At 36.1% G+C, this 72,089-nt stretch overlaps 2 protein-coding genes across 4 annotated transcripts; one reads left to right on the top strand and one right to left on the bottom strand.

Annotated features, from left to right (window-relative positions):
- Positions 1-22,789: 22,789 nt before the first annotated feature.
- LOC107877951 (putative glucose-6-phosphate 1-epimerase) lies at positions 22,790-58,337 on the bottom strand. Of its 3 annotated transcripts, XR_007042778.1 has the most exons (10): positions 58,125-58,328; positions 56,936-57,010; positions 53,089-53,145; positions 52,849-53,009; positions 52,619-52,759; positions 33,906-33,999; positions 33,712-33,811; positions 33,063-33,308; positions 23,699-23,798; positions 22,790-23,117 (listed from the first exon to the last, which is right to left on the bottom strand). XR_007042778.1 is itself a non-coding variant. In XM_016724779.2 (9 exons), exons 1-8 carry the CDS (start codon positions 58,224-58,226, stop codon positions 33,094-33,096), a joined length of 945 nt encoding a protein of 314 aa, XP_016580265.1. In that variant the 5' UTR covers positions 58,227-58,337; the 3' UTR covers positions 23,433-23,798; positions 33,063-33,093. The 3 variants fall into 3 exon arrangements, 2 of the variants coding, with proteins under 2 accessions (XP_016580265.1, XP_047249535.1); XM_016724779.2 differs by lacking the exon at positions 22,790-23,117 and having other exon boundaries at positions 23,433-23,798; positions 58,125-58,337; XM_047393579.1 differs by lacking the exons at positions 22,790-23,117; positions 52,619-52,759 and having other exon boundaries at positions 23,433-23,798; positions 58,125-58,327.
- Positions 24,986-25,876, top strand: LOC124885734 (the record flags this gene model as incomplete). Its single annotated transcript, XM_047393988.1, has 2 exons — positions 24,986-25,060; positions 25,259-25,876. Coding segments are annotated over exons 1-2 (693 nt in total), but the record flags the coding sequence as incomplete, so codon positions are not given.
- Positions 58,338-72,089: the final 13,752 nt, after the last annotated feature.

The following is a 72,089-nucleotide window of genomic DNA, read 5'->3' as shown; positions in this document are numbered from 1 at the left end:
AAGAAACTCAAGATTAAATTTATTCATGAAGGGAAAAAATTAGGTGTCAATAACTGCCCCTCCCTTTGGGTAGGGTGGATGCAAGTAACCCTGGCAAAGGGAGGTTGACGTTCCTAATTTTTGTTCGACCATAAACTCGAATTTGAAAGAGGTTGGCTTTTACATGAGTTTAATGAAGTTCTGTCCGGACCTTGGTATCAGGTTTCCTACATATCTCAAGTTATATGAGAATTTAGGCCACTTGTAGTTCATAAAGCTTGATTTAAAGCATGATTTTCAAAAAATTCACTAGCTATCTCAGTTTTAGAGTTTTTGATAGTATTGAAATACTAGGGAATAAAGGGATTTGGGGGAAGGTTGGAATGCAATCAAGTTTTCTACATAGAGCCCAGCCTACATATCTCCAAGACTCGGGTAATCAGACTGCTTATAGTTTGACTCAATTGGTAGAAAAGATAGTCTTTTATTTCAGATGATCTTTGACTCAGAATGAGTGACAAGTTGCTCGAGTTGCGGAAAAGAGGCTTGCAACCTCGTAACCATGAAAGTGGGACCCTTTACATCCATAGGCAAGAACTTACCTGGACATAATTTCCAAAACTCTAGGTTCACTATCACTCGAATTTGAAAGAAAGCGAAGTTTACCCTCAATATAAGTTTATGAATATCCTCATGGTAAAGCTGAAACCAGAATATCTCAAATACCCACATGCGTTCTAACATAGCTCGTGTCTAAAGAGTTTGATGTCCCTCACTAGACTATGTACCATTTTGCTTCTAAGAAAGAGTTTTAAGTTATGTTGCGTCCTTTTTGGAGTCATCCACACCTATGGTTTTGATTTGAGATTTTCATCCTCTCGGATGCTCTCAATAATTTTTCAAACAAATAATTTTAGTGCTAAACATAATTAACGAAAGAGGTATATAGTCTTTACCATATCTCCACGTGAGTTATCACCTAAAAAGCGAAGCCATCCTTTCATGTACCTATTTGGAAATAACTTGCAACAACAGACACAACAACCCTCTTGATTATTGCATAATTATTTTATTTGTTGGTTGAATATGTCTTCAAAAAAAGGTGGCCCTTTTAAACACCGATGATACTTTATGCAGAATGGTCCCTACAACTGTGTAATCTTATGATGATGCAATAACCCTTTGTGTCACCTATAATGTTTGTGAAATGATAACCTCTTCGATTATTGCCAATGATTCTTTTTATATGACATCGGGTAAGTCTTGCGCATCTTTTGTATCGATACGATATATATATTTCCCTTGAATTGTCAATCTTTGGATAATCTCGCGCATTATTTGATATTGGATATGAGGTGACTTATAGATATCCTTTGAATTGCTAGATTTTAGGTAATCCTGCATATTATCCAACCTTGTATAAGATATGACTTACAGATATCCCTCCAATCGCTAGCTCTCAGGTATTCCTGCACATCATTCGACCTTGGATACAATATGACTTATAGATATGTCTCAAATTTCTAGACTTTGGGTAATACTGCACATAATAAATCTTGGATATGATGCGGCCAATAGAGAATCCTTGGACTTATCAATTTGATAATCTCGCATATTCTTCGATAAGGATATAGTTGTGACTTATGGATAACTTTCAGACTACTAATTTTTGGGTAACCTTGCACACAATTTGGTTAGGATGTCGTTGTGGCTTACAAATGACCTATGGCTATCAACTCATAGGTAATCTTGCACACTATCCTATTTCAAATAATATGACCTATATATGACTCTCAAATTGTCAATTTCTAGGAAATCTCATATCACTCGTCTTCATATAGTGATTTAAAGGCATCCCTTCAAATCGCGTGCTCTTGATGCATTCAGATGCTGATTCATAAAATGATAAGATATCCTCGATGCTCATGTTTGTGTCTTGTATGTCAATAGATTTTTGAATTCTGATGATATCCTCGACGGCAGGATTTGTGTCTCGCGTGTCAACAGATATTGAATACTGATGATATCCTTGACGCCAGTGTTTGTGTCTTGCGTATCAATAGATATTGAATACTGATGATATCCTCGATGCCAGAATTTGTGTCTCCCATGTCAACAGATATTATATGCTGATGATATCCTCGATGCCAATATTTGTGTCTCACGTGTCAATAAATATTAGATGTTGATGATATCCTCGATGCTAGATTTTGTGTCTTGCATGTCAACAGATATTGAATACTAATAATATCCTTGATGCCAGCATTTATGTCTCACATGTCAACAGATATTGAATGCTGATGATATGCTCGACCCTAGTGTTTGTGTCTCGCATGTCAACAGATATTAAATATTGATGATCCTTTGTGTAATGGCCCTCTTGGCAATAAAAATGATTTCACCTGAGTGTGTTTGTCTGTTTTTTTGCTTTCTACTACCAGATATAAATGAATAGGTAAAATCCCTTGTTAGGGTCACTCAAATACTGCTCTTTTCGCTTTAATGAATTTTGAGGAAGAATTTTCGCTCTTTCTCCTATTTAGTGATCCTTTTAATTATTGTATTTACTGTACCGACTTCTTTGAATACATCTATGCTCAAAGTAAATATTTAATAGATACAAAGTCGCTTATTCTAGTGACTGTTTTTATATACAGAATTCTAAATACGATAATCATAAAGAAGATAAGGTGCCTTTATTTGTCCTTCATGGTCTTAAGAAATTAGATAGACAACCCAAAAGGTCCTTCGTAAATGAGTATTGAACCCATTTTGGGCGCTTTGGGGGTTTCTCAAAAATACTATTCTTTAGCATTATATTCTTTGGTGTGGCTCGCAACTCGCTTAGGGATTTTTTTTGAAAAAGAATCTCTTTTTGTGTACTGATCCCTGCATCCACATAAAAATGGTTAGTTTTTTGAGTGAAACTACTCTGTGTTGACCTTATTCGATCCTTGGTTTTCTCTTCACCATCTTTTGGGTACTTTGTCATGTTGGGACTTTCACCCTGACTCCCTGTCCCAATAGATGCTTAGGCAATCACTAAGTAAGAAGATTTGCATAGATTTTCGAAAGTAGTCTTAATTTTTAAAAACTAGTTTCAAAACTTTTGTAAAAGATTTACAAAATCTCTTCCAGTCATGTCATGTACTAGCTCAACGAACATCTTTCTCTTGGTTCTGACTGTATCCTACGTTTGATAGAGGAATTCTAGGGATTCATCATCATCGTTGAGGGTTTCTATCAAAAGTTCTGTCATAGCCGGAGATTTAGTCTACCAAGACTCTATCATAGCCAGTGATTCTAAAGCTTGACTTTGACCTCCAGTGATGGGGGATTTGAAATATATTTCCATATATTAGTGAAAATTTTGAGGACCTCCTTAAAAATTCTGCCCCAGTTTAAAGTTGTTTGAGACGATCTCTGCTCGAGAGGATCTGAAGTTTTTGTTAATCTTTATTCTTTTGATTTTTGGAAGATGATCTTCCTCTTTTGAATTTTTGAGATTCCTTCTCAAAAATTATGCCCCACTTTCCATTTCCTAGGGTTCTATGATCGAGCCGTTGGGACGCCTATGTATCCCATTGAGGCAAGAATCTGGTCAAACATAGTTCAGGACTATGCTAGGGATATATATAAAATTCTAATGGGTTGATCGAAGACAACATAGGCCAACTATGTATCTCATTCTTGAGAATTAAGGTTATCACGTAGTTCAGACATAAAAAGAAGGGGTAAATTATCCTAAGGGATTGACCAAAGCCGACTTAGGCTGCCTACATGTTCCTTTCTTGGGAATTTAGGTCAAACGTAGTTCATACATAAAATGAAAGGGATTATAGGTAATTATACATCATAAAACAAATACTATCATAAAGGCGATTATAAATAAACCAAGGAAACAAAACTAAAACACCATTCAAACATAGTATCTCTTTACCGCATCAGAATTATAAGTGCTTCTGCTATGTGATCACTAACACTTGTCTCTTTGATTTCATCATGATTGCCCAAGCTGACTACTCCAATTTCTTCCAAGTTGGTCTTCTCTCAATTTTTTTAAATTCCTCTATATCTTCTCCTCAACTGTTCCTCATCGCCTTCTTTTTGTTTATCATCATTCTTTTTGCTTTGTTCGTCTAACCCTTAAAATGACATGACATCGGCAGGTTTTAAAATTATTGCTACAGAAATAAACCATGTTAGATGATAACAAGATAATAAAAGACAAAAATATTTCAAAACAATGTCTTAAATAAAAGGAGGCTTTTTCACTGAAATTTGAGAATTAACACAAACTATGGCACATAACTCGCGTAAATGCGGGCCCGTGGATTTTTGAAATTTATAAAACACAAAAATAAATTTGATACATAAAAGGGTGGATCACAGGTCCTCCTCCAAATCATCACCGATATTTAAAACTACTAGTAATTGCCCTTTCATCTACCACGATGAGCAAAGAGTTATGAGCGGAGTGGAGATCCAGTTTTATAAAGCCTCTCCTGGTGCAACCTTCTTTACCTCATCAGACTTTGGGAAATCCTCTGATATATAATTGCATCTCTAGAACCTATTTCTTATTCCATCCCCAATACCATCATCTTTTGGCATCTCATGCACAGGAAAATATTGGTACATAAGTGACAATGGTTTAAAAAGACTCGTCTTTGACTTATCTCCAATCTCATCTTTTTTTCTTGGATGGTATCCTAACCCATGTTTAGATGTTTTTTCTGTGATCACAATGGGCTCAATAATTCCTTTGAAATCCCTACTTAGGACAATTAAGAAAGCCATGATTTTCTCTATCTTCTCCACTCCTTTTGTCTTTTTGGGATTTTCTAAATCTACCTTAGTGATGGTCTTTCTAGACATCCATTAGCCCTCTATTTTTATCATGTTAAGTGTGGCTCCCCCATGATTAGGCAATGGATTACTATTGATTTTTGGTGTCGGTGACTGAAGGGTGATAACTTTCTGATCAATCAAGCCTTGAATCCCATACTTCATATTAACACAATCCTCGGTATTGTTCCCTGCCGCTCCCAAATGATAGCCATAATTTTGATCGACATGATAAAATTGAGAATTTGGATTGATAAGTTTCGGTTGAATAGGCTGTAAATGACCGACGTCCTTAAATCTTTTAAAGAGTTGGGTGCAACTTTCAGCCAATGTCATAAAGTTTGGGGAGGTCTTTTTTTGAGGTTTGGACGTGGGGGGTATAATGATTTTTATTAGTAGGAGGAGGTACTTGATGATAATTTGGAGGCATTTGGACATTTATTCAATTTTTTGCCAGTGCAGCTGGAACATGAGACTGATAATTTGACTGTGGAACTTGGTATTGAGGTAAATCAATTGGCTGTGAAGCTTGGTATTGGGATTGGATATTTGGCAGTGGAGTTTGTTACTGGGATTGGACATTTGGAAGTGGAGCTTAGTACTGGGATTGGATATTTGGAAGTAGAGCTTGGTACTGGGATTGGATATTTGGAAGTGGAGTTTATTACTGGGGTTGGGTGTAGAATACATGCTAAAAATTTAGTGACGGTGGAGAGGAGAGAATATTCCTAGGCTTAAATTTCTTTTTCAACTTAGCAACAGAATTAGTAGAGACCTTACCTACATCTTCTTTTTTCTTCTTTGGGAACATATAAGCCCCAGATGATGCTAAGGTTGTGACAATCTTTCCTATTTGTATGCCTTCTTCTAGCGATTCCCCAATTTTTACCAAATCTGGGAAAGTCGCCCTGACCGTGGATACCATACTCGTATAAAATTATCCTTCTTGACCGCGAGAGAACATAGACACCATCTCTGCCTCAGGTATAGGAGGTTGCACTTTAGTAGCCTCTTTCCTCCAACAGAAGGCATAGTCTTAAAAACTCTTATCGTTCTTCTGCTTGATCCAATCTAGTGAGTATCGATCAGGGACTATTTCAATGTTAAATGCAAACCTATCGAGAAAATGTTTAGCCAATGCTTTCCATCTGGACCTTCTTCTTAGATCCTGAGATGTGAACCAATCTAGAGCTTCTCCACATAAGCTTAGACTAAATAGGCTCATTATTAACACCTCATTTCTTCCTATCCCTACCATCTAGTCGCAATACCTTCTTAAGTGAGCCATACGGTTTTCGGTACCATCGAATATTTTGAATTTAGGGACATTGTATCCTTCTTGTAGATCTACTCCAAGGTGAACACATATATCATCGTATCCTAAGCCATCATTATCCCCTGCTCCATGAGATTCCTTGATCCTTATATCTCTTCATTTATAACTAGCAATTTTATTTCATGCTTAGTCCTTCACTCATTTTTCTTTTCCTTGTAGTGGTCTATCTCAGGATTAGGAAAGGAATTACCAATCTCAGGAGATATGATGACATGACAGGTATTTGGAAGGGCAGCTTGATTTTGAGGATGGGATGAGATTAGGTGGTAGGTGAGGAGGACATTTTGAAAATTGAGAAAATTTTATGGAATTTGAAAGTAGTTTGGTGCAATTTAAGAGGGATTTTGCAGATTTGGAAAGGAATTTTGTGGATTCGGAGGTGGATTTTGTGGATTTGGAGATAGATTTTGTGGATTTGGGAGCGAGTTTTATCGATTTGAAAGCAGGTTTTGTGAATTTGGGAGCGGGTTTTGTGGATTTGGGAGCGGGTTTTGTGGGGTTAGGGGTGGACTTTGTGGATGGTAATCATCTGGGTTATTTTCTCGATTGGTGTTTTGGACAAGCTGAGGAGCGAAAATGGATGACGTGTTATTTGGATGGTCCCCAAGAATAGGCGTACTAAGGAGAGGGATATGGAGTAGAGGCCCGTGTCTGCCTAGGATAAGACCATTGACAGTGATGGCTAGTTTAGCCAAGTCTCTAGTACGATTCATTTCTTTTTAAAGCATTTCCAACTTTCTTGCGATTTCAGCAATCATCTCATTTTGTTTCGCTATTACATTGTCCCTGATGGCCAATGCGTTTCCTTCATCACTTCCAGTCATATTTGAATGATGGTTAGAGGATGGGATCTTATGCGCTTTTACTAGGTGAAGTAAGAATGTTCTACCAGCTTATTTCAACACGGAGTAGTTTTCTATTATTTGTAAAGTAAAATAACTCAAAGATAGATGTGTTAGTTTCCCATATGTGATAAGTAATGCAAGAAATTTGACAAGAAGTAACCACATAGAGTTATTTGTTTCATAGCCAAACTAATCCACGAGAGCATAGTGGATAAATTTGTCTTTGATTCAAACAAACGCACATAAACACATAAGGCAGTTATATTATATAATAATGTGTATCCTAATTAGGGTGACCCTTTTGAGCCAAGGGTTAGGGCCTAACAAATTTTGAAGAAAATGTATGCCTTTTTAAATCCAATCCATTATCCCCCAACTTCCATGGATATGTAAAGGGAAATTAATGCCTACAAAAATAGCATAAGAGGGATACAATCTTTAGGGAAAGGAGAATAACATGAGAAAAAGAAGATCATCCCACGCAGGGGATAGTAGCTCTTAGATTGGCCTTTGCCCTCTTAGATTTGTCCATTTCTTGTCATAGGCTAGATTTGTTGATGATAAAGCAATTTCCATATAATAACGGTCTATACTCATAGATCATTAGTCTGGGAAATCATGCAATCGTCCAAATTATCGACCTCTCGCCTGGATCGCTTTAATTTTTTACTCAATTGGTAGATGATTGAGGCGTCCTCACACAAAAGCAAGCAAATAAGACTTCTCCCTACCCCAAAAGAATAATAGATTGGATTAAATAACATACATTTCTTTAACACATAAATATGGTTCATCTGTGATTGATTCGGGGTCAATAGACGCAGGGCAAGTTTCTAATGGGCCCAATACCCCCTTGAGTATTAGGTCGTCCTAGGTTCATACCTAAAAGGGTTTTGGTTTAGCTCTATCCTGGGTGTCTAGAGTGGGTTTGGTCACAGGTTCCCAAGCGGACGACCAGGGTTTGGAAATACGAACAGCCATCAGATGCCTCACGTGCTAATAAATCATCGTATTTCCAACACTTTACTTGGAGTTGAACAATAGGGGTCGGGACATTACCGAAACCCCAAAATGGTTTAATAATCATCATGCGGGATTATGACATGAAATGCAATAATTAAATTTCGTAGAATTGAAACATATAAGCACGTAAACAATTTAAATAGTTAGTCAAAAGATAAATTCAAACATTTGGTTAGAACCTAGTTCAAATTCCCCAGCAGAGTCGCTATTTCTGTTTTGCGAAAATATTGACTTATTTTGAGTCGCTACTTAATTTATTTAGGAAAATTAAGAAAACCTCTATAAATTACTCAAATAATTTCAAAACAGAAAAAATCATTTAAGTTCAAAAATTCTAGGTAGGCGGTTCTCATTAACATTTTAGGAAGGTTTTTAGACAACTAAAATATCTGCTAACTTATAGTTATCCGAACTGTTTGAAAATTATTTTTTTGGCTAACTTCTAAAAGGATTGATTGTTGAAAATAAATTGATTTTTTTATGTTTACGTAAAATCAATTTTTTGACGACTTTGTAGGAAATATAACTAGTCTAAGCAAATAAGATAGCAAAATAGGAGACTTAGGCTCGTAAGCCCAAGTCTATCATCCCTGTCCTAATCTAATTGGGCTTTTAACCCATCTTCACCTGTCCTACTCTAGATATCGGGCTTTGGCCCATAACCTGTCCTGAGCTATCTTTTAGACCGTCTGGTCCATGGTCGATTTCACCTATATTACTTTACAACATTGGCTTTGAGGCCCAAATGAATAAATTATGAAATGAAGAAATAAATAAATAATAATAAAAAAGACAACAATAAATAAATAAATAAATAAATAAATAACATAAAAAATGAGACTTCCAAGTCTTTTGCCACTTCTAAGACGAGACTTTAACCCATTTTTTTTCTTTCAACTCCTCACATTCGTGCACTATGCACATCATTCTTTTGGACCTTCTCCTCGAAACTTGACTCAAAAAATGGGCCTAATTGGCCTATTACGAAATGCAAAAGGGGAAAGGTCTATTTGGACTCGAACGTATCCACCTGCAAAAGAAATGTAAAGCAAATAATATATGTTCAAATGTTGATACCTAACAAACAAACAATAACATAAAGTATTAACATAAAAGAAAAATCAATATTAACACGATTTATCAAAAAGAACAACACCCCAAATTATTGATTCATTTTTACCCATAGACATATCACATTAAACCTTTGTCAACTAGGGGACATAAACTTAAGAAAGAAAGAAAAAAATGTATTATACAGCCTGAATTAAATCTGTCCATGGTTTATTTGGACATCAAGGATTAGAAAGTTATCAACTATCACGAGATTCATGAAATCAAAACATATTGAACTAGATAACTAAGCCGAGTAGTAGATAAGCAAAAGCAAAGACACAGGTAAAGAAATCAAGAACTATCAATGACACGCACTAGCAAAATAAAAAGGTAATAGGCTTCAAATCAATAGGAACACAGATTAATATAATATAAAAAATAATCAAACTGATCGATTTTACCACTTCATTAAACAAGAAAGAACATCATTTCTTGCCTAAATAGTCTTGCAAAACCTAAAGAGTTTAGGTTCATGAGACAGAATCCAATCAAGATAAAATATTAACGAACAGTCATTCTAATCGACACAAAATATATGAATTTGAAAGTCTTTTATTTGCACAAAGTTGCAAATATACCATACAAGGATCTAACATCAAACTTAGTCAACATTTAACATGAATCCATCATATTGTCAATAGAACCAAAGTGCACATCTAAAGGACAAAAATCAATATGGTCAATAAGACAAATGAAGAAATAAGCAAGCAATTAACAAGAGAGGAAGAAATCAAGCAAGCAATTAACAAGAGAGGAAGAAATCACACTTCCAGGCATAACATGAATATGTACAGTAATCAAACTGGGAAGGAAAATAAAGAAAAAGAAGTTAAGACACTTTCAACAATAAAATATGGTTACACAGGTGCTGAGCGTATAAATATTCTTATTTATAATGAAACATTATTCATAGTCGACACACAAAGAGAAGTATGTCTTAACACCTTAAGAGGAGTTATGTTAAAACTTACCCTCGTCTTCTCTTCGACCAACTTGAAATGAATTTTCAAAGGTGAAAGAAAAGACCTTTAAGGGTCCATAAGACTGATGACCATACCACAGAAATACACCCACTATCTCCATTGGCTCTAAAGGCCGAGACAGTTTGAAGATAGCCTAATGCGGTCGATTAAACTGCAACCAATAACCTTAAAACAAACCAAGACAGTGTTCTACTCAAAACAATATATTAACACTAGATGGGGAGATTCAACTAAAATATGGCGAATCAACTGCAATATTCAATGTCACATGCTGGGAATTTACAAAATTTGATACTATAGTGGTTTTGAGATAAATTATGATATTTAGACATTGAACTCAGATCCAGAACGATGAGTAATAAGTCAAAGAAACCACCTTTAAAGCTCATCAAACAAAACTAAGAGCTAAACCCTCACCGCAGAAGCCATTAAATAATGATAATGAACTAGACAAGAAATGGCAGAAATTCGAAGACATGTACATATGCTTGATTCATGCTGTAAAATTATGGCTAATCAATGCCAATAATCATAAGACGATAGACCCATCCATTATTCAATATCACTAACACACAAAATAGTGAACTCATTCAAGTAGTCTAATTAAAAACTACAACACAATAATCGCTTCAACATAATATAATAACAACTTCTACGGCCCTCATAGCCATCTACAGTAAGCAAATCTATCATTATCACGATTACAACTAAACAGTTAACTAATTCTATGGAGAAAGGGGATAATAAGAAAATGATGGAATTAAAAGGGACGAGAGTATATTTACCTCTTTTGGGGAAGAAAAATAAAACCTCGAGCTAACATTGGACTCTACCACCATCGAAAATCAATCCTTCGAGAATTCTGACTAAATCGACGGCTTCTAAAGTTTTACTAGAATGAAAAATTTTACTGATTTTAGCTCAAAATGGCCCTTTTCCCTCTTACTTTTTCCCACCCCCCATTTTAACTCAATGAAAGGCTTATATCCAAGATAAATTTGGAGGTCAATTGCTTCCTCAGAAGCCCCAAATCCTACAGCCCTAAATTAATCTCAACAAACAGATGGTGAGATAGAATCCCGTTCTTAATCGTACCATCGACGAATAGGAAGTGGTTAAATGAAAATTCTTTGGAATATTCCATAGATTATATGGATTTTGGGAGGGGAATTCATTTAGATTTTGAATTTCAAAAAAAAATTGGAGAATTCCAGTGATTGAAACCACGTAAGGTACTAATTCGAATGAGAAAAGACAAAGCATTAGGTACCATTTCCATGAGCTGGAATTGACCATTGCTAATAATCGTTGCTGAGGTTTTGTCTCTTACGGGTTTATTTTGTACTCATTGAAATCGGGTTTGGGGTCGGATTCGCAATTGGTTTTATATTTTAGGGTTGTTGTCGATGGGTTGTAGTTGGATCGCGATTGAGTTGTTGACTGGTCGGGTCGTTAGAGGACTGTTGTCGGTTGAAAAATCATTGGTGTTGTTATTAGTTGCTGTTGGGTTTGTGTGTATTGTTGTTATTGTGTATGCATTGTTGATTAATTAAAAGGCAAATCTCAGGTGGACCGGGTTGGTTTGATTATTATTAGGCTACTCATGTGGTTTTTAAGAGTTTTGGGCTGGTGGATTAATTTTGGAGGAATTTGGCTAATGGGTAAAGGAATTGGGCCGAAATTAATTTAGTTTTAGGTATTGGGTAGATTATCTGTATTTGGGGTATTTAATAAATAACCCAACTTATTTAAGAGTTGGTCAATTTTATTTAATTTTCGATAAAATTGAGAATCAGTTAGTCAATTGCATTGCAATTGTGGCCAATTTAATTTCAATTATGACCAAATTAAATAGTTGACTAAATTCAATTAAAATTTGATATGAATTAATATCTCATTCAATCCCGAGCTTCTTGATTTAATAAGATCAAACACATATTTATCCAAATAAATTATTTTGATAATAAATTATATTTAAATCAAGATTTTAATTATTATATTTATTTTCAAATAATCTTTAATTAAAATCTGATATTATATAGAATAAATATTTAAGTAATCAAATTATATAATCTCATATAATTGAACACGATAATATATAATCTCTACTTAAAATAAAAAAATTACGTACAAATATATTTTAAAAAAGAATTCTCGAATGAAATAAATATTTTGATTTTATTAAAAATCAATGAAACTCAAGATTAAATTTAATCGAGGAGGGCAAATTCAAAGAGTTCATGGATAGACAGGGTAAACTCTTTGAAAAAATAGATGCTCTTTCTATTGTTGTCGAGGAATTGAATCCAAGAGGGTTGTCATATCATCCAAGAAGGTGAGTGAGCCATACACTCCTACAGTGGATGTTAGGAAGAAGAAAAAAACAATTAGAAATATACTCTGGATTAGGAAACCAAAATAAATTATAACTCCTCCTCCTCCAAAAGTTGATGTAGTTCAATGACCATTGAAGAAGGTGGACATGTACGCGAAACTTGACGCCAAACAGAAGTTTGTTCTGAGAAGGACCATAAATTTCAAGCCACGCACAAAAACCCTCACCATGAATTCCTTTTTCCCCCAAGACTTTAAGAAGATGACAGATATGGATGTGCGGTTTGTGGACACGGTAAGTTTACTTTTCCTAACCTAGCCTTCTATTCTACTCCATGAAGAAGGAGCTATGCAACAGATATGTCATCTGTGGCAACAGCTGGGTATTCTGGTGCAACTGGTGATTCATATGTTGCAATATATTATCTATTTTTTGCATAAGTTATATTAGATGGGTAATCTGTTAATATATTCAGAGAACCCTGTGCAATAGATGGACCATTTGTTGCATCTTTTCACTTTGTTTTTCTTTTTTAAAATTACTAACTATTTAAAAATTATCTTCTTATATCACAATATGTTGATGAAATTCTCTGCCTCATGAGGGAAAGAAAATTAGCGTACTCGGATGCTTATGATGCTGGCGATAGGATAATGGACCTCAACTTCTACAATAATTTCAAGAATAGGTACGATAAGCTAATTCAGCTAGGGTCAACTCCCGGTGGCCCAGGATTTTATTCGTTAGTTTCTAGGTTCGAATGGGGTGAAGATATGACTGAATATATTAGACGGAAGAGGCCATATTCATACGGCAAGGCCTGGACCAAGGAAAAGAGAATTCTTGTAGTCATGAACGTGGACGTAAAATATTTTCTGGCTCTTGACATACTACTCGAGAAGGAAATGATGAAGGTTTATGACTACAACTTACCTGTCTTCGATGAGGCCAGTATTTTTACCAAGATGAAGCCACTATTGGACTTATTCCCCAACTTGCTAAGGCAGAGTAAACTGATGAATCATTTTTCAGAGGAAGTGTTGAATAAAATATAGAATTTTGAAGGTCAAAACAAAGACAAGGACCTTCCAAAAAAATCAAACGATGTTGTGTGCGGATCGTATGCGCTTTCACACATCATATGTTTGCTAACCAACATAGAAATAACCAACCCAACGACCTTTATGTGCGACAACACTGTGGCAAGGATGTAAGAGGTCTGGGCTTATGAGGTGATAATTAAAAGGTTGGAGCCTGTATGTAAAAGAAGAAGATGTTAAAATACAAAACCATGACAATTTTTATTTCAAGTAACTTTACATGTAGTGACCAACCTATTGCAACAGATAGTATATCTGTTGAAACAGATAGTCTTTTTTTCTTGACAGATAATTTATCTGTTGCAATAGGTTGGTCATCTGTTGCATTATTCAAATATTTATATCTAAGTCTATATGTTGCAACAGATAGTATACATGTTACAACAGATAGATCAACTTTTGAAACAACTCAAAATGGTAAGAAGACTTATTTGATAATTTTCAACCGATGACCTATATGTTGCAACATATGTCTAATTATGTTTGATAATTTCCACTAAATATGTCGTCTGTTGCCATAGATTCATTATTTATTGCAATATTTGAATCTAGTATTCCATTTCAATTAATAAGTTTAAATTTAAGGATAAAATAAAATTCATAGACAAAATTAAATAAATCAAAGCCTTTGGAAATTACATGAAATAAATCAACAAATAAATGAAATGTAAAAAATTGTTATGGGTACAAATGATCTACTCAACAAATAACTCAACAATTTAAGTTTTTGTGGAAACAATTCCTAAGGAGAGATTATTACTTTCACAGACTCAAGCTATAAAGATCTACTCAATATGGACAAGTTTTTCCTCGTCTGATGCTATGGAATTCATCTTTGGTCGTCGTGATTCTTTAATGTCGCTTGCATATGATTTTCGAGCTTTCGCTTCTCCGTATTTTCATAAAATAGTAGCATATCTTTTATGTAGTAATCTGATATCAATTCCATCGTTTGGTACTTCTAATCGATTTCTAAAATACTCAGCGTAAGCGACAACAAAAAGATTGCAATCCCTGCATTTGTAAAAATTGGATAATCTATATCTTGCAATTAATGTAAGTGTTGTGAAATTTAGGAAATGAAACTAAATTATGATGCTTACAGGCTACCGCTGGGTTGTTGAGAAATTCCTTCAACATATTCTACATCAAATGAATTACCCATTTTATCCCGATATGCTTCAATCGTCGACCAATCAGTACGAACCTTTTGGTCCGAAAATTCACTTATATCAAGGTAAGTAGTCAATATTTTGGCCAGTTTTTGTATCTCAGACGACGGTCTAGAATATCTCCTTCCCAACATCCAGGCGTAAACTCGGATGCGCCTCTCCTTTAGAATGACGACAGCTAACACCCAATGAAATTCATCACTACAATTGATTGGGATTCACACTTCGTCGATCAAATGTCAAGATAAGTCAGCTGGAATGCGAAAACCATTTATGATGTTGATTAAGCATTCCTCATTTTGGAAAACTTCTAGCTGTTGTTGACAATACCTATCATAGGCATTATTGACATAAACTTTGTACAAATAATTTTCTGACATGTATCTATATTGTTCTAGTATTCGCAACTTAGCCTTTTTTAGAGGTAGTAAAAAATGATATCGATGTGCTACACATATTATCAAACATTTTATATTACTTGATAGTAAAATTAATACACAGATACAATTAAATAAAGTATTAGTAGTAAGATGTATGGCAATTATACTTTATCATTCCAGCAAGTTTAGGGCTATGACATCAAATAGAATCAATTCTTCATTCTGGGATGTGCAATAATAAAGTTGAACATATCAAAATCAAGACCTGATTAGTTCACTTTGTAGTGATCATCATTTTATTTTCTGCATGATTTATGTGTTAATGTCATATTTTTACAAGAAGAATTGCATAAATCAATCTATTTAAAAAATGATTTATTTATCTGCTGGCATGAAGCTTTAACAGCCCATCGGCAATCCATTCTGAATAGTCATTAAACAACTTTGTTAGGTTTTTTGGAGCCTCGTCCGAGATATTGAATCTTCAAACGAGTAATTCTTTTGTTCTTTCAAACTGATGGGCTTTACTTTTTTTTCATATTTGGAGGCAGTTGATGGATTATCAACTGTGATATTATGTTGTTCAGCAGTAGATTCTATTGTGACATCCACCTGAAAAGCTAGAATTGTCAATGCTAATCACAGAGATATAAAAAGACGGAAAAGAATAACTCATCTATTTTAGCAAATCAAACAGGTTTTCTTTCTATTTTAATTTGTACCAAAGATGACCTATTTGGTACAACAGATGGTTCAGTTGTTGGGATAAATTAAAACAGGAGGAAGACCTGTATGATAATTTCCAACAGATGACCCATCTGTTGCAACATATGACTCATCTATTTGGACAAACTAAAATAGTAGGAAGTCTTGATTTAATTTGTCCAACAGATTCCCCATCTATTGCAGCAGATAGGTTATCTATTGGTACAAATTAAAATAGCAGGAAGACCTGCTTGATTTTCTAAAATAGACGAGACATATGTTGCAATAGATAATGCATCTGATGCGATAATTCAGTCAACTATTGCAATGGATGTATATATCTGTTAGATAATTTTTAGCAAATGTGTCATCTGTTCAAACAGATATGTATTCTGTTTTTTTGTTAGAATAGATGATATATATTCACCTTCTCCAGATCATGCTGCTCTCCTATGGTCCTTGTTCATTAATCAAAAGTGCAAGACAAAGACAGAGGAGTTGCAATTTTGCTTTTTCCCGTGTTTGATGATGCCTTGAAAATTTCTTTACTTCTATTCTTAGACGCCTTAATTTCTAATGGAGTGTATGGATATGAAATCCTATTTGATGGAATGACACCCTTCTTAGATATCAATCCCTCTATAAAAGCAGTTAATTCATTAATAGCATTAATCACTCCATCAAGTTTAGCCTTGCAGTCTTGACATTTGCATGTAAAACATTGGCTGGGAGGGAAAAAATCTGTAAAAACCAGTATGATCATAATTATAATGATTTGTTATTTCAAAAACTGTAAGAAGAGCATCATTAGCTCCAATATCAGCACCACTACCACTACCACTACCACCACAAATAACTCCATCACCACTAACACCATCAACAACAACAAGCCCAGTCTCCAAAATTATTTTTCTTGTGATAGATGTTGCTCCAAATAATTCCTTTTTTATTCTATCAATGACCTTAGAATCCGATAAAGTTTGTACAGACCATAAAGTAAGAAAAAATAGCATCTTCAACCCTCAATTGGTCAGAATAAGCTATGGATGCACAATCTAAAATAAATCAGTACATATATTAGAATGATGATTAAATCATTAATTAAAACTAAAACTAATTAGAATTATACTTACTATGAGATCAAAAAAGTTTACATTTTTATCAGTTATGGACGACAACCATCTTTGGATTCTTGGACATGAAACTTCTTCCTGATAGTTCACCTGTTGTCTCAAAAAAGGAATGGTTTCAAATGCCCAAGCCTACAAAATAACGTCAATAAATCAAAAACATTATTAAATAAAAGATAGATGAATCATAATAGAAGAAATATTTACCATAAAAGCCGATGAAAAGCCATCTAAGTTGTATTGGCGTTAACAGAGTCAACAAATATTTGAATGTAATTTTGAAGCTTTCATAACCCCAAGAATAGTTATTAAATGGTTCAAGATCCTCAAAGAGCTTTATTAAACCAAGTGGTATATTGTTGTTAATGTCTCCCATCCAAAAATATTATGTACAAACCAAACCAAACACAATGATTTCTTGTGCTTCTTTGAAAGTCTTTTACCTTTCAACGCTTTTATCAATTTTTTATTTTTTAAGCTTGGTCCGACAAGGGACACCAAGTCATCACTTGACTTGCCTTTGTCTTTTTTGGGTGTGCGGGGTGTCTTTTTGGGTTAGAATAGGTATAAGCTGAGAAGGAAAAAGAGGATAACATTTTAGTTCAGTAACTATGGCAAACTCCTTCCAACCAAAATAAACAGGCATGCCACAGTGATTTATCCACAACTCATCCATCTTATCATTATTTTCATACATAAACCTATACTTAAGAAGATCATATACCATGGATATTTTGAAACGAGCATTGGTGTCCTCCGATAAATTAAGATATTGCCCAAAGCAGTTGTCCCTGAAATAAGCATCCAATTTTTGGTTTTGAAGTATTTTTCTAAAGGTGTCAAAAGATTTTTCCATGGATGACAACCATCAAATCACCAATTAAATTTGTAGTGTCATCACACTGCATTCTCGCAAGATAACTATCAATGTTGAAGGTTTTGACTAACTCTTCAGTGGAAGGGCTATTAGCATTTTGATCATCTCTTTTGAAATATTCCTCATCTCCATGTTCATTATCTTCTTCTTCTAGTTGAGATAACACTTGTAAAGAAAACTCATAGAGTAGTGGATGTAGCCTAGGTGCTTCACTTGTTCCTTTACTTGGACTTGATTCAGTTTCTTTTCTTTTGGGAGCCATATTATCTAAAAATAATAGGAAAATAAAAAAATTATAATTGATTAATGCATCATTAAAAAAAGAATAACAGTAAATATAACATGTACAACACAGTAAAATAATAGTTCCTACAGATCACATACCTGTTGCAACAAGCGAGTTATCTATTGTAACATATAACTAACCTGATGCAACAGATGAGTTATCTGTTGGAAACAATAAAAACAGATCACTCATTTATTGAAATAGATGACTGGTCTTTGCAATAGTTTATTCAGTTGTTGGGACTGTTATCAATTGTCAATATTGTTTAGATTTTTTCCAACAGAAGAGTCATCTATCGCAACAGATAAATGATGTGTTAGAAGAAATCAAAGTCTAGGACATGTCGTCCTATTGAAATAGTTGATAGAATTTCATCCAATATATTGTTCATCTTTTGTATTAGATGTTTCATTTGTTGCATCAGATGTTTCATCTGTTTTATCAGATTGTTCATGTATTGCATCAGATGGTTAATCTGTTGTAGAAAAACCAGTAGCGAGATTTTGTTCAATGAAACAACAGCAATATCACCATTTAATATCAAATACACCATTTTTATCAAGAACAACAACATATCAACCCAGCAACACTAACACAACACATACACCAAGAACATCAATACTGACCAAAAACACCAACATTTTTATTTTGTTTGTACAAACAATAAAAATCAAACTTTAAAAAAACTCAAAAGACACCAACAAATTGAATCAACAGTTCGACAAAAAAAACTACAATAACAATAAAAAAATTATATTTTACTCTGGAAGAGAAGAGAAAATATCAAAAATTATGGTTTTCTTCAGTCCCCATCTCAAATTTAAGCAGTAAATATTGAAATTGTTAACCAATACTAGAGGAGAAGTTGGCTCAAGTTTCTCTTTTTCTTTATAACTAAAAAAACCATAATCTTTTACCTGTGAAAAAAAAATGGATGATGAAGAACTCCTAGATGTTGTCGTCGGAGAGCAATGTTATAAGTCGATTGACGGGTAAAAGTCAAAAAGAAACTTGAAACTCAACTATTTATCGCCGGAGGTTGAAGTCGTCGGGGATTGAAGGAAGAAATTTGCAGAACTGTTGGTTGGGAGAAGTTGAGAGAAACTGTCGAGAGAGAAAGGGGAAAGATGAGCGAGACAGTTGATTTGGAAATGAGAGAGGTGTGGGTTGATTTATATTTTTGAAAAGATTAGAAAGTTTTAAAAATATTAATCAAATTCACAATTAACTTAATTAAGTTTCCTAATTATGTTTGACTCTTTAAGTTTGTCAACGTCACCAATTCCACAATGAAGACTTAAAAGACACCTTTCCTTCAATTTTCTCAAGTTTCTTCTGGTTGGTTTGTTATTTTATTTTAAGAAAAATTGTCTTTTGAATCCTTAAATTATTTATTACTACTTAATTCAATTATCATCAAGAAATCTTGATAAATGATTACTTTTCTTAAAGAATAATTGATTTAGTAATGGTATATGGAATATAGTAATTGGACTATGTGATTGACAATGTATGTAACATATTTATAATTAAAAAAATGACAACTTTAAAGAAACCAAAAAAATCAATAAAAAATGAACAAATGAAAACTCGACTTGATTTGATTTGATTTTTGGATAAAATTGACTCAAATTGAATCTTGAACACTCCTTACCAACAGTATATAAGACCCAACAAATGTTCTAACGAATGGGATGGGGTAGAAATGTTGTTATTCATATTATTTTTAGTTTCAATTATTTTTATTAATTCTACTTTTTCTATTAAGGGTGTCATTGCAAATTAATTCACGTTCTAAGTGGTTTTTATCCATTGTTATACTTTGTAAGATAAATGTATTAACTCTAGTGATCTTATTAAAACTAAAAGATGAAAAACTTAACCAAATAATTTCACTAAGCATTTGAGGAATTAACTCAACTATAATTATTGTTGATCCATTGATGTGTCAAACGACGAATGGAATTAGGATAAAAAATTAACCAAATTTCTCGATTAAACCAGACTAAATTTTCTCCATCTAGTCATGGTACCATACTACTAGATAATTTTAGTTGATTGATTTGCTAGAGAGAAATATTACTTCATTCACTTCTTTCACCGAGTGGTGCTATTTATAGGGTTTTTGATGTTAGAAAAGGTGAAGAGGAGAAAAGGTGGATAGATGAGTTTTTTGATTTTCAGTCAATACATGTTTTCAAAGTCGAGTAAAGAAATTGCATCAAATTTTTTACATTTCTAGTAAGGGGATTCCAAGAAACTAAAAGAATGATCTACTCTGAATTCAAAGCTATTAAAGAAACTTCCAAACTATCTTTGCCACCACACTAAATAAAAAAATCTTATCTGAAGGGGTTCAACATTTGTTATTAAAACTTTTTAATCTCAACCCCTATTCGTATTGGAATATTATTGTATTTAGTCATTGGATCGGATTGATTCACCTGTTTCATCTCACTGCTACAGTACATAGCTTAGGCCAACCTCAATTTCAGCCGTCTCAACATGTTGATTTCGGCCCAAATTTAGAAATTTCATATATATTATTTTATTTCTTTTGTACATCCTAGGTAAATCTTTAGTACATAGGTAAATCTTTAGTATATATCTTCAATATCTTGTACCTTATTTAGGAGTGTATCCTACCTTATTTAGGAGTGTATCGCTTTATTATTTTGTACCTTATACCATATTTAGATGATTAATTACTTATATAAATAGAACATTGTAGCTCATTTTTATACCAATTGAAGATATTCAATCAAAATCAATCAATCGATTATTCAATTCAGTTATCATTCATTCTTCCAATTATTCAATTTATTCAATATTCATTTAATAGAATCATCAATTCAAATCATCATTCAATTATTCTGTAATTTTTGTCAAACTTCTTTCAATTTTTAACATGGTATTAGAGAAAGGTTAATTTCGATCTTGTATCAATTTTTCATGTTTTCTTCAACATGACAAAATATTTTTTGACTTTCTGATTCACTATGTTTGGAACATGTCTAATGACATAATCCGTTCATGACGACTGTACTCGTCACTATCTCATCATCATCATTATTATAGCAGTATTAAAGATGAGATAAATCTACTACCAATTCATTCATCATGATAGTATTTACAATGTATGGAACAGGTCTACTAACTTGGTCCTTTCACTACGCTCGCCAATATTATAAATTATCAAAATCATCATCAATCTCATTTTTAATCTGGGGATTCATTTATTATGGTTGTATTTTCTCCTTTTACAACTCCACTTTTTATAATTTTTTGGGATTTTCTTTTGTTAGATTGTGTTTTTAATCATTATGTTTTTTCTTAAGGATCCTGGTAAAAAACCCCGATCCTATTCATCTTCACTCACCAATTCATCTTCTTAAGGGTCCTATTTTTTATTTTTTTTTAAGATCTGCATCATCAAAATCAGTCATTTTGACACCATTTTCAATTTTTTTATATCTATCAAATCACATCAGTAAACTTAACTGATGATATCATTGGACCAACTGCTTCACTCATATTATATGCATGGTTGGTATCAAATTCAATTTTTATTTTTTCAGTTTGGTAATATTCATCACAAAGTTCAACTCTCTTCTCACCAGTCCTCTTCATCACAATATACTGAACAAGTTGGGGGTTCTTTCGTACCCTCCTAATTGAGGGGAATATTGGAATATTGTTGTATCTATTCATTGGACCGGGTTGATTCACCTATTTCGTCTCACTGCTGCAGCACATAGCTTGGACTAGCCTCGATTTCAACTGCCTTAACATGTTGATTTCAACCCAAATTTAGAAAATTTATATATATTATTTTATTCCTTTTGTATATCCTACGTAAATCTGTAGTACATAGGCAAATTTTTAGTATATATTTCCAATATCTTATACCTTATTTAAGAGTGTATCCTACCTTGTTTAGAAGTGTATCACTTTATTATTTTATACCTTATTTAGACTTCTACCTTATTTAGATGATTAATTACTTGTAAAAATAAGACAATGTACCTCAATTTTATATCAATTGAATACATTCAATCAAATCAATCAATTATTCAATTAAATTATCATTCATTCTTCCAATTATTCAATTTATTAAATATTCATTTAATACAATCATCAATTCAAATTATCATTCAATTTTCCGTATCTTTGTCAAACTTCTTTCAATTTTTACAATTTGCATCATAGGATCTTTTGGGATCAATTAGCATTTGTTTGCCCCTAGATTTGTGGATACTACTGACCCAAAAAAACTATAGTTGGAAAGTCGTTTCAAATACGTTCACGGAATTGGCAAGAGTGACAACGTTTCACAGATATTGCTGAGGCAAAAGTGACAAACCTTTCATAGATATTGCTGAGGCTTTCGCAGTGTAAGTACCACGACGATGAAGGAAAAAACGAACATTAAAGGAGTGTGAGTACCACGGACGATGAAGGAAAAAATTAAAGGAGAAACGTAAAGTGAAGTAGGGGCCACAACACTTCGTTTATTGTAAACATAAAAATGCCTCGAAACTGAAAATATTGTGAAATTGTACTGTATTTTTATCGCGTACACACGTACGTTATAACAAGTAACAGACACAAATACGATGAGCAGAAGAACCAAAGAGAGGGGAAGCAAAAGGAATACCCCAAAGATGCAGAGAAGAGGGCAAAGAAACGGATTTGGTCTATCATTGGTTGTCAAAAGAGGAGAATCTGACATGTTGATCAAACTTGAGAGACTAATAAGTACTAAAACTCAATACAACTGCCGGGGTGTCGATGCTGTCCATCTACCTTACTTCCGGACGAATAGACACATGTATTTATTTGGCATAAAGGCCTAACAGTCAGTAGAGTGAAAAAACATGAAATACCAAAAATTCCAATTCTATTAGCGGCACTGACGTAACATCCAACATCCTCTATCCTTAGACAGAAATGCAAGGTAAGAATGCGCAAAATACACCATTGTGGTAGAACCCTTCTCCGGAACCTGCGCAATAAGGGAAGCTTTAGTGCACAGGGCTGCCCTTGGACACTGACTTAGCATCTACGGATCTACCTAAGCCTAAGCCTTCTGGAGAAGTCACGTGCGAGGGTTGGTGAGACGTCCAAAGTGATGTGCACAAGCTGATTTAAACATCACCATTATTAAAAAAATGAAAAAAATAATGATGCACTTCAGACAATCAGTTGCATTATAACAGGGTAACAAGATAATCTAGACATCACGGATCCTGCTGTCAGCCTGTCACTACTCGGTCCAACACCATTCCCAAAGTACAATCAAATAAAAAGTGCAAGCACATAAGATCAAATATAGGGTACATAAAAACCAGTGCTGTGTTCTATATACATTTTTATGCATTTTCAGAACTAGCCTCAAGTGCCCAAAAAAAGGCGCTTTGACCCAGTATACTAGTGCAGCAGCGGACTCATAATATACTTGTTTATCAGAACAGTTATAATTCTTTTGACAGTCTTAGACCACGAGTCTTCCTTAAACTGAGATAATATCAAATATTTGACCATTAAGCGAAGTATTATTCAACAACTTGGCTACTCGAAGTTCACCTTCCAACCCAATGTATAGGAAAATGTAAAAGAGGAGAAGAGTAAAGGGTCTTTGGCAGAGGTTGCTGTTGCACTCCAACCATAAATTGCAACAAAGCACCTGCAGGAGCAAAGAAGTAATAAACCTCAAGGACTGAAGAAGTAAGAAGACACTAGAGGATAAAATTACAACATACCCTGTGTAGTCCCACAAAGTGGGGTCTGGGGAGGGTAGAGACCAGAGAGTACGCAGACCTTACCTCTACCTCAGAGGTAGAGAGGTTTCTGATAGACCCTTGGCTTAAGAAAAAAAGGTCAAAGAAGTTCCACAAAAAAAAAAATAATGGAAGTACAAGAAACAACAGACAATAACAAAAATAGCAGATAGTAGTAACAGAACGGAAACTACAACACAAAAACACACTAACCAAGGTACAAGAAACAACAAATAGTAACAAAAATCGAAGGACAACAAACTACAAGAATTTTACTACAATTACAAATATGAACAGACAGCAAGACAACACAGTGCTACCCAAGTCTAATTATTATCATCCACACCCTCCTATCTAAGCATCTCCTCGATAAGCTGAAATTGTGTCATGTCCTATCTAATCACCTTTCATCAATACTTCTTTGATCTACCTCTACCTTTCTTGAAACCATACATCGCCAATCTCTCTCATCTCTACCTGTGGCATCTGTGCATCTCCTCCTCGCATGCCAAAACCATCTAAGCTTCGCTTCCCGCATCTTGTCCTCCACCGAAGCAACTCCCACCTTGTGACGAATACCCTCATTTCTATATATTTCTTAGCATATCCACATATCCATCGCAACATCCTCATTTCCGCAACTTTCATCTTCTAAACTGAGAGTTTTTGATTAGCCAACACTCCACCCCATACAACAAAGTTGGCTTAACCACTACTCTATAGAACTTGTGGATGCGAGCCTCCATTTTATTCATCCGAATTGGCTCCATTCTTTTGGGATCTATACTTCAAGGTTCACACCTAAGGATCAAGGACTTGATCATTCTAGGGGAGCAAATACGCGATTGGAGGATAGCTTGGGAGGGAGCTACATTTGACGATATCACCCAAGAAAGCATTGCACAACATCACATTTGGATGATAGCATGGGGACACGGGAAAGTATATGCGCTAACATATGGCTATTTGACATTAAGAGTCATTTTGGGCCCACTTGATATTTAGGATCACTTGTGGGCCCATCTTGTAATAAGTAGCCCATGGCTATAAATAGCTAGGTTTTCCTTTATTTTTAGGTAGTTGACGAATGATAATGTGTGATACATTTGCGAGTGTTAATTTAAGCTTGTTGGGAGCTTATCGATTTGTTGAGAAACGTAGGTTGCGAGTGAATTAGTTTCACTCGGGGTCTTCGTAAGAGAATTGGTGCTTGTAGTTGGATTACTTTTGAGGGCCTCAATTTGGAATATTGTGGTTTGCCTACGTTCCTTCTCTTGTGTCATTCTATCCTTTTATTTTCGTTTTCTATCTTGTTTTCTTTGTTTTAGTGTTTTCCTTGGTTTTCGTGTTGTTTCCATCTTTGTAGTTTGCTCTGTTATCATTTGGTACAAGCTTTAATTTGTACTTAGCGTGTAAGTTCAGTAATATGTCGCAAGAAGATGAAGTGGTTGTGAAGCTAGACTCTCAGGCCATCCAGAAGAGGGAGAGTTTCAAATATCTGGGGTCTATAATTCAGGATAATGGTGAGATTGACGAGGATGTCACACATCGTATTGGGGCAGGGTGGTTGAAGTGGAGGCTCGCTTCGGGAGTCCTTTGTGATAAGAATGTGCCCCCGAAGCTTAAAGGTAAGTTTTATAGAGTGATAGTCCGAAAGGCTATGCTGTATAGAGCGGAGTGTTGGCCAGTTAAGAACTCCCACATCCAAAAGGTGAAGGTGGCGGAGATGCGAATGTTGCGATGGATGTGTGGACATACCAGGAAAGATAGAGCGAGGAATGAGATTATTCGGGAGAAGGTGGGAGTTGCCTCGGTGAAGGATAAGTTGAGAGAAGTGAGGCTATGTTGGTTCGGGCATTTGACGAGGAGGGGCCCTGATGCTCCAGTGCGGAGGTGTGAGACTCTGGCTATGGATGGTTTTCGGCAGGCTAGAGGTAGACCGAAGAAATATTGGAGGGAGGTGATTAGGCATGATATGGAGCAATTACAGCTTACAGAGGACATGACCCTTGATAGGAAGGTGTGGAGGACGCGGATTAGGGTAGAGGGTTAGGGGGTGGGAGCGCGGCGGTAGTAATAGGGGAGTGCTCCTTTGGGTCTGGAGTTTCTGGTTCGTAGTGTTGGGGCTGTAGTTTTGGGGGTTAGTGGTGTTGGCTTTTATGCATCCCGTACTAGTTTATTATGCACTTATCTTTTGTGTTTGTTATACTGTTAGTTTGTCTTGTGTACCATACTAGTTTGTATCCGCTTACTTTTTGTATTTGTTATACTGTTATTGGTCCTAAGCCGAGGGTCTATCGGAAACAGCCTCTCTACTTCTCTTGAGGTAGTGGTATGGTCTGCGTACATTCTACCCTCCCCAAACCCCTCTAGGTGGGAATACACTGGGTATGTTGTTGTTGTTGTTGTAAAGTCAATCTTGGGTCTTTATGTTGAAAAATTGAAAATCCCAAAAAAAATTACTACTCGCGTTTTTGTCCTTAGATCAAATTTTAAGTCCTCGACTTTGTTGTTTACTTGTGTTTTTGGTGTTAGATAATTGTTTCCTAACACTATTAGAGTCTAAATCTCGAATTTGAGCTTAATTGAAGTTAAATCAGAGGATCTACCATTGTTGAGGAGCTCAAGTTTGAAGATCGAAAGTGGGTGTTAAAATCTGAAATTTATGGTTAAGAATTTGAGCAAAATGGTGCTTGAAATGTGATTAGGAGGTGGAAAAGAGCTTATGTACAAAATTTCATCGCATTCCGAGCAAGGATTGAAGAGTTAAGAGTTTTTTGAGTTCTTGGTGTTCTTGAGGAAAATTCAAATCTTCATCTTGAATTTTCTTCAAAAGTTGGTGTTTGATCCTCAAAAGAGAAGAAAAAAGTGTGAAAAAGTGTTGGTACAAAGTACCTTTTTAACATCCTAAAGAATATTCCAAAGAGTGGACAAAAGGGGGGACCATTGAAGTACAAAACGTTATATTGCAAGCTGTGGGGCGGGTCATGTGCGCCTGACCTGCGCTGGAAGTGCGCTTGACCTGCTGCAGCACCCCAGACGCAGGCCAAACCAGTAAGCTATCCACCAGCTGCGTCCAGCCTGCGCCAAGGGTGCGCTGGACCTGGTAAGCAGGCCAAGGCAATCCCTTTCTGCGTGAGACTTGCGCCCAAAGTGTGCCAAGGCTGCCAACACATACCCAATGCATCTCACACTCTCTCAAACACATTTCAGCCCACAAAAACCTTCATTTGCTAGGTTCAATCCCATAAATTCATCTCTTAATTCATCCTGTCATCTCTTGATTCTTGACACTAATTAACAACTAAAAACTTGATCGCCTTAGTTGTTTAATTAGTTCTTGTCCGTTCTTCTATCGTGTCTTAATTCCTTGTGCTTTTCTTTCCTTTATCTTTTGTTTTCTTAGTTTCACTTTTGAATTCGAGTTCTTCAAGTTTCTCACCACTTAATCGAGTCATATACCAACACAACAATCAAGGCCAACAAGTGAGTTAATTGTTAGCCAATCCAAACACTAGAATGGAGAGAGTTGATTTCCCCAACACCAACCTTGTTTATTAGCCGTGTTAGGTGTCTTGTTGATAGGTACCATGGAACCGGGAGAGAGATCCAACCTATCCTAAGCAAGGCAGACTTTGATATTCTTTGGGGAGCTATCATGGGAATGCAACGAAGTATGGATAAAATGAGCGGAACCATGACACGTATTGAAGATAAGTGGGCAAACTTGGAAAACCGACTCCTTAACCTAACAACCGCCACTATCCGAGGGTCATCCATCTAAATTGTGCCCTAAGACGTCAACAACATGTTTTCTCATCCCAATCCACTATACCCCAAGTTCCACAAAATGTTTCTCAATCAATCCAAATCCCATTATGCAATGATCCTTCCCACATTGGGCCATTAATCATGGTACTAGCATTTTACCTAGTATCACTCCTTCATTTGTCCAGGTTCATGAACAAACAACTTCAAAGGAAGATGCAAGGAGAGTGACTTATGAAAATGAGCTTGATGGCCCAACGAAGTTCCTATCAAAGGATTCCAAACTTGCAAAGTATGACGACAAGTCGATAAAAGAGTTGGATTCGAGGACGAATCCTTTTCAAAAAAGGGAGGATAATACAAGCCGAATTGGCTCCACTCTTTTGGGATCTATGCTTCAAAGTTCACACCTAAGGATCCAAGACTTAGTCATTCTAGGGGAGCAAATACACCATTGGAGGATAGCTTAGGAGGGAGCTACATTTGATGATATCACCAAGGGAGCATTGAGCAACATGACATTTGGATGATAGCATGGAGACACGGGAGAGCACATGTGCTAACTAGGGGTGTACATAGGTCAGGTTGGTTCGGTTTTTATTAAAAAAAAAAAAAAACAATCATGTTGGTTTATTAAAACTGTAAACCAAATCAAACCAACATAAAAAAAAAAAAATCGGTTTAGGTTTTAGTCAACTTTTTCGGGTTTTTAGGTTATAATATTTAGTTTTTACGATTATATTGTGATCAAAAGTTAGATCAAGTATATTTTCACTCATGTGCTAATGAAAAACCATAATTATGAAAAAATGAGGAACGGAAAACTCTCTTGAAACTAAAAAGTGAGATGAAAAGTGAAAAGTTTAGGTTTTAAGTTTATATTGGGTGTTGGATCATTTAATTAACAATTAATGAACAAATATTACAACTTAAAGGCCCAAATCTAAATATATATCTACATCTACTTTCAAATTATTGAAACTTACTAAAACTAGTTGAAAAAATATTTAAAAAGTAGATTATAATTAATATTTTATGTATAAAAAAGTTCGAATATTATATATATATATATATATATATATATATTATGTCAGTTTGATTCGGATTCGGTTTGACTTTTTTTTGGTCAACACCAAACCAATAATGGTCGATTTTTTTTTCTAACGCCAAACCAATCAAACCAAACCATAAGTCGGGTTTTTTTTTCGGTTTGATTTGGTTCGTCGGTTCGGTCTGACTTGACGGTTTGCTTTATACACCCCTAGTGCTAACATATGGCCATTTGACATTAAGGGTCACTTTTGCGCCCACTTGATATTTAGGATCACTTTTGGGCCCATCTTGTAATAAGTAGCCCCTGGCTATAAATAGCTAGGTTTTCCATCATTTTTAGGTAGTTGATGATAGGGCTGCGCATAAAATACCGAATTACCGAACCGAATCAAAAAATTTGGTAATTGGTATTCGGTAATTCGGTATTTAGTAAGGTATTTGGGAGTAGAATTTTAATATTTTGGTATTCGAAATTGAGTTCGGTACAAGATATTAATACCGTTTGGTATTCGGTATTTACCCCATATATATATATGTGTGTGTGTGTGTGTGTGTGTCTAACCCAACCCAATAGACAATAGTATTAGTCATCCCAAAGAATCTCTTGGACCTTGGTAATATATTCGTAAAAAGCAATAAAAAAAATACTAAAAAAGATTTCTATTAAATATACTCTTTGAAGTTTAAACGTACCTTTGCACATCTCCAACTTTAATGTGGTATTACCAAATACCGTATCGAACCGAAGTTTAATTTACCAATTACCAAACCGATGCTTATAAGTATGGTATGTGGTATCTATGTTCAAATACCGATTACCGAATTACAGAATCCGAACTTTAAAAATACAGAACCGAATACCAAACGCCCATCCCTAGTTGATGAATGATAATATGTGATACACTTGTGAGTGTTAGTAAGCTTGTTAGGAGCTTATCGATTTGTTGAGAAACTGTAACACCCTAGATTTTTGCCTCTGAAAATTTCTTGAGTTTTGCGCTTACTGCCCATGCTACGACTCACCTAACAAGTCGCAAGGTTTTATTACGAGTCACAGGGCTCGAGTCGTAGGATGACCAATGAGGTTACCTATGCTTCTGTCCTGATCACGGCACAGACCTCACGAGTCGTGAGGAGTGGTCACAAGTCGTAGGGTGACTCATGACCAAACTAGTCTAGGTGCCCAAGTCACTGTTGTGGTTACGACTAGGACCCTAAGAGTCGTAAGGTCCGTGTACGAGTTATAGGGTACAACCCGTAGGGTTAACAGTGAGGAGGCCCCATGTCTTTTCCCAGACTACGAGTCGTCACGTAACCAAACATCACGAGTTGTGACATGACTCGTAGTCACTGGCGAAGTTTTTCCCGTGTTTTAATTGGGGGAACTTTGGTCATTTCCCTCTTTCCCCAATTGTAACCCACGACCATAAAACACATTGGGGATCCTATTTTCAACATTTAACAATCATAAACACTACTCTTTACTCTCTCAAATCCACAAGGGTAAGAACAACTAGGGTTTCTCAAGGTTGATCACCGAGGGCTCTAAGATTGGTTTCTCCTCCATAACTTTTAATATCTCAGGCATGTATCTCTTCCCTAAAATTTATTTTTGTTAAAGGCGTGTGTTTACACTTGTTTTTCATGTGATTAATTGTTGGTTTTGGAATTGGAATTTGGGTTGAGGGATTCGAAAGGTTATTGTTTAAATGGTTTTTCCATGGTTTATATGCAATTGTTTATGCTTAATTGATGGCTTTGAAACTCATGGGGTGCATGGGCATGGTAAATGGAATGGGGGTCCTCGCACTCCCCCAAATTGATGATTTGGAATTTGGAATTGATTTTGGAAATTGTGTAACTTCAACCCACTTGCATAATTGGCTTAGAAATATGGATAATCTCATGATTTGGCTTGTTTCTCTAAACTATTGCATTGCATAAATGGTTAAACGGATAAAAAAATGATTTTAGAAAGCCTTGTTGGCCATGTGTTGAATTAATTATAAACTACAAGGGTTGAGGCATTCCCCCAAGTTGATTTTTATAAACTACGAGGGTCGAGGCATTACCCCAAATTTGGCTTGATAAATCACGGGGGTCGGGCATTCGCCAAGGTGATGAATAATTGAAATGGCATAATGAATATTAGCTTGCAATCGTAATTGGTATGGCGATACTAATGGTATATGCCGTAATGAATGATTCTTGGTTAATGAATGGGAATGTGTAAACTGTTTTAATTGGGCTTAAAGGGGATTGTGTAGCTGACCGTGAAGGTAGAGGTCCTGAGGGACATACTGGTAGGACCTACTGGAAATCCGAGTTTGCCCGCGTAGGGGTTAGTCTTAATGACCGTGTGCATGTGTCACACTTTATACATATATTTTATCTTGGATTGACATGGGGTCGGGGCATTCCCTAGTCTTCCTTGATACCTCCGGTTCGTGCAGCTAACACGCACTGGGCCCTTCCGGAGGGGGAGCCGGACCCATATAGCCCGTGGGTGCCTTTTTCTTATGGTCGATGCTACACAATCCAAGCTAATGTTTTAACTCTCGTGCTAAACCTCATTCTCAATCCCGACATATTATATACATATATGTATATGATTGTGTGCATTGGCTTTAAATGGTTTTGAACTGATTTGATCATGGCATTACTTTATCCCTTCCCTGAGTTACATGCTAGCGCTCACCCCGCTAACCGTCCCCGGACGCTGTATCCCCACACGAAGCAGGGTTCGAAGATACTTCTGCTTTTCCTGCGCAGTGATAGGTGATTTCTGGATTGTTCGAGAGTCATATTTGAAGTGGTGCGCTTCCATTCTCCAAAAAAACCCTCATTTCATGGTCTTGTTTCATTTATGTTTTAGACTGTTCCTTTTGGACTAATTTTAGCCATGGTCGGGGATATGTCCTGTCTTAGGTTGTTCTTGGTTATTAGAGGCTTTGCGGATTACTATGGATTGGGATGGTTGTTGAAATTCTTAGATTCCATTCTGAGCTAGTTGCTTAACTATCTTGTTATATGTTCGGAACTCAGCTCTATCTTGTTATGTGTTCGGAGCTCAGCTCTATCATGTTATATGTTCGAAACCCATCCGTTGCTAGTTGTATTGTGTTCTATTTGGCTAGGCAAGGGGTGGTCTCCGGTCCTCGGCAGACTTAAGAAACCCGTCACGGCCAGGCCTTGGTTTGAGTCGTGACAGAAACGTAGGTTGCGAGTGGATTAGTTTCACTCGTGGTCTTCATAAGAGAATTGGTGCTTGTAGTTGGATTACGTTTGAGGGCCTCAATTTGGTATATTGTGGTTTGCCTACGTTCCTTCACTTGTGTCATTCTATCTATCCTTTTACTTTCGTTTTCTATCTTGTTTCCTTTGTTTTAGTGTTTTCCTTGGTTTTCGTGTTTTTTTCCATCTTTCTAGTTTGCTCTCGTATCAAATACGATGAGTGACATCATCCTCAATCTCCCCTTCTCTTGGATACTTAAAACTTTTTCTGTTTGGTTATTAGAATATAATGTGATGTTTTTTCTATGGTTTGCTTCAGAATTTTGAAGATTCTGAATATGTAGTTGAGTCAAGTGCTTTTCAATGAAAATCAGTACCGTTTTGTTTAATTAAAAAGATAGTTGAAACTTCCTCTCTTTTGGATGACCTATGTAACTTCCTCTATTTTGTATGACCTATGTATCAAGTTTCACTTCCACATCAGCCTCATGCATTACGTCACTGAAAGAACTAGGACTGGAACTGGAAGATACGTAGCCTGCTCACTCTAGAACCACTAGAGAAACTGAGGTAATGATGTTAATTGGGAATGGCACTCTAATAATATCTCTCAATTACTGTCAACCTCATAACAATATGAACAGCTATAATATAAGGTAAAGGGGAAGCTACTGACGGCGGTTTACAGACAGGTTAACAAAAATAGCAGAGCTTATGGTCAATTTACAAGATATTAACACAGATCATCAAAAGGAATAAATATCCTGTAGATCTCATACAAACTGTTTCCCTTTCAACTCTGTTAAGAACACATCACTCATCAATAAATTGGGTCCGACACAGTTTTGTTGCACTTCCAATATAAGTTACCTCACCAAAAAAACTTTACATTGAGACCCTTAAAATCAGCAAATCAACTCTTCGGCTCCCCCCCCCACAAACCCAACCAACCGACCCCTCTAAAAGAAAAACAAGTTAGTGCCCCCTACGCAGCCAAACACAAACCAAGGAAAAGGCCCATAATCTGATTTCATACTTTGAACTGTTGAATGAAGTTTTTTGTGATTGTGTACTTCACTTCATAACTAGCGCTATATATTGAATCAGCAACGTACCTGTACACAATAAACCAGTAAATAGCTTTTCTCAGCTGCCAAGGAGAACTTTCTTTGGGTCAAGCTGACCACTGCAATAACTTGAAGGAACAGCAGAAAGTTCTTGTCTTCCTCTCCACTCTTCACCAGGTTTCAAAGTGACAGATTTTTCCACTGCAGCAGCCTCAACACACAGCATGTGCTTGTACTCTTCATCTCCAAAATCAGTCATTGACTTTGCCTTCTTGTCCCAAGGGTTCCACACAACTGGGAAGAAGAAATTACAGCAAGTAGGCACTTTCCATAACAAAATCCAAACACCACCAACAGTTTATTACTGATAGATAGTCCACCACACATTATAAATATCCTGTTGCTACATGCCTGAACAATTTATTCAACATATACTGAAGAGTGGCATGAGAGGAAAAGAAACCTAGAAGATCAAGCTCATATTCTTATGAAGCAAGAAACAGTGATTCTTTCACTAAGACTGACATGGATGAAAATGAGCTCGTACATAATCAAGTTCCCTAATCCATAAGCAGGACAAAAGAATGATTTTTCTCTTATAACAACCAATAAGAATGCAGTCGGTAAACCATTTTACTCTGAGAATAAATGAAACCGATTGATTACCAGCAGGAAAGCTACAAAGATTGCCAATTACCTGCATCTGGTAACCCATCCTTACGAATAACAAATGTTCGTTTCTTTTCATGATCCAAGATGGCAATTTTTGTGGGAGTACTGAGATATATTTTATCCACCTAAAGAACATGGCACAAACATCACAAGAGATTAATCATATGTACTAAAGCAATGAAAGGAAATAGTTGAACCATCAGCTGATAAGATGCTCACTTCAGACTCAAAAGTAATTGCATCGCCTTGCTCAGTGAATCTCTCCTTATTCTCAAGATAATCAAGTGTCTCAAGGCCCTCAACACGAACTTCACTGTAAAAAGAGAAGGAGATATGATATGAATAGTTCAAAGATCAACCCCGGAACAACACAATTTCAGAAATGTTTTTATTCTTGTTAAAGTATGTAACCATCTTATCTAAACTTAACCTATTAGAGAGAGCAACTTTTATATACTTAAAAATGTTTTCAACACGCCCCCTCATGCGCAGGCTTGATTCTATATATGAGTCAAGCATGCGTACATTCATTTTAATAATGGGAGACGTTGAGACTCGAACTCGAAACCTCTACCTGCTCTGGTACCTTGTTAAGCAATGGATTGCCCAAGACCATAGGAGGCTCACCCATCCACTAAAACCGACATGGGACTTTATAACGATTATTTAAATAGCAGGTCTGTAAACTTGGAGCAATACTGAGACTTCCTCTTCATTTTAACAAAACTCAATGGAGCTGATTAAAAATGTTTAAGACCTCCCCATACTTCAAAGGATAGATAATTAATTAAATAAAAAATAAAAAATAAAGACGAAAAGGTGAGGATGAAGAAACAAGGCTATGAGCTTGTGTTCTTTAATCTTAATGCTTACTGATTAAGAAAAAGTTGTGATTTAGCAAGAGAGACTAGATGGCAGTTGAGAGGAAAAAAGAGCAAGTGAAGGTGAAGATTCGTCCTTTTTTTCCGCCTAGCACTATGCTCATTAAGTAAGAGGTTTTTGGACGTGGTCGAAAAAATATCCTGTACAAATTTTTTACTTCTAATAGAGAATGCCAAACATAATTATCGACAAAGAGGCAACAAATTTTGGTCTTCCAAAAGTTTACTAAAACATAAAATTTCTAGAAACAATGCTAGAACATATCTTAAGATAATAATAATTAAGGAAGTTTCCCTTTCATATTGTGAATATAAGAAGAGCCTCATAATAATTTTTGCTATGCTTATCTATGAGGACTGGACATCAATAATCTCTTATGAGAAAACTATGAGTCTAGCCAGAAAGATCTAATAAATTGGAAAAAAAATGTTTGCCTCCAAACATGTTGTATTCCAAAATGCTTGTGTAAGGTGACTACTAGATACTTCAGTGATTTGATATGAATCAACGGACTCACCATAAAAGGACAGGAGCTTAGCTTGCTTCTCAACTTAGATAGCAACGTTATTAAAAGCCATTGATTCACAGCTTAAGCAGATTGAGCTACTAATGTTGTCCAGTCTTTGAGTGACTCCCACTGGAATGGGAAAAGGGGACATCATATAAGTCAGCATAGAGTTATCTAGGACTGACTTAATCAGAGTGAGTCTCCCAGCAAATGACAAGTATTGACACTTCCATCTTGAAAGCTTTTTTTCACATTTCTCTATGACATTATACATTGTTCCAGATCCCCATACATAGATTTTGATTTTGCCCCCAATGGCATGCCAAGATAAGTAGTAGGGAGAGCCCCTACTTCTCCCCCTAGAATCATTGCTAAAGCCTCCGTGTTTGTTACTTCACTAATTGGGAAAAGATGACTCTTTCTCCCATTAATATGCAGCCCAAAAATACCTTCAAAAAGGACTAAAATAATTCTTAGAATTCTCAATTGCTCCACATCTGCATCACAGACTATCAAGGTGTGTGTAATCTCATGACTATCATGACCATTCATGGCTACCTCAAAGCCCTTAATCCACCTGTTAAGATTGATCATGTTGTTTAGCCCTTCCGTGGCAATTATAAGCAAAAAAAGGGATAAGGGATCACCCTGCCTGAGACCTCTTTGACCTCTTTGAGCTTGGAAAAGACTTTTCGGGGAACCATTAATGATGAGTGAGAATCTGACAGTAGAAACACAAAATATTTATCCACTTGATCCAGTTCGCTCCAAAGCCCATTTGTTGTAACATGCTTAGTAAGAAATTCCAATTTACATGGTCATATGCTTTCTCAATATCTAGCTTACAAAGAACACCAGGTTTCTTGTGTTTCTGTCTTGAGTCCACCGCTTCGTTGGCTATAAGAATAGCATCCATAATTTGCCTTCCTTTAATGAATGTCATCTGTTGTGAGTCTACCAACTTTTCCATTACCTTTTTCAATCTCTCAGCAAGTATTTTTGCAATAATCTTATAGATGCTTATGATGAGACTTATTGGCCTGTAGTCCCTAAACTCCTTTGCACCTTTCTTCTTAGGAATCAAAGCATTGTAAGCTGCATTAAAACTCCTTTTCAAAGAAAGCAAGCATGAGAATGGAAATTGTGGAATACCCCCATGATGTCTTGTTTGAGCACCTCCCATCATTTAATAAAGAACCTTATGTGAACCCAAGCCTGGTGCCTTATCAATGGCACACATTTTCAAACATTCAGGACTTCTTGTTCTTCAAATTTGCTCGCAATTGATCCTTTTCTTCCACAGTTATTGGACAATCTTCAAAGTAGAAGATCAATAACATTCATGTCTTCTATGAAGTTTGAGAATTTTTGCAATTCCTCTTTTCTGTAGGAAATCTGACACAAATTGCCCATGGACCCTCCATCAAGCCCCTTACAACACTTACTTCCTCCCAAACTTCCCTTCTTTTAGAGTGACAGTTTGGAGCATATACACTTGTGATATGGCATCTGAAATCCTGCAACTGACCTTCAAATTTACAGGTCAAAATATGAATCCCAATCCGAAATACCTCCTCTTTCCATATTCTTCTATCCCATACCATTATGATTCTACCCCTAGTTCTGTTGGCCTCAAGATAGGCAAAACTTGTCCATCTACCTCCGCAAATTTGCTTAACAATGTCTTCTACATCCCCTCAAGTGTAGTTTCTTGCAAACATATGATGTCTGCACCCCAGGCTAGTAGAGAATTCTTCACTAATCTTCTCTTGTCTATGTTGTTTAATCCCCTCATATGTCCACGTGACTAATTTGATCTTCATTGATAAATTAAAGGCAAAGCCTTCCCCTAATCCTACTTCCACTATCTTCGAATTTAACATCAAAAGAGACCAGTCCCTTCAGCTCTTGTGTCCCTGCTTTTTTTGATATTAATCTCTGTCTCTATTCTCCTTGCATATCCACTGCTATCAATCTGCATGAGAAGTCCCATGGCTTATTCATGCCCCTAGAAATAGACTCTGAATAGCTTGCGTAATTTGATCAAATATTAACGGACCCAAATTGGTGTATCCACTTCTTTGTCTTGATGATCACCTTGATGTTGAACCACAATTGGTTCGACTTCTTCAACTTCCCAAATTTCCCCACAATTTCCATATTCACTATGTAAAAGTTGATTACAAACTTCAGTGGTGCAGTTAACATTTGGATCTTCCATTACTATAACAGGCAACTCACCACTAGTGTTCACTAATCATCTATCATCCTCCTCTGTCAAATTTATTCTGTCGCAGGTTGACAGAATCTCTGCAAGTAAATTGTTTAAAAAAGTTCATGTCGTATTGAAGCAGTTGAAGTTTTAGTAGAAATTGGAGTAGATTGGAAGGACTATTGTTGCCGAATTTCAATTGATCCGATTTCCTTCTTTATGTAATTGAAGCTCTCTTGATGTTCCTCAAAGTGACGCTACTTCAAGAAGGTCTTTCACAAGAAGTCAAGCTAAGGGCCTTCAAGCATTTCAAGCTTTATCGATGAAGATGGAATCTTTAGAAAGTTCCAATACGGACGACTTAAAGATATTTAATATACTAAGTGTTTACCATTTAAATTAACTTGCAATTTAAATGATAGGCAATTTGGTTTTTCTTCACTTCTTTTAACCCTTGGTATAAATAGTTATCTATTAGGGTTGAACCACTAGTTTTTGAAGATTGAATATTTTGTGTCTCCTTTAAGAGCTTGAGAACCCTTTGTTGATTTTCAACACTTGTCCTGGGATTTGCAAGTAAAGTTACTACTTTCTTGAGGATTCTAATAGATTAAGAGTTTTTAGTTCCCAATTAAAGGGGTGTTTTGGTTAGTTTCACCCTTACATCTTTTAATTGTTTGAATCTAATTGTGTCTGTCTTTTTTTAATTTTTACTTTTAATTTTTGCCTTGCTTCTATTTTCTTGTTTCACATCAAATTGGTATCAAGAGCTTGGATTAGATTTGTTTTCACAAATCTAAGTCATGGAGTTTTGATATTTTAAAAAAAAAATCCAAAAAAAAGATCGAATTTGATTGAAAGTTGTTTGATATTATTCCTCGAGTTATATGTTGTTGTTTCCAATTTGAAAAAAGAAAAACAAAGAGTACATGACTCACAAAAGAAAAAATTGAAGGTCATGTTGAAGAAGAAATTTGAAAATGGGTTTTGTTGATTTGGTGTTTGGTTGAAGAAATTGTTGGTTAGAAGTTGTTGATAGAGTTGTAGGGAAGTTATATCTCAAAATTGAGCTCATTTTCTTGGGTATTGAAAAAGATGAATTTGAGAATTACAAAATAGTCCAAATCTTTCAAACTTGTTTTCTCTTCTTTTCTTGTTAATTCTAGCTAGTTTACTTTGAGTATTAATTCATACTTAATGTTAAACTTGTTTGTGTCTTTTTAATTTATTCGTGTCAAATTTTTTCGTGCTTTTTTCTTTCATTTCATTGTATGCTTATTTGTTTCCTTGTCCGTTAGTTTTAATTGTGCTTATTTGTTTCCTTGTCCGTTAGTTTTAATTGTCCTTTCTTGATTACATAAACTCCACCATCCCGAAGAAGTAGTACCACATGTGAATTATTTGGCAGTGTTGACTCTCAACCTTGGGTTATTCAAGAGTGATAACAAGCAAGAGTGAGGTGAGTTCATTTGAGGATGGCCTTTAAAGCCTTTGGTCTTACAATGATACATGAGTGTGCGTGACAAAAAGAGGAAACATGATGTGAGTGAGCGGTGAGGAACTCTTTCTGTAACTTTTTATTTATTTTGTAGGTACAATGACTCAATTGGAGGGAGAATCCTCTAGCAAAATGAAAATTTTGCTTCAAAAACTATTGGAAGAAATGAAAGAAATGAAGGGAAAATTGAAAGATGTGTATAGAAGGGTGACAAATCACAAAATAGCGAAGCAACCACTTGAGGTTTTCAATCCCATTGGTCAACATGACGAGGGATCACGTAAGACTCCTCTTGATACAACTCCATCCCACATGGTAGTGCTCCTAATGCTACTTTACCAAAAGTTCGCAATCAAGCAGCACTTCCAAAGAGGGAAAATCAACAAAGATATCTTCCACCACAAGCCACTAGAACTCAAATGAAAACCCAACATAACCTTGAAGAGCATGATTCTTTTGATGGTGATACTTATGATTATGGAGTCAATGACCAAGTTCAACAAGAGATGCTGGGTGGGAGAGGAAGACAAGGAGGGAATGGAGAGTAGTATTCGGTTGATGGTGGAGAATACAATAGAAGAAATGATGATGAAGATCGAGGATTAAATAACATCCAGGTTACCCTTCCATTCTTCAAAGGAAGTAGTGACCCGAATGAATATCTTGATTGGATTGTGAAACTTAAAAGGCAATATAATCTCGACAATGTGAGTTATGTTAAAAAGATAAATTATGCTATAAGTCACCTTGAGGGTTTTGCTTCTACATGGTGGGAGAAAATTGAAAAAGGTGCTTTGGTGAATAGAGACTTTGTTACAAGTTGGAATGACATTGTTGGAGTCCCACATCGGTGGTTTAAAGGGTCCTTGATCTCCTCATATGGTCTTGGGCAATCCTCCCCTCAGGAGCTAGCTTTTGAGGTTGAGTTAGGCCCAAGGTCCATTTCTTTATCATGGTATCAAAGTCAGGCCCATCCAGTTCATTGTTTCCGATGTTGGGCCCCCGTCTTATATTATCCACGCTCCAGATGTCCAGTCCTAGGCGTGCACGGGGTGTTGGAGTCCCACATCGGTGGGTTAAAGGGTCTTTGATCTCCTTATATGGTCTTGGGCAATCCTCCCCTCAGGAGCTAGCTTTTGAGATTGAGTTAGACCCAAGGTCCATTTCCTTATCAGACATGAAAAGGCATATAAGAGAAAGGTTTATGGGTCATGATTATGAGCAAAATACACTCAAGTATTACAATCTTCAACAAAGAAGTAAGAGTGTGGAAGAGTATTGTGAAGAGCTTGAGCATACTAGGCTTCGAACTAATGTCAATGATGAAGAGGTGAAGCTTGTGGCAAGATTTATCTCGGGCTTAAATAAAGAGATAAGGCAACCATTGGAATTGCATCGGCTTTCTACTTTATATGAAGCCTTATCAAATGACACTCAAAGTGGAGGGTCATCAAAAGGAAAACAAGTCAAAGGTGCAATTTTCTTCTTCTTGATGGGTTAAACATAAGGAAGTTTGAAAATCATTTCCCACTTGGGACAAATCCAAATGTGCAAAGATGGAATTGAATTCCAACTTGGACAAAGACAAATCAAAGGTGGGCTACAAAGATGGAGGTAACAAAGCTAAACTTGAAACTCCATCTAAAATAAAGTGTTTTAAATGTCAAGGATATGGTCATAAAGCAAATGAGTGTCCTAATAGAAGAACTATCATTGCATTGAATGATGGTGGTTATCAAACCGAAGATGAATCTAAAGATGAACACGTGGAGGATGATAATAGTGATGAGTTTATGGGAGAAGGTGATGGAGAAGAAATTAAAGGTGATGGAAAACTTGTTCTTGCTGTGAGGAGAAGCATGAGTGCTCTAGCAAGGGAAGATCTTGATCAAAGGGAAAACTTGTTTCATAATTGGTGGAGTTCAAAGCAATTATGTTTCTTTATCATTGATAGTGGAAGTTGTGTCAATGTTGCTAGTATATCTATAGTAAAACAATTGAAACTTCCAACAAGAAGGCATCCAAAATCTTATAGATTGCAATGGCTCAATGAATGTGGTGAACTCAAGGTGACCAAGAGAGTGTTGATAAAATTCAAGGTTGAAAGTTATCATGATTCATGATGAAGTGCTTTGTGATGTTGTACCAATGCAAGCTTGTCATTTATTGTTGGGAAGGCCATGGGAATATGGTGTTGGGGCTAAACATGATGAAAGGTCAAATAAATATGAATTTGTTAAGGATGGTAAAAAGCATATTCTTAACCCATTTTCTACTTTTCAAGTGAATGAGGAATATAGAAAAATGGGAGAGTTGAAAGAAAAACTTAAGAGAGAAAAGAAAGAAAGGAGTAAGGGAGCGAAAAATGATAACTCAAAAGAGGAAAAAGGAGAGGTCGAGAGCTCAAGTGGGAATGAATTATCACAAAAGAAGAGAGCTCAGCAAGAAAAATAAAAAGATCAAAAAAGAGAAAATGTGCATGATTTTGCAAAATCAAGAGAGCATAAAAGAGCTAAACATTGAGGATGTTACTCAAGTCATATTTATTAATCCTAAAGGTTATTCTTTACTTTCTAAGAATGAACTAACCTTTTTATCTTTGTCAAGTGTTATTTCTTCTTTTTTGCAAGATTATGAAGATTTATTTTCGGAAGAAATACCAAGTAGGTTGCCTCCTTTGAGAGAAATAGAGCATGAACTTGACTTTTTACCGGGTTCTCAAATACCCATCAAATCGACTTATAAGAGCAATCCTCAAGAGACCAAAGAATTGCAAAGATAAATGGAGGAACTTGTGAATAAGGGTTTGGTGAGAGAAAGTTTAAGTTCATGTGTGGTGCCCGTAATTCTAGTACCCAAGAAGGATGGGACATGGCGGATGTGTAGATTGTCGTGCCATTAATAAAATTACGGTAAAATATCGACATCCTATTCCTAAACTTGATGATATGCTAGATGAATTGTTTGGTTCTACCTTATTCTCTAAAATTGATTTGAGAAGCGGACACCATCAAATCCGAATGAAATCTGGAGATGAATAGAAAACCGCTTTTAAAACTAAATTTGGATTATATGAGCGGATGGTGATGACTTTTGGGCTAACCAATGCACCAAGCACTTTTATGCAATTAATGAACCATATGTGCTTAAGTTATTTATTAATAATTTTGTTGTGGTTTATTTTGATGATATTTTGGTTTATAGCATGTGTTTGGATGATCAAGCTCAACATTTGAGAATGATATTTGATGTGTAGAAAAATCAAAAGTTATATGAGAATTTTAAAACAATTCTTTTTGTGTGGACCGTGTTGTTTTCCTTGGCTTTGTTGTAAGTTCAAGAGGAGTTAAGATGGATGCTGAAAAGGTAGAGGCTATTAGAAGTTGACCAACTCCTAAGTCCATTAGCAATGTTAAAAGCTTCCATGGGTTGGCAAGTTTTTATAGGAGATTTGTAAAAGGTTTTAGTTCTTAGGCTGCTCCTCTAACCAAGGTCATTAAGAAGGATAAGCCTTTCGTTTGGCGTAGAAAACAAGAGAAAGCCTTTAGAATCTTGAAAGAGAAACTTAGTTCCACTCCATTACTTCAACTTTCCATCTTTGAGAAGTTTGAAATTGAGTGTGATGCTAGTGGAGTAGGCATTGGTGCAGTCTTGATGCAAAAAGGGAAACTCATAGCTTACTTTAGTGAGAAATTAAGAGGAGCCTCATTGCAATATTCTACCTATGACAAGGAACTCTATGCCTATTGAGAGCTTTAGCAAATTGACAACATTATTCGTTGCATAAGGAGCTTGTGATTAGAACCGATCATGAGGCTTTGAAGCATATTAGGGTCCAAAATAAGCTTAATAAGAGGCATGCAAAGTAGATAAAGTTCACTGAGTATTTTCCATATGTGATTAATTATAAGCAAAGTAAAGAGAATATTGTGGCGGATGCTTTATTTAGAAAAGATGCATGAATACCTTGACTTCTAGGTTGATGGGTTTAGAGAGTTTGAAGAAGTTATATTCTAATGATGATGATTTTAAAGAAGTCTTTGGAGAGTGTCAGGGGAGCTTAAATAGGTGTGTAAAAGTTGTTGAGGGAAATGAAGTTAGAACTACTAGATTTGAATTGAATAAGGGCTACTTGTTTAGAAATGGAAAACTTTGTGTGCCTATGTCTTCATAGAGAGTTATTGGTGAAAGAGGCACACAATGGAGGTTTGATGGGTCATTTTGGAGTGTCAAAAAACCTTAGCTATTCTTGGTCATTTTGGAGTGTCAAAAACCTTAGCTACTCTTAATGAACATTTCTTTTGGCCTAAAATGATAAGAGATGTGGAAAGAATTTGTGCTAGGTGTTTGGGTTGTAAGCATGCTAAAACTTGTACCCAACACCATGGCTTGTATACCCCCTTTAACTATTCTCATCGGTCCTTCGATAGATATTTTCATGGATTTTGTTGTTGACCTCCCTAGGACTAGGAATGGTGAGGATAGCATCTTTGTTGTTGTGGATAGATTTTCAAAAATGGCTCATTTTATTGCTTGTCATAAAAGTGATGATGCATCTCATGTTGCTACTTTATTTGTTCATAATGTGATGAAATTGCATGATGTTCCCCTAACAATTGTTAGTGATGGAGATTCTAAATTTCTTAGTCATTTTTGGATGTGTTTGTGGGGAAATTTGGGAACCAAATTGCTATTTTCTACTTCTTGTGAAAGTAAGATTGTGAATTGAGAAGGCCGACAAAGATACAACCAAAAGAGCCAACAAAGGACGAAAAAAAGTCACCTTTGTACCTAGTGATTGGGTATGGGTTCACTTTAGAAAAGAGAGATTTCCAAGCAAAAGGAAAAACAAGCTTATGCCAACAGGAGATAGGACCTTTTCAAGTGCTTGAGAAGATTGGAGATAATGCTTACAAAGTGGACTTACCAAGTGAGTATTTGGTCCATAATGTTTTCAATGTTAGTGATTTATCTCTTTTTTATGGAAGATTGGCGAATTTGACGACAAATTCTTTTGATGAAGAAGAGAGTGATGTACATCAAAGTGATGCTACTTCAAAAAGTCTTTCAAAAGAAGTCGAGCTAAGGACCTTCAAGCATTTCAAACGTTATGAATGAAGATGGAATCTTTGGAAGGTTTCAATATGAATTACTTAAGGATATTAAATATGCTAAGGTTGCATTTGTTTTTATTAAGATTCAGACGTCTGAATCAAAATGCATATCTGAATGATTAAGATGTCTTCAGATCTGAAAACTAAATGGTTAAGACTATTTGTTTTTCAAATCTGAATATGCAAAATTTATTTATTTGCATATATAATAGGAAAATATAATTCAAATAAAAAATAATTATATACTAGAAAAATATTTGATTTAATACAATAAATTTATTATTCGATTGGAAAAAATATTTATATTTATTAGTGATAATGGAGATGGTTTGTAATGGTGGTGGTGGTGGTGGTGGTAATGATTGATGTTAGTGATTAGTAATGTTAGGTGGTGATAGTTGTAATGGTAGAGATGTTTGGTATTGTAGTGACTGTTACGATGGTGACGATTGGTAGTGGTGGTGGTAGTGATGTGAAGTTGGTTGGTGTTAGAAGTTGGAGGTGTTGATTGTGATAGCTTAAAAATGAATGCATGATAATTGATAATGTGTTGGTGGTAATTGGAGATGTTAGCTGTGATGGTGGAGATGATTATTAGTAAAGATATACTATAGCGATGATGGTGGTTGAAGCGGTGGTAGAGGTAGCGACACCGGTGACAATGATGGTGATGGTGGTGGTGGTGGTGGTGGTGGTGGCTGAAGAATGTGTGGATGTTGATGATATGTTAGTGGTAGTTAGCGGTGGCGCTAGTTGTGATAGATGAGTTGGTTAGTGGTTGGGATTGGCCAATAGTGGTTGATGAGGTGGTGGTGTTAGACTACTAGGGGTCGTTTGGTTGGGAAATTGTTATCCCGGGATAACTAATACCGGGATTAGTTATCCCGGGATTACTCGGGATAACTTATCCCATCATGTATATGGGATAAGTTATCCTATCACTAAGGGGAAAATAGTGGGATAAGTTATCCCAGGTTGGATTAATCCCTCCAACCAAACAAGGGATTAAGTGATCTTTTATTTTATCCCGAGATAACTTATCCCTTGGATTTTTTATACCTCAAACCAAACGACCCCTTAGTGATGTTGGCATTGACGTTGCCATTGATAGTGGTGATAACAACAACAACAAACCCAGTGTATTCCCACCTAGTGGGGTCTGGGGGGGTAAGATGTACGCAGTCCATACCTCTACCTCTAATGAAGTAGAAAGGCTGTTTCCGATAGACCCCCGGCTCAAGGCACGAGATACCACACAAACACATAGTAAAGCACAGAAGCAGATTACATAACATAAATACGGCACCCATAAGTAATATAAAACAGAGGAAAGCAAAGGAAAGCACACAGATTCGTAATAAAACATGAAACACGGAACACGGAATCATAACAGGAATAAAACCCCCACCAAGTAATTCCCTACACTAGCGACCCAAACTGGCCCTAATCCTCTGCCGAAATTCGCGCCCTCCAGACCTTCCTATCTAGGGTCATGTCCTCGGTGAGCTGTAACTGTTCCATGTCCCGCCTAATCACCTCACTCCAGTACTTCTTCGGCCTACCCCTACCCCGCCTAAAACCATCCAATGCTAGCCTCTCACACCTACGGACCGGGGCATCCATGCCCCTCCTCTTCACGTATTCGAACTATCTCAATCGTGCTTCCCGCATCTTGCACTCCACTGAAGTCACACCAACCTTCTCCCGGATAGTCTCATTCCGAACTCTATCCCCTCTAGTCAGTCCACACATCCAGCGCAACATCCGCATTTCTGCCACCTTCATTTTTTGGATGTGGGAGTTCTTAACTGGCCAACACTCCGCTCCATACAACAAGGCCGGACGGACTACTACCCTGTAGAATTTGCCTTTAAGCTTGGGCGGCACCTTCTTATCACACAGCACCCCCGACGCGAGTTTCCACTTCATCCATCCCGCCCCAATACGGTGCGAGACATCCTCGTCAATCTCACCGTCACTCTGGATCACGGACCCAAGATACTTGAACTTATCCATCTTACATACCTCCTGTGCTTCCAGCTTCACTACTATCTCATTCTCCCGCCTCACGTCACTAAACTTGCATTCCACATACTCTGTCTTGCTTCTGCTCACCCTGAACCCTTTAAACTCAAGAGTTTGCCTCCACACCTCTAATTTGTCATTCACACCCCCTCGAGTCTCATCTATCAGAACTACATCGTCTGCAAAAAGCACACACCACGGCACCTCCCCTTGAATGCGCCGCGTCAACACATCCATCACCAACGCAAACAAAAAGGGACTAAGAGTAGATCCCTGATGCAATCCTGTCAGGACAGTGAAATGCTCTGAGTCCCCTCCCGCCGTCCTCACCTGGGTTTTCGCTCCATCATACATATCCTTAATTACTCTGGTATATGCCAGCGGTACTCCACTCACATCCAAGCATCTCCAAAGCACCTCCCTGGGGACTTTGTCGTATGCCTTCTCCAAGTCGATAAACACCATGTGAAGATCCTTCTTCCTCTCCCTATACTGCTCTACCAACCTCCGCACCAAGTGGATTGCCTCCGTCGTCGAGCGGCCGGGCATAAATCCGAACTGGTTTTCCGAAATAGACACTATCCGTCTCAGCCTCACCTCGACTACTCTCTCCCAGATCTTCATAGAGTGACTCAATAACTTAATCCCCTATAGTTATTGCAACTCTGAATGTCCCCCTTATTCTTATAGAGAGGGACCATGGTACTCCACCTCCACGCCTCGGGCATCTTGCCGTCCTGAAGATTTCATTAAACAATCCAGTCAACCACCTTACACCAGCCTCTCCAACGAACTTCCAAAACTCCACCGGTATCTCATCCGGCCCCGTCGCCCTACCCCTTCGCATCCTGCGGACAGCCTGTCTAACCTCTTCTACCTTAAAACGTCTGCAATAGCTAAAATCCCGACACTCCTCTGAGTGCTCCAGCTCCCCTAACACAATAGCTCTATCCCCTTCGTCATTCAAGAGCCTATGAAAATACGACTGCCATCTCTTCTTAATGTGGCCGTCCTCCACCAACACTCTACCGTCCTCCCCCTTAATGCACCTCACCTGATCGAGGTCACGACCCTTCCTCTCCCTAGCCTTAGCGAGTCTAAACAACTTTTTCTCCCCTCCTTTCTCCTGTAACCCTGCATACAAGCTCTCAAAAGCGGTCGTCTTAGCTGCCGTGACTGCTGACTTCGCCTCCTTCCTCGCTAGCTTGTACTCTTTCCTGTTTACCCGCTTCTCCTCTTCATCCTTACTTTCCACCAACTTAGCATACGCCCCTTTCTTGGTCCCCACTTTCTTCTCCACCTCTTCATTCCACCACCAATCCCCCCGATGGTGCCCGGCCCGGCCCCTAGAAACACCCAACACCTCACTTGCATTCTCCCTGATGCACCTTACCGCCCTGTCCCACATACTATCCACGTCCCCCCTACACTCCCACACCCCCATTCCCGCCAACCTCTCCCCTATCTCTCACGCATTCACTGGCGTCAGGCCGCCCCACTTAATTCTCGGTCTACACTCCTTAGTCCTCCTCTTTCTATTCTTCTTTAAACCCAAATCCATAACCAAGAGCTTATGCTGGGTCGAAAGATTCTCACTCGGGATGACTTTACAGTCATTACACAACGCCCTATCCCCTTTCCTAAGCAACAAAAAGTCAATCTGAGTCCTGGCTACCGCGCTTCGAAAGGTGATCAGGTGCTCGTCCTTCTTCGGGAAGCCCGAGTTCACCACCACCAGCCCAAAGGCCCTCGCAAACTCCAGTAGGGTCACCCCCTCTTCATTTCTCTCCCCAAAACCAAAACCACCATGCACGTCACCAAAGCCTCCCGGTAGCGCCCCGATGTGCCCGTTGAAATCCCCTGCTACAACAATCTTCTCCGAACTAGGCACGCCTCTCACCACCTCCTCCAAAGCCTCCCAAAACCGCATCTTCTCCTCCCCCTCCGATCCTACTTGCGGCGCATAAGCACTACACACGTTCAGGGTAAACCCCCGAACGACCAACTTAATAGTCATCAACCTATCGTTGATCCTCTTCACCTCCACTACCTGACCTCTAAGCTCTTCATCTACTAAGATGCCAACTGCATTCCTACGCCTGTCGCTCCAAGAGTACCACAGCTTGTAACCATCCACATCCTTAGCCTTGGACCCTACCCACTTGGTCTCTTGGACACACGCAATGTTGATCCTCCTCTTCCTAAGAATCTTCACCAGCTCTATGGACTTACCCTGAAGGTCCCTATATTCCAAGACCCAACCCTCAGCCTACCGTCACGCCCTCCACTACCCTCCCCCGCGGCCAAACCTTGGCCCCCCTCCCACTCCCGCCCTCTCCTCATCCCCCGCCCCCACCACGGCCCCACTCCCTAACCCCCTCGGACATGACCCTATCCACCCATTACCGCCCACAGCCACAACTACACGAAAGTATAGGAAAATATACAGATATACACGGTGGTAGTATCAAAGCAGCAGCAAGGAAATACAAGACTCACACAAATTCAAAGGAATACTCCCGAAACAAAACTAAACTCAATTAGGAGGCAAACACCACCGGACTCAACACCCACCGCCCCAAATACAGGTTCCCAGCCAATACCCAATCCCAAGCAGTGGAAGAAACAACCACAGCAACAGCAACAACAGACAACAGACAATGTCCACAAATTCCACGCAAGTCAAGGTACAGGGGCTACTACTAGCATAATACTAAATAAAATGGAATATGAAATAATGAAATAATGAAATAAAATGGAATATGAAATAATGAAATAATGAAATAAAATGGAATATAAAATAACGAAAATAATAAAGTTTAGAAGTCACCGGATTACGCTTGGAGCTGCGGCTGCTGGAGACGGAGCGGCGGGTGGCGGCTGGAGACCGGGCGGCGGCTGGCTGGCTGGAGGCCGAGGTGGGGGGGGAGGGCTGGTGTGCCCCGCTGGGGGGTACGGACAGGACAGGTAGGGGGGTGGGGATGGGGGTGGGGGGGTATGCACAGCGGGGACCTTGAACCCGGAGGGTCAGCGCCGGAGGGTGGCGGGGAGCGGCGGTCAGCGCCGGAGGGTGGCGGCGAAGGGGGGGTCGGCGCCGGAGACCGGCGGTCGGGGCCGGCGGTCGGATAGTGGTGATAACGACGGATATAATTAAAATAATTGATATTCAGTTGGAAAAGCGTGAGAAGAAGAATACAAAGGGCATGGAATATGGCTCCACTTGCGCTAATGTGGGTGATTTGGAGAGTACAAAGGTTAGCGTGTTCCTCTCAATTAAGTACTCTTTGTTCCGTTATTTTCTTTTGGTGCACACAAAAAGCTCCTTTTTGTATAGACAATTAGGTGAAGTTTGTAGAGAATCATATCATTTTGTAAATTCTATACTTTGTTTATCTGTTGTATACGGTTGTTGTGCCCATGTTTATGAATGAAAACACATTAACTTATCAAAATAATATTAAATGGGCCTTCTCTTCTTAAATCATGTGATAGCTAAAATAAAATCATAAGCTTAAAAGAAATTGGAATACTCCTTCCTTCATTCCTAGTACCATATCCCATGTACTCGATCACCGTAATTATATTCACTCACATGTTCATTTGAATCTCTACCAATAATAATATGTTGGTAACTATTAAAACTGGGTACTTCGTCTAGAACCATGCTTTTAGCTTCTTGCTTCTCCGGTAGAGCATAGTACTCGTCTTTTGTTGCACTTTCCACTTTTAGAAAAACTAAAAGATGGTACAAGAAAGGAGCATATACATTTTAAGATATGATTTAAAGAACCTCTTCAAGGACCAAATAAGTGATAAAATGTGCTAATTTTCAAAATAAGGGAGCTCCTTTAAGTATGATTGAATTGTAAAGTAAAGCGTCAGTTGATCCAACGAGTTGATGGTCATATACGGTCTCTATGCACCTACACTCCAACATTTGTTGCTAAGCTTCTACTTCAACTCAACTCGTCTATCATGAGAACTTGGTCGTAATGAGCCATCTGGTTGTAAAATGTACTGATAGTGACTTGGTCTCCATGATTTGGCCTTTATTAATTCCAACCTCATCTTTGTCAACTTGCTCCATGTAAAAGCAGAGATATAAGATGTGGGATACTGTCCGTGACAAGATTGACTATGGGTATCCTTGAGATTGTTAACCTCTACTTGATGAGCCATCTGGTTGTATAATGTACTAACAGTGTTATCATAGGCGTGCTTAAGCCCTAAAGCGAGGCTCAAAACTGTTGAGCACTTCCCCTCGCTTAATGTGCGCTTCAATATCATCAATTTTCTATATGATACTTTTCCTTGCGAATTAGCCTCTTAAGAAAAATGTGACACTAAACAATTGATATTTTACGTTATCGTAATATTTTTTTCAATTTCTTTGTTCATATATTTGTCATTCATGGTTATAATTATTAATCTTGAATTAACCATATATATTTGTATTTTTTCTTCGTTTGTGCCTTTTTTCAATAAAGCCCATGCTTTATTGCATTTTGTGCTTAAAGCCCCAACGGACCTTAGAGCTTTTTTACACTTTTTGCTTTTGATAACACTGTGTACTAATAGTGTTTATGAAATGTGATACTACGGAAAGAAGTAAAGCAGATAACGAGATCAAGTTCAGTTTGTGTTTGCTTGGTGATATGGGAAGTTGGACAGTGATGTATTTGGGTAAAGCTACACCTATATATATTCTGAAGTATAGATGTCTAAGTCAGTTGCACTCTGCTGCAATTTGATGCTATAACTATATATAAAAAGAGAATTTTGGTAGTACTCACAAACTTTTTGGTGCAATTAGATTGCCACACATGTCTATTGCTTTTTCCATACAAATTATTCCATTTGTCCCCATTTATTATTTTATGATATTTTAATTTGGACCCTTGTAATTGAATAATACATAGTAGTAATTTTTTTATAAATCTCCATGTTCCTTTTTTACTTATTTCTTATATTGAAATCAATAAATTTTTACTTATTTATTTTAGCAAATCACGAAAGATTCTATAAATTTTTTCCATATCATTCTTATTATTAAGTAACTACATAAAAGTATTAATAGTCAAATGTTAAAATGAAAAAATTTACTAAATATAGAAAGGGACTCTCATTTTTGGGACATACTAACAAAGAAAGTAAGACGCTTAAACTGGATGAAGAAGTAACAAATTTTTATGTATTTTTTTAGATTTTACTTTCTCCGATATGTATTTTTTGTTTTATTTTTATCTTTTATACTTAATTTGTACAAATATGTTTTATATAATTATTATGTTATTAATAGTTTTTCTATATCAAATTTAAGATAACTGGATTCTTTCATAACCGAAAAGTGATATTAAATTGGTACTATTTAATTAAGAAAGTATCGTGAAGACCGTTTTTTTCATTTTATATAGGAAAATGATTTCTTAAGTAGTGTGTCAAAACTAAAAATACCATAACTATGGATAGAAAGTCAATTAGATTACTCTTTACATTTTTTGTCATAATAATTTTTTGGCAAAATTTAGCAATAATGAAAACTTATCAACATTTTATATTTAACGTGCCATTAGATTTTATTAATTATCTAATAAATTAATTATTAGATAAGTGCCATAGTAATTATTAATTTAAACTCTTGATAGGAAGGTGTGGAAGATGTGGATTAGGGTAGAGGGTTAGGGGGTGGGAGTGCGTCGGTAACAGTAAGAGAGCGTTCTTTTGTATCTGTAGTTTTTTGTTCGTGGTGCTGTGTGATGTCTATGATTTCAGTAAGATAGTTCTTAGTATTATCTTGTGGCTGTAATATTATCTTGTGGCTAGCGGTGTTAGTTTATTTTGCATACGGTACTACTTTATATGCACTTATCTTTTGTGTTTGTTATACTGTTATCGGTTCTAAGCCGGAAGTTATCGGAAACAGTCTCTCTACTTCACCTGAGGTAGTGGTATGATCTGCGTACACTCTACCCTCCCCAGACCCCACTATGTGGGAATACACTGGGTCTGTTATTGTTGTTGTAGATTTTATTAATTATACAGTAAAAACATATAATACAAATTAAACTTTTTAAATTAAAATATTATTATTATTTTTATATTTTAGAGCTTGTGCCCGGGCTTAGCACGGACCACGTGTAACTAGTATGAATATATGGAAGAAAGTACGATAGAATTCACTAGCTCGTTACAACAGCAATATTGGTAGTAGGGTGTTACTCTTTTTGTTAAGTCCTGCATTAACTTGGTGCGTCGCTATATACATAAATAAAATCCTTATTTACTTCAAAATATATAATATTTATATTTTACCTATATCAACCAAAATTAGTGCAAGTTATAATATTATAATAAGCAAAAGACATGTACCCAAGTCACTCACTCACTCATATATTCTGTCCCCTTTGCTAATCCAATATAAGTGAAGGTGATAACGGAAAAGACACCTCAAATTAGGAAGTCTAACCATTTCATATTTTTTTCCAAGTGAAAATATTACCATAGTGATTCACCATTGAATCTTTTCATTACCAAGCACGAGTTCTCTTGGAAATACAAAGGAAACATTAATTACCATCATAATATATCATTCATTTTAACTGCAACTAAGTTTGTGAACTTCCACAATGTGAGAGAGAACTTCCATTGGGAGGAAACAAGAAGAAAATGCTAAAGCTACATTGGTAACCATACCTGATGTCTGAAAAAGAGAAGTAGGTGTGATACGCAAATGTAAATGTGAAAGGCTTTCCATCAATGTTGGTGTTTCTAATACGAGACGTCAACATCAAATCCCCAGCGGGACTCAATGCTACCCGCAGCCGAAACTCGAAACTAAAAATGATTATTGATCAATGTAAGGAGAAAGTAACAATAAAACCTAATAAAAGACTAATATATATATTGACAGTATTCATCCTTGCCTGTGAGGCCAGATTTTCAAGTCCTCCTCAGAGGGTTTCAAGATCAAGTCAACAAAAGCCCTAGAAGAAGTTGCTGCAGGAAATGGAGGCGGATCTTTGTCGATGCTCCAAAACCTGTTTCGGGCAAATCCATGAGACTCGAGAGAGCCACGATTTGCAAACTGCAAAGAGAAAACAGCTTACATTTAACCAAAATGAACAACCACTAGAAAACCATGAAGATGCTTCAAAATCAAATACCTGTGGGAAACATATAGGAATACCTCCACGAATTGCTTTTGGAGGCTTAAAAATGGCCTGCAAAGGTGTAGTGGATTAGAAAATAATACAGTTATGAACTTATATCCTCATGTTCATCCAACATACCAATGAAAAAAGCTCATATCCAACTAAAATTATATGACAGTTTACCAGGTGAAGTTTGTCGCATAAAATGGTTCTACTGCCAGCATTAAAGAATCAGGAAAAGAAAGTTCAAACTGTTCTTAATAACCAAGATTTACGTTTTTCCCCACTTTTATTAAATAAACAGAAAAACTTCCTGATTAAAAAAAAAAACAGAGAAAAACTTGTACTAGAATGAGCACCATGCCACCCACAAAGGGGTTATACAAATGAAACAAAAAAAGGCATTCAAACTCTACACAACTAACATCTCATTCAAAAATAAAGAAAATTTGATTCAACAAAATTTCCTTAAGAAAGCCCACCATTATCTGACAAATATCAGCAATAGCAATCTATTTAACTCTGGTGAAGTAACCAATATAGGTGCAGATATAGAAGTCAGATTTGTCATCAGCTAAATATCCAAGGATAATAGGAGCTATGTTGCTCGGACTCTCCAAATTTGCTGCCACACCCGTGTTGGAGTATCTGATGCGCACCTGTCTATATCAATATATGAACAGATCTCATTGCTATCTAAGCTTACAGACTTAAAGATATAAGAAACAAGGATCATTGTGTGTGTCTATATACATATATATCAATATATAAACAACCTAACAAATTGGAGGAAAAGATAACTAAGAAACCAAAACCAAAATTTCAACCAAGCTATGCTTCTTGGTCAGGAGTTGCAGCCATGAGCCAATGCACCCAAGGTGAATTGACCAAATCCGATGCATATTCCACACCCAGACCCAATGTGCACGGTTGCAGTAAGAGATTTTGGAGGATCCGTGTACACAGCAAGAAAATATGTACAAAATTTTTCCAAGACATAGGCTACTAGTTATGTTCCCTAATCTGCAAACGAACATGGCCTATTAAAATCTCGTCCCATTCAGAGGAAAAAATACTTGTATAAACAGATTAAACTTGCTAATGTTTGTACTAAGGTGGAAGAAGCAACGTCTCCAGCTTTGAAAACCCTTTTTCTCCTGCAGGTACTAACTACTAAGTATTGTTTTAAATCTCAGTAATAAACAAGTAAATTATTTTTTCAGCATGTTCAACCAATACAAGAACTAAATGTTAAACACCCAACAAACCATCTGCCATTGATACCATATAACAAATAAGAAGATGGTCCGCCCAAATTATAGGTCAAAGTTGGTCAGCAAAGGGATGAAACTCTTTAAGCTCACAAAAGGGAGAGAATGAAAAAATTTCCATGTAACAATACAATCCAAGAATTCTTGAAATAACTTTTACCTCACCAACCTGAACCTTTCTTTAGGAATTGATCCATAAGTATATTAAATGTAGCAGCCAGAATACATAGGAAAACTGACAGAAATTCATTTATCCATGTTGATTTGTGAATATTTAAGATCTGATTTTTAGGATCTTAATTGATCCGATAAAATCATATCTGATTTATTGTAGATAGTTTAAGTAATTAGATCAAAAAGAACACATCTTGATTGTCATATCTGCTAGAATCAAGCGATTTGATTCTGTTATGTTTGCTTTCCTGTACTATAAATTTGTAGCTCTCAGATGAATAAAATTGTACACTTTTGGTACCAATCTTACATGGTATCAGGGCAGCTTTATTCTTGTGTTGCTGATGACTAAAACAGCATTTACTGGGCTACATCACCCCGGGGCATTAACAGAAGCCGAGAGTTCTGTTAACAAAGTCCCGACCGAGACAACAATGAACCAAGGTAGCAATTCTTCTCATTTTTCCTTTCAGCTTACTTCTCACAAGCTGAATGGAAAGAATTATTTGGAATGGGCTCAATCTGTCCGTTTGGCAATTGATGGTAGAGGAAAACTTCGGCACTTGACTAGAGAAACTAGAAAGCCTGGACAAGGAGACCCGAAAATGAACGTCTGGAGCTCAGACAACTTGATGGTAATTGCTTGGGGAGATGAATGCTCTGGAGAGAAATGAAACTTGGAAAATGGTGGAACTACCTCATGGAAGAAAACAGTGGGCTGCAAGTGGGTGTTCACCATCAAATTTTAATCAGATGGGTCCCTAGAGAGGTATAAGGCGCGTTTGGTAGTAAAAGGATTCACTCAGACTTACGGGATTGACTATCTTGAGACATTTGCTCCAGTTGCCAAATTGAATTCAATAAGGGTTCTTTTGACCATTGCAGCCAACCTTGTTTGGCCCTTCCAACAACTAGACGTGAAGCATTCTTGAATGGAAAACTTGAAGAAGAAGTCTACATGGACCCTCCTCCAGGTTTTGAAGAAAGGTATGGAACTAGAGTGTGCAAGTTAAGGAAATCTCTCTACGGGCTCAAACAATCTCCAGCTTGGTTTGAGAGGTTTACTCAGTTTGTGAAAAAACAAGGATACACTCAAGGGCAAGCAGATCATACCATGTTCATTCGACATTCTCTCGAGGGAATGACAACTATTCTGATAGTGTATGTTGATGATATTATACTTACAGGAGATGACTTGTCCGAGATGGAGAATTTAAAGAAACAGTTGGCCTCGGAGTTTGAGATTAAGGATCTGGGTCAGTTGAAACATTTTCTTGGCATGGAAGTTGCAGATCAAAAGAAGGCATTATGGTGTCACAAAGGAAGTATGTACTAGATCTTCTAAGAGAGACGGGAATGAGTGGTTGTCGTCCAGCTGAAACACCCATTGATTCGAATATAAAATTCAAAAATAAAGAAGGAAATTCAGTTGACCACAGTCAATATCACAGACTAGTGGGGAAGTTGATCTACTTGTCACATACTCGACCTCGACCTGATATAGCTTTTCGTGTAAGCTTAGTCAGTCAGTTTATGCACTCTCCAAAGGAAGAGCGCACCAAGAAGCGGTCTACAGGATCCTAAGATATCTTAAAAGTTCTCCGGGGAATGAATTGTTTTTCAGAAAAAGTCAACATAAGGGCATTGAAAGCTTTACAGATGCACACTGGGCAGGTTCTACCACTGACAGGAGATCTACATCTGGATATTGTACATTTATCTGGGAAAATCTTGTGACCTAGAGGAGTAAAAAGCAGAATGTTGTAGCCCACAGCAGTGCTGAAGCTGAATATCGATCTATGGCCCATGGGATTTGTGAAATGATTTGGCTTAAGAAGATGATGGAAGAACTCAAAAAATTATTTGGTTTACCAATGAAGTTGTACTATGACAATAAGTATTGCTCACAATCCCGTTCAACATCCAATTCAACATGATAGAGCAAAACATATTGAAGTGGATAGGCACTTCATAAAAGAGAAGATTGAAGAAGGAAGTGTGTTCATGCCTTTCGTCCCAACAAATCAGCAAATTGCACACATTTTCACAAAAGGCTTGTTTAAATCAAAATTTGAAATTCTTGTAAGTAAGTTAGGCCTAATAGATATTTACATGCCAACTTGAGAGGGAGTGTTGATTTGTGAATATTTAAGATTTGATTTTGTTGGATCTTAATTTATCTGATAAAATCATATTTGATTTGTTGTAGATAGTTTAGGTAATTAGATCAAAAAGATCACATCTTCATTGTCATATCTGCTAGAAACAAGCGATTTGATTCTGTTATGTTTGCTTTCCCGTACTATAAATTTGTAGCTCTCAAATCAATAAAATGTACAGTTTTGGTACCAATCTTACAACCCGACTAGCTTTGGGATAGAACATTCCACCAAGAAGATAACAACGAAAAGTACCTTACTACTAACAAAGAGCAATTCTTCTCTGTGATCATTCTTCCAAGACGTCACCTGACCACCATAGAGATACACCTACAAAGGAGGACACTTAAGAAGGGATGTGATAACTAAACTAAATGCCAAAAACATAAGATTAGTACAATGGCACATTGAAGACAAAATAGCTCCATAAAAACTTCAAATTTTGCATCTTGTAAACAGGAAAACAATATATCACTCCACCCAAAAATAGAAACATAATGCGTGACATTCTCCCATAAAGGAAACCTGATAGTGAGCATTCATTCAAACGGAAGCCAGAAACCGTAGATTTTTGTAGACCAAGTCAGTAGTAAGATATGGATGGGAAAATCAGGCAAAATGTGGCAACACTATCACCAGCATAATTTATATACACAACTTTCCTGACTACTCTTCACAAACTAATATGAGTCAGCTACTTTCTTTTGGGATAAGGTAAGGTTAAGTTCATGACAGCTACATATGTGAAAACATGCACAGGGAGCAAGGTCACTGCTAGATGAAATCTGAAAGTGCGGCACGTATCGTGGGTTACAGATCTGTTCTCATTACACTCCTGCTCTCCTAGAGATTTGATAGGTTCAATCCTTTTGCTTTCTATTTGAAAGTACATCCAACAATGCACTGGAAAAAAAAATTAATTTCAACACCAAGCATCAAATACTCAAATACAGTATCCATTTGTTATGGGTTTCTACTGATGCATCCACTTTCAGAAATCAAATTAACATAATAAGTCCAATTCACAATAAATATGCATATACAAATTCTGCAGCGATTTCTTGAGGATTACACAAAAAAACACAAACGAAACTAAAACAATGCATAATAAACCACATTAGCATTTCAAACAATGGCAATCAACATGCTACTGAAGTGCTACAAGGATTCAGATCCCTGGACCTTAATTGCCCCATACATATAAATCTTGACAAAACTTGAGATAAATCTAACAATAAATCATTCAACAAATTATTTAAAAAAAAAAAACTAATATAGATACCCCCATAAAATATACGCAAAAACCACTATAGCGAAATCATAGAGTTTTAAAAATGACCCAGAGACTCAATTACACGGAGAAAGAAAAAAATAAAGATCTCTGAGCAAAATGTGTAAAGATCTCACATAAAATCTACACATTAGCCGCTATAACGAAAATTACCTCGGCAGAGCTGCCGCGAACCTCCCGGAGAACAACTTTTTCAAGGCCATTAACGCCCTTCGTCAACTCCACTAATGGTTTCTCACTAGTAGAAGACGTCATCCCCCTAAATTCACAAACCTTCTCGATCAATACAATACAATATACCCTTTTCTTTTTCTTTTTTCCCGTTGTACCTTTATTTATTCATATTATTATTATTATTCATAACTTTTTTCAGTTTCTTCCACTGTTGCTTCGTATATATACCAAAATACCAATATTTTTTTTGGGGAGAGACAAAAACGCACTTTAAATTAAACTATTTTCATAAAAATGACATGAAATTTAAATTTTATTTTCTAATCATTTCAATTTACTTGCTTATTTTATATCATTTCTACCCACCTTCTATATAGTTTTTATACATATCTTATACATATAAATATTTTGTATGAAAATTATATAATTTTGATATATAATTTATACAATAACTGTAAATTTTTTTTACATATTTTATACAATAATTATATAACTTTCATACACTTTCTATATATTTTTTATATATATTCTATACATATACATATTGATAGAATTATACAATTTGTATACATATATCTTATATAGATATATTCTGTTTAACAATTATATCATTTTTATATAATTTAATTATTATTTCTAAAAAATAAAAAAATCAGAATATTTGATCAGTTAATAAATTTATAGCAAAAAAAATTGAAATATTTTTAAAAGGGTTGAACTGCCCGGGTTGAATACTGTATCAGTATTGTATATAGCCTATAGCAGTAGTATATGGACTACGTAGGCTAAAATGACCCAAATTAGGAAATGGCTATAAAGCAGAAATAGTATATCCGACTGACCACTTTTTGGAACCTTTTCAAACTTGGGTTATTTGTAATAAAAAGTGCTATAGAGTGTCCTTTTCCCTATTTTTTCCTCTTTTCCGTTTAAGACAACCCACGTCACAAAACTTCTCAGCCTCTTTCTCTCACACACACACTTTCTCTCTCTATTCTTTAAATTTAAAGACTTTACCCTCCTTAAACTTTGATTTAAAAATTAAATTCTCCCCAATTTTGAACAACAATTATTCTGCTCTTTTATGCATTTATCGTTTTCCATTATCTACTTTATCCATACTTTATTAATATTTATTTCTCTTACTTATTTAAAATAATAAATATTTTTATCTATTTAATAAATTTTATTTAGAAAAATAAATATTATTTTAAAAAAAAGTACAAAAAACATTAATTTAGCATATAAGCTAATGACGTTCTAAATAAACTAAATGAGCATAATAACAAAAACAATAATATATACAGTCTATTCATATACAATGGAATTTAGGAAAGGTAAAATGTATGTCGTTTGTACCATTACCTTCGAGGTAAGATAGAAAGGTTATTTTCGATATATACTCAGTTCAAGATATAAAGGACAGGAGACACCACCACAAAGATAACGCTACAAGTGATTTACCCAAAACAACATATAATCAAAGAACAGAAAACTACAAGCATAACACTAAAACTTTTTTTTTTGTTTCTCATCCGGTGTCCGGCGCCCGCATTGAAGTCCTGACTAATCCGGATCGCGCTTTGCAGGTCCCTTTAAGGTGGCAGCGCTCCCAACAAAATTTTCTCCATACCCATGGTCGAACCCTCGACCTCTGGTTAAGGGTGGAGCAGCCCCATCCACTGCACCACAACCCATGTTGGTAATACTACAACTAATAATAATAACAACACTTCTACCTTCAAGCATGAACTTACTCCAACCTTCTACGCACTGATTCACGTTCGCCACACTTTCTTAAAAATCAAAAAGCAGATAATGATAACTTTATAAATATATTCTGATGCATACACAAAACTAGTTATTCGTGGCCCGTGCTAAACCCCGAGCCCAACTCTGAATATAAAAATAATAATATTTTAATTTAAAAATTTAATTTATATTATATTCTTTTATTGCATAATTAATAAAATTTGTATAATATTGTGGGGCAAAAATTTATGATAATAAATGTGGAGATTTTGATATATTATTAAAAAATTAAGCAAAAAGAGCAAAACTCATTAAATAAGTTTAAAGAATTAATTTGGTTTATATATATATAGATTATGCCTAAATATATTAAATTTTTTTAAAAAAATATTAGGTTGATCCAAATTAATTTAGCTTAAAAAAACTAATTAAAATGACATTCGAAAAATGAAAAGTATCAAATAAATTAAAACAAATGAGAGTAATTAGTAAGATATAGTAAATGCTTTAATTTAAAATGAAATGTGGTTTCAAAGTTGCAAATGTATAATTACAAATCCCAATGCGGAAGGTATTAAGCTCAATACTGATGGTTCAGCCAAAGCAAACCCAGGGCCTGGAGGGTTGGGAGGTGTATTTCGAAATAACAACGGTGAATGGCTCTTAGGCTTTTATCAACATATTCCCCATACCTCCCCTACCATGGCTGAACTTTTGGCCCTTAGATGTGGCCTAATTATCGCTAAAGAGCACAATATTAGATCATTTGATGTTGAGATGTACTCAGTTGTGGTTATTAAGATCCTAACTAATAACCATCCTCTTTACTTTAACATTGTATCTGAGTGCAGGACATTACTGGAGGAGCTGGGAACTACCGTGCCAATACAAATCTTTATGGAACAGAATGTAGTTGTTGTTTTGCTTGCGAAGGAAGGAACAAAGTCGGAGTTCATGGCAAGACCTACTGTTGTCAATCATGTGCCATCTTTTGCTACCATTTTAGTTGAAAATGACTGTATTGGTAAAACTTTTAACCTAGCTATCAAACATTTGAACATTAACCTACAAGGCCGGATTGTAGCCTTGAGCTATCCGTTTTTGTCTCCTACTTTTGATAGGAGCACTAACCCACCCCCTCCCCCTTAATGATTAATGAAATCATTATCTTTTCAACTAAAAAAAATATATAATTACAAATAATTCAAAGGGTAATCTATACTCCTTCTAGTTCATATATGATATATTTAGATTGGAGATAACCCTTAAAAAATTAGTTATCCTAAGAAAGTAAGATCTACTTTCACCAAGATACTCTTACTTAAGTAATATCAATTTATATTGATTTCTTAATTTTATAAAAGTTTATTTATCTAAATAAAGATAAATATATTTATCTTTAGGGAGCGCTTCCACCCGAATGGGGCTATACGCGGCGCGAATTCAGATTAGTCGAACTCCAATGCAGGTATCGAACACCGGATGGTAAACCCCAAAAAATATATATTTATCTTAATTTCTCCTTTAGAAAAGAATCTTTTTCGGCAATTCTTTAAGTCTAACTTTAATATGATATATTAAAATTCACAAGATTAAAAGACATTTTGGTATATTTAAAAATTTTCATTACTTTCTTATTTGTTTCAAATTAAAACCAAACACACAAATTGAAATAAAGAGAGTATGCCACATGTTTCATTTTACGTGATTAATATATCAAAAATAAATGTTTCATTCTACCGATCCATTTTAACAAATTAAGAGAGTATTATAGATGATAAATTTTTCTAAGTCAAAAAAATGATAATCGAGACAGAAAAATCGAAGTAACAAAATACAATATTTGATTTCAAATGTAGTAAGCGTTACAATCTCTATGATAATTCTCTGATTCTTCAAAGTATTATGAACTTGGGCTTCAACTTCATTTGAATTGAAGGGCTTGAGTAGCTTGACCTTGAATCTTCATCTTAGAACTTGAATTTGGATGTTATTTCATCACAAACACTTGGATGGTTTCCACGAACGATGAATAAATAACTTAATCTTAAACAAGAATTTCGTCCTTCTTGATCTTGAACTTGATCTTGAGCTTGATTGCTTGAAACTTATAACTTGCAGAGAAATTATGGTTTTTGATCCATGAGTTCTCTTCTTGCTTTTTGTTTCTCAAAATCCTTTCTCTTTGAGAATTATGAGGACCCCTATTTATAGTTAGAGGGGTAAGGTCATAGTGTGATTTGATTGGTTGATTTAAAATTTACCAATCACATTCTTTTGGTGACCAGCTGTAATTTGATTGGCTAGAACATGTCATTTGTACACATGACATGATTTAAGTTACTCATTTCATTTAACTTAGATTGCCATATAATATCGATACATGTCATGTTTTTATTGACCCATTTCATTTAACTTGGATTGCCAAATAATATTGACACATGTCATGTTTTTAGTGGCTCATTTCATTTAACTTGGATTGCCACATAATATCGACATATATCATGTTTTTTGTGGCTCACTTCAGTTAACTTGGATTGCCACATAATATTGCCACATGTCATGCTTTTAGTGGCTCATTTCATTTAACTTGAACTGCTACATAATATTGACACATGTCATGCTTTTAGTAGTTCATTTTATTTAACATGGATTGCCACTTCATATGACAAGAGACATAAACTAGGACTTTTAAGCTGGGCTAGCACCCATTTGGGCTTTGAGTTAATAAATATGGGCTCATTATTTTAATTAAATTAGCCTAATGTATTTGAGATTAGATGATTAACCCAATCATACCAGTCATATTATTTGGACTATTTTCTTGAATTTAATATAGTCCAAATAAATATATGAATTTAAATTTAATAAAATTTCAATACTCACAAATGTCCCCTACTTCAAGACTTGTCAAATTAGAATTTTTTTTTTTATAAAAATCGATGGACTAGACTTTGAAGTACAATTAAGACAACAATATTTTTTTGGTTGTCTTGTACGTAGTAAATACTTGTTTCTTTGGCTTCAAGTAGTCACAAAATTTCACAAGGATATTTATTTTTTCTTAACTTCGTGTCCGATCAAAATATATCACATAAAATAAAACGTCGAGAGTAAACAAATATCCATGTTGAAAATTTCCATGTGCAAAAATTTCACTAGTATTGAAATGATAATTTATTGCTTATAAAGTGGGGTCCATATTTTTAGGACCATTATATTTAAAGTTCTTGATAAACTTTATGAGATTTTTTGATAGGAAAAAAAATATTTTTTTGTCCTTATCTCAAAAACATTTGACTTATCATTATTGTATTTGTGTTGGACTAGGATACTACTATTTATTGTAACCCTCTTTTTCTTTTAACTATAAATAGCAGCTAATCCCATTTATTATTCATTAAAATTTCTCAGCTGATTTATTTGAGTTTTGCGGAATATCACAGTTGTCCCTTAGTAAGCTTTTCCCAAAGCATTTTCTTTATTTTCCATGCTTTGGTCTACTGTGCGTTTTCTTGTATATGCACGTTCCACATAGCTTCCGTCATCTCTTTCTTTTTTTTTAAAACAACTTTTGCAGTTGCATGGTAACAAGAAAAAAAAGTGGTCTAACCTTCCTTTTTAATAATTATAGTAGCCATTTTTGTTGACTTTTCCAAAAAAGGAGTATTTTAAAGTCAAACATGTGAATTACAATATATATATATATATATAATGATTCTTTAATTGGTTATTGTGTCAGTGATGTTCCAATATACGACATTGCTCTATATTCATAGAATAAGGCACGTTGGATCATGTAGACATTAATAAAAAATTCACATAGATCTGTTGCTTCTCTCTCGTCTTGTGTATCAAAAGTCAGGAAGTAGATTGTTACTCTAAACTGTTGTAGTTAATAGAAGTCGGTATATGATCTTGTGCTTATTCTGACAATATATGTCTTTTCAGGATACACGTTAACTCGAGAGAGTAACTCGATCAACTTTTGCAATTAAGATACACTCGTATTCAAGGTATATGTTTCTTTTCTTGCTTTTCTCTTCTCTTTTCTCTCTCTTTTTAGGCTAATAGAAATAATGTTTATATTATGAGTGCCATAAAATAAAGAGCTCTTACCATAACATGATATGATGATCTTATGCTGTGAAGGGTCGTGTTTAATGTCCTCGCTTTAACATCGTAAACTTGAGGCCTCAGAAACACTGAATATTTGAGCCTAAGGCATCGTAAGTGTCACCTTATTCGAGCCAAAGACTGTACATCATCTAAGGCAAAAACTTTATATGATCTGTGACTAAGACTTTTACACCATCTGAGCCAAAGACTTTATATTGCCCAAGGGAAAGATTTTACATAGTCTCAGCCAAAATGTTGCCTTATTCGAGCGAAAGACTTCACATTGTCTAAGGCAGAGACTTTACATGGTTCGCGGCTAAGACTTTTACACTGCTTAAGCCAAAGACCTTACATTATTTGAGGCAACCATTTTACACCATTTGAGCTGAAGACGTCACACTTTCCAAGTCGACAACTTTATTTGATCAATACTTAACTAAAGTTGATCACATTTGAATTTAGAGTTCATCATAATTATTGAATTATCGAGTAATTGCTAATGAAATACTCTTCTTCTTTTGTAGTTTGAATTATGATTTACTTTAGAGATTCAACATCTTCTTTCTTCGATCCGCGATATCTTATAATATCAGATCAAAAGGATAGCAAGGTAAAGACAAAGTTATTCATTAGTACGCCATTCTCTGGATAATATGTTGCTCCGAAGACAACTTTGGAAAATATACCTGGTTTGGACCAATGAACTCTTGAATTCCATAGTCGTCCACCTAAGACATGGGTACTTCACTCTTCCAATCATCGTACAAAAAATATTGCTAGTACTTTGCCATACTTGGAATGGAGAATCATAAATTAAGAGAATAGGTGGGGTAAAACTTTTCATCTTAGTGGCAAGTTTCACTACATTTCTGGCTATTGGGAATGTGCTGAAGATGTTCTTAGTAGGCTGCCAAACTTTAAGAGATGCAAAGATTAACTATGTCGTATATGGTTCACTCTTTACTTATAACCATAATACAAACATCTTACAAGCCTTTTGTGAAGCTTGGTGTCTTATTACGAATACATTGCTTACCTAGTTTGGAGAAATATCCTCATCTCTTTAGAAGTTTTCCAATAATCGAAAGTCTTCCAATAATCAAAAGTTTTTATGAGGAAGTAGTGTCGGATGTTACAGAACTTAAAGGCACTTATGATAAGGGGAAAAAGTTCCTCCCCGAGACTTATAAGTATCTATTTGATGCCTTTCATCAGCTATGTGAAGGGACTGGTGATAATCCTAGCATTTCCGTGAGCAAATGGAAAAAGTTTTGGTGTAAGAAAGCTTCCAAATACGAACCACCTCCACCAAGAAGAGAGAAAAAATCCACCTGTCTGAAATCATCACATACTCGACTGGAAAACTTGATAAGGCTGCTAATTGGTCATCTGAAGAAAAGGGCTTATTTCATAAGCTAGGAGTCAAGAGTCACAAGAAGGATGTTGGCTGCCCTTTTATCTTGTTGGCTCTGTGTATTTGTGTTTCCTATGATGGAAGGAGATGTCATCCGTCCAGGAGTCTTTAGAGTTGCTTGTCACTTAGCAAATGGGAGAAGAGTTAGCCTTGTGGTTTCTGTCTTAGCTAGCATCTATAGGGGACTAAATGCAATATCAGAATGGCTGCGGCTTGATCTTGTTTAAGCATGCTTCCCAGTTTATTACATATATGGTTGGTTGGCCCGCTATTTCAATACTTATTTTTCATTGACAAATGGACCAACCGATCCTCTCATGGCCAAATATTTTTGTGAAGGTGCTTCTAGGTACTATGGTAAGGAAGAAGCAAGAAAACGTATACATAGAGGAGGAACCATTAATTAGGATAGCACATTGATTGAGAGGCCTCAAACCTATCACTACCGCGATAATGGAAATGCCAAGAAATTCCAGTCGAATTTCTTCATGAGCATTTTGTCTAACTATCTTGCTTTAAGGGATGGGGATGCCTTCATTATTGAGCCTTATAGTCCCCTCAGATTTAGCCATCAATTTGGCTTCTTCCAAGATTCTCCTGGCTTACTAGACCAAGATTTTTGAGAAGTTTTGTTAGAAAATGGATTGAGACTTGTATGCATTTGTGTATTGGCTACATCCATGGCCAAGGCGACGTTTCCCCCTAGTGACTCTAAATAAAGAGATTCTCGTCGTCAAATTATAAGTCTTGGTGGGAAAAGGTTCACGAGAATGTTCTAGAAGATTACATTTGATTTCTAGTGAGTGTCGTGGGTCCTAACACTGACGCCCCCCAAGAATGTGAGAAAGGGACATTAGCTGTGACCAAGCCTCTTATTTTAAAGTCCAATAAGAACAAATGTTAATCCTGCCTCGTCAAGTTCCCAACATGCAGCTATCTAAAGATGAGAGTGCTAGCTGTTATGGAGATCGTTGTTGGAAGAAGTGAGACCATCCTTAGAAGAACCATCAAATGTTAATTTGCACGTGGTAGAGATTTTTGGTGATAATATTAGTTCTTCAAGGACACTGATAGCTATCAAAGAGGTAACGATTTAAGCTTTCTCACTTATTCTATGGTTATCCAATTATTTCACTAATCATTTTTTTCATGCAGCCAAAAAATGTCAATATAATGGATGCTTCCTATTGTGGTAAACCACAAGCCAGTGGCAAATCTATAGCAGGAATAGACTCTATAAAATCATGTTCTGCCTCAAAATTTAAGCTAGAGGTCACTTCTAACCCTAGTGTGAAAGCTAAAGCAAGTGTAGACTCAGATTTCCACAAACAACCAGTAATATCCATGCCCATTTTTTATTGAAGAAAGGTTGTCTCAAAGCTGAAAAAGGGAATTTGTTATGAAAGCTCGGGCTAGCATCCGCATTAATTTAGAAGGCCTTACTGCGGATCGTGCTTCTTCTCTCGCAGATGAGGTTTAAGTAATACTTAAAGACATGAGCAGAATGGGTATAGGTATTTCTCCCTTGCAGAATTTATTGGAGCTTTTCTTCGAGATCGCCACTTTCTATGACCAAGCTCATTTAACCCTTATTTATAACGCCACAGAAATTAAAATGTCAGAGTCATATCTAAAAGCCAAGGAGCATCTAGAACTTGTGATAAAGGAAAGAGAGGAGAAATCTGGAGAAGTATCTGCTGCTTGCCAATCTCTTGAGAAGGCAAGAAAGAAGGTAAAGAAGTTCAAATCTCTCCAAGATGCTGCCAAAGAAGAAGCTAAGGAAATTGAATCTAAAGTTTTCGCTGCTGAAGAAGAGTTCACTAAGTATGCTGACATTTTCTTGGCAACTCAAAATGCCTCAAATTATATTGAAAAGAAGAAGCAAGGGTTAGAGGCTTCTCTCCAGGATTTATTTAACTATAAGTTGTGATTAGCTTAGCTTTAGGAGATGTCTTTCTTTATTTTCAAATCTTTTTGCTTTCTTAAGTTCTGTTTTGTCTAATTAGTTGAATTCAATAACATTAATAAACTCCTTCCACTTGGCTTTATATTTCATATTCTTTCCAATACTTCTTTTGTTTTTTAGCTCCCAAAATCGTTTACTCATAATGCATTGATGACATTGTATTAAGCCTCAACTTCAACCAAGTTTTGTTGTTCAATAGCTTATGCTTTTAAGGTAGAAAATTCGTATTTGGAGGCGAGAATACCAAAATTATGAGCTACTTGATTTTCTTCATAAACCAGACTTCTTGATTTAAAACACACCTAAAATTCAGAATTTTAGAGCATTTGGGTTGTTCCAAATAATATTTTGAAGTAAAGTTTAAATGCCGTCAGACATACATTTTCAAACTTGCGCGACTACACCAAAAAATGTATATCTTGATGTAGAAGCTCTGAAATTGAAATCTGCTTAATGATCCATAAACTGAACTTCCAAATCTAAAACATATCCAAAATTCAAGATTTTAGAGCATTTGTATAGTTCTAAAAAGTATTTTGAAAAGTTTACATGCTGCCAGGCAAATCTTTTTAGGTTTGCGCGACTACACCAAAAATATTATACCTTGATGTAGGAGTACCGAAATCAAAATCCGCTTAATCCCCCATAAAATTGACTTCCAAATCTAAAAATATATACAAATTTCAATATTTTATAGCATTTGGATCATTCTAAAAAGTATTCTAAAATCAAGTTTACATGCTGCTAGGCAGACCTTTTTAGGTTTGCGCGACTACACCAAAAATATTATATCTTGATGTAGGAGTATCAAAATCAAAATCCGCTTAATCCTCCATAAACTAGACTTCCAAATATGAAACATATCCAAAATTTAAATTTAAGAACATTTGGATCGTTCTAAATAATATTTTGAAGTCAGCTCTGGTTCTATTTTTCTTGATTTTTCAGCTTTGCGCGTCTTGTGATAGATAACTCATAACTCAGAATGCGAACGCTTGAACTATGAGAATTTTTTTTACTCATGAGAGTAAACTTAGAATGAAACTCTTAACGCCTACGTACCTCAGTGAAGAGGATCAAGTCATAATGTAGTTCTGAAGGAGCAACATATTTTGCTTATTTATTTATTTTTTGTTTGTCCTAACTTTTGGCTAGGCCGCGTCTTTCGAGATTTTCAACCTAGCGGACTTTTTTTTCTTTCTTTTTCTTGGGGCTGTCACAGTTTATACTCTTGCGGGCCAGGAGTGACATGCAGTTTAGGCTCGTGTCTTAAGGAGCACTCTTCTTTTCTTCAAGGATAGTATCTCTTTATGAACTTTCCATTGAGGGGCCAATATGCAAACCTTCCGAGTCAACAAGTTTGTAAGCACCACTTGAGTATACTTCTTGTACGACATATGGCCCATCCCACTATGCTGAGAACTTGCTTCCAGATCGACGAGAGGTGATAATGGGCCTTCTTACAACCACAACTTGGTCACCCACTCGAAAGAATCTAAGATGAACCTTCTAATTAAAAGATCAAGATAGGTGGGCTTGATAACATGCCAAGATTTGTTGAGCATCTAGCCTCTTTTTACCCAAATCCTTCAATTCTCAAGGCGTAACCGAGTGTTTTCTTCATCAGTAAGTCCTTCTTTAATAGCAATCCACAATGATGAGATTTGACGCTCAAGTGGAAAAACTGCTTCAACTTCATAAACAAGTGAATAAGGAATTTCCTGTGTTAGAGTGCGATACGTTGTTCTATATTCCCAAAGATTTTCTTCTATTCTATCATGCCAATCTCTTTTTGATTTTGAAACGACCTTCTTTAACAAGTTACAAAGTGTCTTATTGAATGCTTCAATAAGGTCATTGGCAACAACATAATACATAGAGGAGTTGCGTTGCTTGAAGCCAAAAAGATCACATATCTCGGTCATCAACTTATTATAAAATGGCTTAGTATTATCCGTCAGTATATATCTAGGAATACCAAAGCGATAAATAATATTGACTCGAATGAAATATGCTATGTGAAATAATAAAAATAATGAGGAGATTGAGAAGTCAATGTATTCTTCCTTATCATTGATGTATTCATGAATATAAACTTATATAGTTGTACAAAGTAAAAAAGATAGATACAAGGAATAACTACTAAGAGGCATACTCTAATTACAAGTGTAAAAGATAATTACAAAGAGTCCTAGTAATGAAATAATTCTACTTTAAGTTTAATAGTCCCCCTCAAGCTGATGTCGGTGTGGAATATAGACGAAGCTTATTGAAATGAACAGAGAAGAGCTGCTATCTAAGTGGTTTTTTCATGATATCTGTGATTTGATCAGCACTGGAAATGAAGCGAATTGAAAGCCTACCTAACTTGATTTGCTCCTGCACAAAGTGATAGTCTAATTCAATATGTTTGGTGCAGGAATGAAAAACAGGATTGACACTCAAGTAAATTGCACCAATATTATCACACCACATGATAGTAGGGACGATCGGTGGGAAGCTAAGTTCTTGAAGAAGAGAGCTTACCCACACGATTTCAGCTGTGGCATTGGCCAGTGATTTCTATTCACTCTCCGTTGAGGAACGGGCAACAATAGGTTATTTTTTTGATGACTAAGAAATTAAATTGTTGCCAAGATACACAAGATCTACTAGTGAAATGCCGGTCATCAGGGCAGCCAACCCAATCACTATCTAAAAAACATTGAAGCAGCAAGGTAAAATTCTTGGATATAAATAAACCAATATTGGTTGTTGCATGAATATAGTAAAGTAGACGCTTCACTGCTTGCCAATGAACCTCTATTGCACAATGCATAAATTGAGCTATTTATTGACACTAAATGCAATGTCTGGGCGAGTCAAGGTCATGTATTGTAGGGAACCGACAATTTTGCGATATTGCTCAGAATTTGACAACAGCTCACCCATTGTCTTGCTTAAGGTAGGGACCACTACCATTGGTGTGCTACGCGGCTTAGTATCCTGCATATTTGCCTCTTTCAGTAGATCAGTTCCATATTTATTTTGTGTCAACAACAGGCCATCTGAGACTCTTTTTACTTCAATTCCTAGAAATAATTCAAGGTACCCAAGTCGTGAACTGGAAATATTTCTTTAATTTTGGCGAGGAACCATGGCAACTTGGAGGAATCTGAACATGTAACAACTATGTCATCAATATAAATCAATACATAGATTTTTAATGTACCTTGAATAAGAACAAATAATGACGTGTCGGCCTTGGAGGAGTTGAAACCGAGACCCTCTAAAAAATTTGACAAGCGTTGAAACCAAGCTCGTGGAGCTTGTTTCAAGCCATAAAAAAGAGCGTTGAAGTTGGTAGACATGGTCAGGCTTGGAAGAATAAACATACCCCTATGGTTGTTCCATATATAATATAGTGTCTAAATGGCTATGCAAGAATGCATTAGAGATGTCAAGTTGATGAATGGGCTAGTTATGAACTGTGGCAAGCATAAGAACTGTCCGAACAGTGGTAAATTTGACAACGGGAGAAAATGTTTCAAGATATTCAATACTGGACTGTTGTGTGTAACCCTTAGCAATAAGACGCACCTTGTAATGATTTATTGAGCCATTTGCATTCCATTTTATGCGAAAAATCCACTTGTTTCCAATTATATTTTTATTGCTAGGGCGAGGCACTAAACTCTATGTTTTTGTTTGATCTAAAGCATTCAATTTTTGTTGCATAGCGTCACGCCATTCCTAAAATTTCTTAGCTTGAAAGAAGTTATTTGGTTCTGCTAATAGATAATTTGGTTTGGTTAAGGCTATATTAGCTTGGCGTTTTTACATAGTGGTGGGGCAGAGTTGCATGTGATGGGTGAGAGGTGGTTCAGGATTTTGTTTTAGGAGAAACTGAAGAATCCACAGTTAGTGATAATTCAAAAGCCTTATTCAGATTGGAAATAAGAGCCGAAGATGAATTTGAGATAGGTGTTCGAGTTAGTATTTGAGGGGATCAGCACAAAGGTGAGGATCCAGGCAGTGGGTTAGGTAAAGGAGAGAAATTTAATGAATTAAAATGAGATAGATTTCTAGGTAGAGAAGATAAGGGTACCTGATTAGGTGAAGAAAAAATTGTAGGAGATTGAAAAAAAGAACAATTAGGTGGTTGAGATGGAGAAGATGTCGTACCAGATATTGATGTTGAGTCTAAGTGAGGCTGGAATGAACTTAAGATGTGTAGACATGAGTTGTGGACTTTCTCGCTAGACGGCTTTGCCAAATTTATGTTGTATGAAAATTCTTGTGGATGAAATTTGACATGTCTAGCTAGAAATACTCAACCTGTGGATTTGTCTAAGCACCTATATGCACTGTGACTTGGACTTTCACCAAGATAGACACAAGGGGATGTTTGAAATAAAAATTTATGATGATTGTAAGGACGAAGCAATGAAAAAATCAAACACCCAAAAGGTTTGAAAGAAAGGTAGTTCGGATTTTATTGAATAAAAGTTGATATGGGGACTTTTGTTTAATGACGTTTGACGGAAGAACATTTGTTAAAATGTCACTATGTTCAATAGAAAAATTCCAATATTTAAGAGGTAAATTTGCATGAGCTAATAAAGTAAGACAAGTGTCTACCAAGTGCTGAATTTTTCTTTCAGAAATGACATTTTGTTCATGCATGTAAAGGCACGTAATGCGATGTATAATA

This window comes from Capsicum annuum, chromosome 7 (assembly GCF_002878395.1).
Source record: "Capsicum annuum cultivar UCD-10X-F1 chromosome 7, UCD10Xv1.1, whole genome shotgun sequence".
In the NCBI taxonomy this organism is placed as follows: Eukaryota; Viridiplantae; Streptophyta; class Magnoliopsida; order Solanales; family Solanaceae; genus Capsicum; species Capsicum annuum.
Note: the sequence above shows the minus strand (reverse complement) of the source record. Positions and strands in the feature narration are given on the sequence as shown.

Excerpts from the sequence above, each read along its gene's own strand:
- LOC107877951 (XM_016724779.2), bottom strand. The coding sequence starts at position 58,226 with ATGACGTCTTCTACTAGTGAGAAACCATTAGTGGAGTTGACGAAGGGC. Across the intron at positions 53,010-53,088 it reads TTCCTATATGTTTCCCACAG|TTTGCAAATCGTGGCTCTCT; the intron begins GTATTTGATTTT and ends TTCTCTTTGCAG. Across the intron at positions 33,309-33,711 it reads GGATGGGTTACCAGATGCAG|TTGTGTGGAACCCTTGGGAC; the intron begins GTAATTGGCAAT and ends TCTTCTTCCCAG.